Below are 67,902 nucleotides of genomic sequence, written 5' to 3' on the forward strand. Positions count from 1 at the left end.
ATCTAAATCAGGTTTTCATCTAACAGTGAATATTGATTGCTTTATTACCAAGGAAAAACCCTGATTTGAATGACTATATAAAGGAGACATCTAGTATTGTGCAAAACTAATCCCCACACCTTACGTGTGATACTAGTTTGCATACTAGAGTCGGTTCTCCTATAACCTTTGGTTTTCTTCTTCTAAAACCAGATTAACGACTTAAAGACTTCATTGGGATTGTGAAGCCAGACCGATACTACTTTTATCATAGTTGTGTGATCTGATCTTGCATCTTCTATCGTACGAGTACAATCAGATTGATTGGCTTGAGATTTGATATCTCCGATAGGCAAGATATAAATAGTAATCACAAACATATTCGTCTCATTGTTTGTGATTCCACGACATCTTGTTTCGCTACCATACGATTAAGATTGTTGTGAGGTGATTGATTAATCTAGGATGTTCTTCGGGAATATAAGACCGGGTTATCAATTGGTTCCTGTTCACCTTGATTATTATCAAAAGACGGAACAAAAACTTTAGGGTTTTTCCAGTGGGAGACAGATTGATCCTTTGATAGACTTGTTTGTGTGAGACAGATTTGTTTATTGTCAAAGCCTGTAATTTTGGGTCGTATCAACTCTTAGTTGTGGGTGAGATCAGCTAAGGGAATCAAGTGCGCGGTATCCTGCTGGGATCATAGGCGTAGGGAGTACAACTGTACCTTGGATCAGTGGGAGACTGATTGGTGTTTAACTACAGTCCAGTCCGAAGTTAGCTTGGAGTAGGCTAGTGTCTGTAGCGGCTTAATACAGTGTGTGTTCAATCTGGACTAGGTCCCGAGGTTTTTCTGCATTTGCGGTTTCCTCGTTAACAAAATTCCTGGTGTCTGTATTATTTCAATTTCCGCATTATATTGTTTTGTCTTTATAATTGAAATAATACAGGTTGTGCGTTAGATCAATCAATTGGAGAATCCGATCTAACGGTTGTTGATTGATATTGATTGACACTTGGATATTGGTCTTTGGTACCATCCAAGTTATTCCTTGTATTTGATTAGTACTCGCAGTTTCTGTTTGAGAAAATCAAATCAAGAGAGAGATATAAACTCGTTGATATGCTTTTGATTGATTGAGTCTTGTTGATTCTCTTAAAAGTATATTCGAGTTTGTCCATACAGATTTCTAAGTGAAATATTGGGTGGTGGTGTTAGACCCCTACTTTCTCAGAAAGGATGGTGCAGAGCATATCATTATCATTTGAACTAATGCTAACATGAATCATATCAATCATGCTTTGGTCTAAACATGGATTTACAGTAGTGGCTATTTCATGAAAATGGTTAGTAATACAAGAAATAATTTCAGGTTTGTTGTTAATCCATACATCATTTTTGTCTTTTAAAGTTTCTATCATATTTCTTCTAAACCTATGTTTAGCCATAGTATGAAAATATCTAGTGTTTCCATCTCCTAGTAGAATGATTTGATCTCCACTTTTAACCTTCCAAAAAATTTCATGAATCGTATACCAATCAGTAAGATTTTTTCTAAGTATAGCAATGTCCTTGTTTTTATTAGGATAACTATTTCTGCTATTGACTCTCTTGAGTTCTGCCTTAGTTTTTTCTATGTTTGTTCTTATGTTACCAAAAGTGTATTTATTCCAGTCCTTAAGAATATGTTTGAAAGAGGTAAGTTTCTTATTTATGATATGAGCGTGGGAACCCCTAATTTCATTTTCCCAGCAAGCCTATATTAAAGGCTTACATTCATCATGTTTCATCCAGTCTCCAAGAAACTTAAATGGGGTGGCCCCATTATTCCAGGTATTATGAGTATTAAGAACTATAGAAACATGGTCATATGCAAGAGGTACGAGGTGATTGATACTTGAATTGGGAAAACTAATTATCCATACGGAATTACATAAAGTCCTGTCAAGTCTTTGTTCTATAACATCATTATCTTTTTTGTGACTGTTCCAAGTAAAAGTGTAGCCTGAGAAACCAAGGTCAATGAGACCACATAAGTTAATAAGATTATTAAAAGCAACGGCTTCACTAGCACTGAAAAGAAATCTACTATTTTTTTCTTCAGCATGCAAAACCACATTCAGATCACCTATAATTATCCAAGGTTTATTCATACTACTAGCTAGATGTTTAATAATATCCCAAGATTCTAGTTTTAATTGCATGTAAGGGCTCCCATAAAAACAAGTGAGGATCCATTCAACATTATTATTATTAGGAAGTACAACAACATTTATGTAATTATGAAAATAATCTGAGATTGTTAGTTTAATATTATTTTTCCAAATCGAGCAAAGACATCTAGCAGTACCTCTAGGAGGAACTAACCAATAGTTATAAACATCCAAACTCCTCATGACGTTATGCACTGCTTTATTGTGTTGTTTAGTCTCAAAAATGAACAAAATATCAGGATTTTTCTTATTTAACGTATCTAGCAAACTATTCCTAGTTCCATTACTACCCAACCCTTGGAAATTCCATGTTACGACACTAATAAATTCCAAAAAATATGAGACAATACGGTATTCAACAATGCGTAAGATTGGGTTGCAAACAGTATAATTTCTCAAGCAAGTAGTGACCATAGAATTATTACCCATAGTTAACTAAGCAAGCTTTTCGAGAGAAGTTAGTTATCATCAAGCATATTATGGGCATACATGAAAAAGCGGAGGTCTAACAACCACACCCAATATTTCGCTTAGCAATCTGTATGGACTAACTCCAATATACTTTCAAGAGAATCAACTAGACAGTTAGACTCAATCTTAAGAAATATATATCAAAGATTTAATATCTATATCTCTCAATTCAATATGCAATCATCAAATATAAATTTGCGAGACCGATTGAATAAGAAAGATGAAAACTTGAACGGTACCAAAGACCAATGTTCAAGGATCAATCAATTTCAATCAACATCCAAAGGTTGGATTTCATAGTTGATCGATACAACTCACAACCTGTGATATTTCAATTATATAACAAAATATAATGCAAAAAAGAAATAATACTGACACCAGAAGTTTGTTAAAGAGGAAACCACAAATGCAGAAAAACCCCGGGACCTAGTCCAGTTTTGAACACCACACTGTATTAAGCCGCTACGGACACTAGCCTACTACAAACTAACTTCGCTCTGGACTTTAGTTGAACCCCAATCAATCTCACACTGATTCAAGGTACAATTGCGCTCCTTACGTCTCTGATCCCAGATGGATATTACGCACTTGATCCCTTAGTTGATCACCCACAACCAAGATTTGCTACGACCCAAAGTCGAAGACTTTAATAAACAAATTTGTATCACACAGAAAAGTCTACGATGATAGATAAATTTGTCTCCCAAAGAAATACCTACGAGTTTTGTTCCGTCTGTTGATAACTCAAGGTGAACAAGAACCAATCAATAACCCGGACTTATATTCCCGAAAAACAGCCTAAAATTATCAATCCCCTCACAATAATCTTAATCGACTAGTGAAACAAGATATTGCGGAATCACAAACGATGAGACGAAGATGTTTGTGACTTCTTTTATCTTGCCTATCGGAGAAATAAATCTCAAGACAATTCTTGTAATTGAGCTTATAGGATAGAACCGGCAAGATCAGATCATGCAACTACAGAGAAAATTGTTGGGTCTGGCTTCACAATCCCAATGAAGTCTTCAAGTCGTTAACCTACATGGCTTCGTGAAAAACCTAAGGTTAATGGAGAATCGACTCTAGCAAACACAACTAGTATCACACAGGAGGTGTGGAGATTGGGTTTCCCAGTTGGTAGAGTTCTCCTTTACATAGATTTCAAATCATGATTTGCAATGAATGTTAGCTTAGTAACAAAGCATTTAATTTTCATCGTTAGATGAAAATCTGATTAGATTCAAGCTAATATTTTTCAACCGTTAGATCGAACTTAGCTTGTCACACACAAATGAAATGTAACTTCATTTAGGTTTGGGTAACCGTACCTAAACGTTTACACTTAGTTGGTTCAACAAGTTAACCAAATGGTTAGCCATATGAGCATTTTCATATTAACATTATTCGTCTTCACCGCAACTAGTTATAATGGCTTCAAAAGAACTAGTTAGAGAGTTGTTCAATTGCTTAGATCTTATATAATTATACAAGACACAATCGAAACAAAATCGGTTTGATTCACTTGAATCAATTCATGAACTTTATAGCCACGGTTTGCAAAGATTGCATTCCTTATTATATAAAAACATTTGTTCATGAACATACCGATTTTAGAAAGTAACCCACTTAAGTATGCGTACAGGTATGCGTACTTAAGTAACCGGTTTTGAGTTTGTTTAAGTTTCCAAACTCAGAAGAAATTCATGGATGTGAACTTTCCGCCAGTATGGACTTTAGGCAACCAGATAAGAGTTTGTCAATTCCCAAACTCAGCAAAAATTCACGGACGTGAATCTTCCGCCACTATGCGTACGGGTACGCATACTTACCTAGTCTCCTTCAACCATTTTGTACACACACAAGTACGGGTACTTTAGGTTCCCGGTTTATGGACTTATACACTAATGTGCGAACACACTATGCTTATATCCAAAGAAGCTTACATAATCTAAACTCTCATTTCAATCATTGAAACTTTCTTAAAATTCCTTTTAATTTTATTCTTTGTTTTCTCCTTGCTGTTTTGGTTTATGGCCTACCGTTAGGATCTCCCTTTCTTGGATTTTCAGTTTGTGATGTCCATGGACGAGTAATTAGCCTTAGTTGACTCACTTTGAAGGGGTTTGTTGTCTGGTCCTCTTTTAATGATACGCGTGTAGTTGTGATCCCAAGCTATCTTCTCAAATTCTTTCATAACGGTTCTACCTTCCCATTCCACCTTTCTAATAGTTGCTTGTGCGCTATAAATTGTATTTAGAGAAGAAACGTTCGTCCGATCCTTTTCCTTGAAGGTTCTGAGAATCACTCTTGGTTTGATACATGCTTTGTTCATTCTCTTTACATACTCAAATTCATGAGGTTTTAGCTTTGCAACTAGGGAGTGACCAACAAAATATTTCGGATCCCGGTGGTTATGGCATCCGAACCACACCACACAATCCCATTTCTTCCCTTTTAAATAAAACACAAGCTTAAATGGGCAGTTATTGATGTATTTTCAAATGGTTGTAGAGATAGTGGTAAAAGTGGGTTCTTTTCAGATTTGTGGAGGTAACAAAATTTCTAGATTTAAATAAAATTTAGGAAAATAGCAAAGTGATGTAAAATTTTAGGGAGAAATAGGGGTCAAGATTCCATCATTCAATCAAAACTTATGTGATCTAATATTTTTTATTATGAAATTTAAATAATTGAGTTGATTCTAAATATTACCAAAAGCATATTTTCCAAAATATCAACTGTTAATCACAAGTATAATGCATCAAGAATCTAAAACTAAGCATGCATTATCAAGGGAAAACACAGTTGATTAATAAAAACCATTTACATCAATTTTTATCAATGCAATTAATCATATAAAAAATATTGCATAAATTAATAAAATAGAGATTACCGCATAATTATTGTGAGAATGGCTTCCTCTGTCACCCCTGGGATTGGGTTTATCTACTCATGATGAAAAACCTCTCAAAAGATTTCATTGATGGTCAAAAGTGTTTTACAATGAAGAGAAAGAGAAGTAAATAGTATAAAACAGGATTTTGCGACCCACAGAAGGCGTCCAGAATCAACGACACAGAGATAGTGTTGTTGGTAGAATGACTCAGTCGCGGAAAGGAGTGGAAAAGTGTCGCAATAAAGCGACAGTTTTTTACGACTTTCCTGCCTCGTCCAATGTTCTTCGTGTTCTTCAGTTCCAGCAGCAGCAGGAACTTCTTCTTCACAGCGCCTATTTCTTCGATTTTACGTCTCTATTCTCTTCCAAACTCTCCCTAAACTTGCTAGCCTTTCTAAGACTCGAAAACCACCTATTTATAGCTCAACAGAGTCCCTTAAATTCGATCAAATCTCTGATTTCTCTTATCTGCCAGTTGAAACGATAATTCGTTCTGTTTTGCTTTTTCACGCTCTGTTAGCTATTAAATAGGTACCAAACTCTTCTTAAGACGTGAACAAAACTAAATACATGAATTTCCAGCGTCAAACTCTCCCAAATATCTCTCACAAATCTTTGAAACTTGAACAACATCGTACGTGACCTGTTTGGGTTCTGTTTTGTTTCTCCGGCTATTCCAGCCCAATTGGATGGGTCCAAACACATGTACATGGTCTTTTATCCTCTATGAAGTCCAGCCCAGTTGATTCCCACGATTTAATCTCCCTAAAAACAGCCCAATGATTCGAACTCCTCGCTGTTCTTCACTGCAGCAACATTTCCCGCCAATTTTCAAGATTTGGAATTTGAAGATGGACTCCCCTATCCAGAGTAGGGGTGTCGATAACAGGAACTTAGGGATGCCCTAGGTGGCCCTTATCCAAAGTGTATGTGCCTTTATCAATTTCTCTTGGGTGCCTTTAGTACTTTTCTCCCACGCGCGTAAATACCGCTTTTCGAGCCAATTTCTCTGCACATGATTATTTCTCTAAAAATACCTACAAACACATAAAATACCATAATAAGTACAAAAATGGGTACTAACATTATACAAAATCGAGATGAATATAGACACATAAATGTGTCTATCAAATACCCCCAAACTTATTATTTGCTAATCCCGAGCAAATCAAAACTACAAAATAAAATCCTAACTCACTTTCGCAGGCATCGTCCATTGCATTTAGCGTATGCAATAAGCCTTTAAACCCCTAGGTGGCCCTAGTGGCCGAGTTATAGTCTCGGGAGGGCTTACAAGAGATATACCCACAATACCTTAATACTCTAGATCCTAGCTATCTACAACGAACCTTGGAAGGCACTAAAGAATCTCCTTGGTTGGCATACTTATTGACTACAAGAGGAAGTACCCTGATGCGAAATTCCAATTGATGTACACGAGTTTGCACTCAAGCATACTAAAATTCATATAAAGTGACAGAGCTCTACTCAGATAGTCGCACTATGGACATCAATATCCGGAGTCAAAACTAATCACATGGATAGATCAAGAAGATGGATATAGAGAAAAACATAGATGGTTCTGATGTTTACTAAGTGAACGGCGTTTCCCATATCTGTCTGAAGGCCTCCGCCAAAATGAACCTATCCTAATGGATTGAGATACTAGTCTGACTAATATCAACACAACTGGCATATACAAGGGAACCAGTGATTGATAATCCTAACTCTAGGTCAACACAGCTGGCATATACAAGGGTACCAGTGGTCGACTTTATTGAATTTATTCCTTTTGGTCAAATGGTCTGGTCTCAAATTTTTTTTATTTTTTTTTCATCTCTTTTTTTTTCAACTTTTTTTTTTTTTTTGGTATCTCAATCACTCTAATTCACCCTAGCATTGGTAACAACTTGAATCATGAGCCCCACCTAATCACTTAGAGTAACATAGTTTAAAAACAAAATAAAATAAAAATTCAAGTGAAAAGGACTCAACGAGATATGGTGAAACTATCATGTTATTTCTAACACCCGAGCTCTGTGCTTTTACGAATAGACTCTTCTAGATGTTTCCATCTAATCAGATTGGTTCCTCAACTCCTACAATCAAAATGCTTTCATCCACTTAGGTTGGTTAGTGCTATCCTTAATATGCATAAATTTCTAGGATCTGGAGTTTATTTAAAACAAAAAGTTTCTACCTCACCCCCAAACTTAAATCTAACATTGTCCTCAATGTTTCGCATGAAAGAACAGCACCAAAAATATAAGTAACACGAGGAAATAGTAAAGAGAGAGTTCGGAAAGATAGTACCTGCGTGAAGTGAAACCAAAAACTGACAAAAAAATTATACAACATACACATCGCCTCGATGGTCAATCAAGGGTAAACAGGGTCCTTCAGAGGGACCTCCTCAACATCACCTGTAGGAAAAGGCTCTAAAAAGGGCTTCAATCTCTGACCGTTAACCTTTGAAGAACTAGTACCATCTGATGTCTCAATCTCAATAGCGCCATGAGGAAAAACAGTACGGACCACAAAAGGACCGGTCCACCGAGAGCGCAGTTTCCCGGGGAATAGATGCAAACGAGTGTCATACAGAAGAACTTTTTGACCTGGAGAAAATGACTTCCGTAATATGTTTCTATCATGCACAAGTTTCATTTTGTTCTTATACTCCTTTGCACCATCGTAAGCATCTATACGAATCTCGTCCAACTCATTGAGTTGGAGTTTCCTATGGGCTCCTGCCTCGTCAAGTGAAAAATTTAGCTGCTTAACAGCCCAATAAGTTCTATGTTCTAACTCAACATCTAAGTGACATGCCTTGCCATAAACAATCCGATAAGGCGACATTCCAATGGGGGTCTTAAACGCAGTACGGTAAGCCCATAAGGCATCAGTAAGCCTAGACGACCAGTCTTTCCGATTAGGATTAAATGTTTTCTCTAATATATGTTTTATCTCCCTATTGGAAACCTCTACCTGACCACTAGTCTGTGGATGATACGGGGTAGCTACCTTATGTGTAATACCATATTTCTTCATCGGAATCCTAAAAGTCCCATTACAAAAGTGCAACCCTCCATCACTAATTATAGCTCGCGGTGTACCAAAACGTGTAAGTATATTATTTTTCAAGAACTCAATCACAACCCTATGGTCATTGGTTTTACACGCAACCGCCTCAATCCACTTAGAGACATAGTATACGGCGACAAGGATGTATAGGTTACCAAAAGAATTAGGAAACGGACCCATAAAGTCAATACCCCACACATCAAAGACCTCAACAATTAAAATAGGGTTCAAGGGCATCATGTTCCTATGGGAAATGGTTCCTAATTTCTGGCATCGTTCACAAGTAACGCAGTAACTGTGGGAGTCATTAAACAACGAAGGCCAATAGAATACACACTGCAATATCTTAGCAGCAGTTTTCTTAGCAGTAAAGTGACCCCCACAAGCATGATCATGACAAAAGGAAATAATACTGGACTGGTCACTCTCAGGTATACATCTCCTAATAATCTGGTCTGGACAATACTTAAACAAATAAGGGTCATCCCAAAAGAAGTGCTTAACCTCAGCTAAAAATCTAGAACGATCTTGTTTACCCCAATGTTGGGGCATTCGACCAGTGACAAGATAGTTCACTATATTCGCATACCAAGGTAATTGGGTAACAAAGAACAATTGTTCATCAGGAAAGCTATCCCTTATAGGAAGGGAATCATCTGGGGAACCAACAACTATCCTAGACAAGTGATCTGCTACAACATTTTTGGCACCCTTTTTGTCTCTAATGTCTAGAGAAAACTCTTGCAACAACAGAATCCACCTAATCAATCTAGGTTTAATATCCTTCTTAGACAAAAGATATTTTAAAGCAGCATGATCAGTATATATTATGATCTTAGAACCTAAGAGATAGGGTCTAAACTTTTCTAAGGCAAACACAATGGATAATAGCCTTCTCGGTAGTGGTATAGTTCATCTGGCATCATTCATAGTTTTTCTAGCATAGTAAATCACATGAAGTAACTTATTTTATCGCTGACCTAGCACAACACCAATAGCATAATCTGAAGCATCACACATGATCTCAAAGGGTAGGTTCCAGTTGGGTGTCTGGACTATGGGGGCGGTAGTGAGTAATGACTTAAGCTTCTCAAAAGCCTCTAAACAAGCATCATCAAAGACAAACTTAACATTGTTTGCAAGGAAATTGCAAAGAGGTCTAGACATCAAGCTAAAATCCTTAATGAAACGACGATAAAAACCAGCATGCCCTAAGAATGACCTAATATCTCTTACGTTTTTTGGGACCGGTAAAGTTTTAATAAGGTCAACTTTGGCTCTATCCACCTCTATACCCTTTGAAGGTACAATATTCCCTAGAACAATTCCTGAACGAACCATAAAGTGACATTTCTCCCAATTAAGCACTAAATTCTTTTCCTTACACCTAGTCAAAAGTAATGACAAATGATGCAAGCACTCATCGAAAGACGAACCAAACACTGAAAAATCATCCATAAAGACCTCTAAGAACCGTTCTACCATGTCAGAAAATATGCTCATCATGCAAAGCTGAAAAGTCGCAGGGGCATTACATAGCCCGAAAGGCATGCGTTTATACGCAAAGGTACCAAAGAGACAGGTAAAAGTGGTTTTCTCCTGGTCTTCTGGGGCAATAACGATCTGATTATATCCAGAGTATCCATCTAAAAAGCAGTAGTGACTATGTCCAGCTAATCTCTCTAGCATCTGGTCGATGAAGGGAAGGGGAAAGTGGTCCTTCCTAGTGACCTTGTTCAATTTTCTATAGTCAATACAAACACGCCAACCCGTGGTCACTCGGGTCGGGATTAACTCATTGTTATCATTTTGGACTACAGTAATACCATATTTCTTGGGAACAACCTGAACGGGGCTGACCCACTTACTGTCTGAAATAGGGTAGATAATGCCTGCATCTAATAGCTTAAGAACCTCAGTTCGAACTACTTATTTCATATTGGGGTTTAGTCGACGTTGCATCTCCCTAGAAGGTTTGGTGTCTTCCTCTAAATAGATCTGATGCATACAAACAGTAGGACTTATACCCTTAATGTCTGCTATGGTCCACCCTAAATCTTCTTTGTTGTTTTGAAAGACGGTTACTATCCTACTTTCCTGATCTCTATCCAAGTCGGAAGAAACAATCACAGGTAAAGTATCAGACGGGCCTAAAAACACATACTTCAGGGTATCTGGCAATGGTTTTAGGTCCAACTTAGGAGGCTCTTCTAAAGAAGGAACTAGGGTAGACTTAAAAACTGGTAGTGGTTCGAACTTAGGTTTCCATACACTACTAGTATCTAACAAAGGGGTTGAATCTAACAAAGCATTCACCTCATTAATCACCTTATCATCATCAAAATCAATCCCAAAATGAGCTAGGCATTTCTTTAATGGATCTTCTAACAAAGTGTTTGGTAATGACTCCTCGACTAATGTTCCTATCATGTTCACCTCTTCTATATTCGAGTCATCTAATTCATAGGGTAGCTTACTAATATTAAAAATGTTCAGCTCAATAGTCATATTACCAAAAGACAAATTCATAATACCATTTCGACAGCTAATGATCGCATTGGATGTAGCTAAAAACGGGCGACCTAAAATCACTGGTATTTGGTTCTCTGGGTCAGGGACAGGTTGGGTATCTAGGATAACAAAATCCACTAGATAAATAAACTTGTCAACCTCTATGAGAACATCCTCGATCACACCACGAGGAATTTTAACGGACCTATCAGCTAACTGAAGTGTCATCTGGGTAGGTTTCATCTCACCAAGTCCTAGCTTAAGGTACACATGATATGGAAGTAAATTCACACTGGCTCCTAAGTCAAGCAAAGCTTTCTCAACACAGCACTTACCTATTGTACAAGCAATGGTAGGGGATCCTGGGTCTTTATACTTAGGAGTAGTGGTATTCTGAATAATAGAACTCACATGACTAGCTATGAAGGCTTTCTTCTGGACACTGAGCTTACGCTTTCGCGTACACAAGTCCTTAAGGAACTTGGCATAAGAGGGAATCTGCCTAATTGCATCTAATAATGGAAGGTTGATATTAACCTGCTTAAAAACCTCCAATATATCATTAAAGTTGGACTCCCTCTTAGTCGGAACTAGCAGCTGGGGAAACGGAGCTCTGGGAACAAAGCCGGGCTCATCAGGACCCTTATTGGTCTCTTTGGAGACTCTATCAGTCTCCTCATTTTCTGGCTCATAAGGGTGAACTACAGCATGTTCACTTTCAGGTATGTCGACCTTATTATCAACTTTCTTTCCACTCCTAAGGGTTGTAACAGAGTTCACATGATTGTACGATTTCTCTCCTCTAGGGTTAGGATCAGTATGACTAGGGAACCTTCCTTCTTCTCTCTCATTAATAAACTTAGCTATTTGGCCGACTTGAAGCTCTAATTTAGCAAAAGACCGGGCACTATTCTTAAAATTCTGTTTGGTTTCCTCTTGAAAATTACCCTGGCTTTTTACTAACATTTCCTGGCTTTGTGATAGCATCTCCTGGCTCTTCCTTAATATACTAAGGGTTTCCTCTAAGATGGTTATTCTATTCTCAAATGGGTTCTGGGTCTGACCTGAAGAGTTCTTAGTATAACCAAAACCTGGGGGAGGCTGAGAATTACTAGACTGGCCTTGATTCTGGCCCTTAGACCAAGAGAAATTAGGATGGTTTCTCCAACCAGGGTTGTAGGTCTTTGAGTAGGGGTCAAACTTCTGACGGTTTTCAAACCTAGCATTGTTATAGACAACATGAGATTGCTCTTCACTAACCTGACCTTCCCAGAATGAGTTATCGGGCTCTATTCCACAACTAGAGACTTGGGCGGTTCTATTAGGTTCAACAAGGGACCTATTTTTAGGCTGATTCAATTCCAAAGCTTCTAACCTTCTAGATAAAGCAGCAAATTTAGCATCTGAACCAAAACTTGTATCTACCACATTGGTGCTACTTCTATTGACCAAGAGTCTTTTAGGGGGTTCAACACAAGACTCCCACTGTTGGGATTTTTCAGCGATAGCTCCTAAGAAGGTAAAAGCATCTTCAGCATTTTTACTAGTGAACTCACCAGCGCACATAGATTCGACCATATCTTTGGTCGAATAGTCCAAACCATTATAAATAATCTCTACAAGTTTCATCTTATCAAATCCATGGTGAGGACAATGGGATAGAAGATCATTGAATCTCTCTAAAAATCTATAAAGAGACTCTCCCTCTTGTTGCACACTAGTACTAATGTTCTGCCTAACAGCTGCAGTTTTATGCTTAGGGTAGAACTTCATATAGAAGGCAGCGATAAGTTCCTGCCATGTTTCTATGGATTCAGACGGTAGGTTGTTCAGCCAGGTCTTGGCTTTGTCTCTCAAAGAAAAGGGAAACATCTTAAGTTTCAAGACTTCATCGGTAAGGTCCTTTATCCTAATTGTTCCACAAATTTCCTCAAAGTCCCTAATATGAAAATAAGGGTTCTCATCATCCTTTCCTAAGAATATAGGGATCATCTGGAGAATACTAGGTTTTATCTCGAAATTAGCCGTAGTGGCTGGAAATTTAATGCAAGAGGCTCGAGTGGACCTAGTTTGGAACATGTAATCTTTGAAAGTTGTCATTGATGACACAACAGAAGTACTAGGGGTACTTTCCTCACGAAGAGATAGGTCCTCAAAACTGAAGTTTCCAAAAACGGGGCTCTCAAAAGAAGAGTCTTCGAGCTCCCCGCTTCCACAAGAAGATCTTTTAGGCTCGTCACTAATCAAACGGCCAAAATTATCTCTTTTCCAAGCACGCTCTGTAAAGGAATCGAGCGCTCTTGGCATACACAAAATAAAATCCTAAGGAAGAGAGGTTCTAAACAAACACACAACAGGCCGAATCCACCAAATCAAACCTAAAAATTTCTAGCAAACAAAAAGAATGATGGCTCCACTTAGATTGTTTCTAGACCAGCTTCTAATCCTTCGAAAGGGAATTCGTTACAATTTAAGCAAACCCCTCTGGAATCAATCCGAGTTAAAGCAAGTTGAATCGAGGCGAGGGAAGCTCAGTGGAGCTTTGATACCCAAAACCTCACCGATCCAATGCGGCGCATTCAACTCGCGGAAAACGTCAAGAACTTTGAGGTGTGCTTAAAAGAGTAACCAATATTTTTCGAATGATTGTCCTGTTAAGCTCGATATCCTATAGGTCTCTTTCTAGTCCAAATTTTAGGCTTAGGTTAGCTTTAGGTTTCGTTTTCCTATGGCGGGCAAGAAGGGAACGGTGATGAAATCCGAACCCTTATCTTGTATTGGCCAGGCCTTTCCCTTTACTAGGAATTTAAAAACAGTCCAAATTCGTCCTCAATCAATGAATCACCTTAAGGAATACAGTAAACCCGCTGACAGGAGATTCGCGGGTGTTTAGAAGTTTACCTCCCGTACCAGACGGGCGAAGAACCGCTTTAGTCGAATCGGGCCACTGACTCCGGTGTCAGTGTGCGAACCCGAGGGGCCGAGACGATATCGTAATCGCCATCCTTCCCTGCACACAGTTTTTATATTTAACTTACCCTTCTGTAGGATTTAAAAAAAAATTAAAGTGTCCAATGTCACAGTCCAAGTCCAAAGTGCAAAAATATTACACAACTTTTCCTAATACAATTCTAAAAAAAAAAAACAATATCTAAAAAAATATTAAAAATTAAAAATAATAATAATAATAATAATAAAACTAAATCCTAAAAACTCTATTTGTCTTCTTTTTTTTTCTTTTCTTTTAGCTTTGAGCTTTTCTCCAAGTCCTTATTGTCCAATCTTCCAACTTGCAACTCAAAGACACAAAGAAAGAAACTTAAAGAGGAACAAAAAAGAATAATAAAAAAAAAATCTAAAAAAAAATAAAATTGCTACCTAAACACGAATCGGTGTCAGCGGCGCCAAAAACTTGATGTATTTTCAAATGGTTGTAGAGATAGTGGTAAAAGTGGGTTCTTTTCAGATTTGTGGAGGTAACAAAATTTCTAGATTTAAATAGAATTTAGGAAAATAGCAAAGTGATGTAAAATTTTAGGGAGAAATAGGGGTTAAGATTCCACCATTCAATCAAAACTTATGTGATCTAATATTTTTTATTATGCAATTTAAATAATTGGGTTGATTCTAAATATTGCCAAAAGAATATTTTCCAAAATATCAACTGTTAATCACAAGTATAATGCATCAAGAGTCTAAAACTAAGCATGCATTATCAAGGGAAAACACAGTTGATTAATAAAAACCATTTAAATCAATTTTTATCAATGCAATTATTCATATAAAAATATTGCATAAATTAATAAAATAGAGATTACCACATAATTATTGTGAGAATGGCTTCCTCTGTCACCCCTGGGATTGGGTTTAGCTACTCATGATGAAAAACCTCTCAAAAGATTGCATTGATGCTCAAAAGTGTTTTACAATGAAGAGAAAGAGAAGTAAATAGTATAAAACAGGATTCTGCGACCCACAAAAGGCGTCCAGAATCAACGACACAGAGATAGTGTTGTTGGTACAATGACTCAGTCGCGTAAAGGAGTGGAAAAGTGTCGCAATAAAGCGACAGTTTTTTACGACTTTCCTGCCTCGTCCAATGTTCTTCGTGTTCTTCAGTTCCAGCAGCAGCATGAACTTCTTCTTCACAGCGCCTAGTTCTTCGATTTTACGTCTCTATTCTCTTCCAAACTCTCCCTAAACTTGATAGCCTTTCTAAGACTCGAAAACCACCTATTTATAGCTCAACAGAGTCCCTTAAATTCGATCAAATCTCTGATTTCTCTTATCTGCCAGTTGGAACGATAATCCGTCCTGTTTTGCTTTTTCACGCTCTGTTAGCTATTAAATAGGTACCAAACTCTTCTTAAGACGTGAACAAGACTAAATACATGAATTTCCAGCGTCAAACTCTCCCAAATATCTCTCACAAATCTTTGAAACTTGAACAGCAGCGTACGTGACCTGTTTGGGTTCTGTTTTGTTTCTCCGGCTATTCCAGCCCAATTGGCTGGGTCCAAACACATGTACATGGTCTTTTATCCTCTATGAAGTCCAGCCCAGTTGATTCCCACGATTTAATCTCCCTAAAAACAGCCCAATGATTCGAACTCTTCGTTGTTCTTCACTGCAGCAACATTTCCCGCCAATTTTCAAGATTTGGAATTTGAAGATGGACGCCCCTATCCAGAGTAGGGGTGTCGATAACAGGTACTTAGGGATGCTATAGGTGGCCCTTATCCAAAGTGTGTGTGCCTTTATCAATTTCTCTTGGGTGCCTTTAGTACTTTTCTCCCACGCGCGTAAATACCGCTTTTCGAGCCAATTTCTCTGCACATGATTATTTCTCTAAAAATACCTACAAACACATAAAATACCATAATAAGTACAAAAATGGGTACTAACATTATACAAAATCGAGATGAATATAGACACATAAATGTGTCTATCAGTTATCCTCCCTCGTATGAGTCTTGTATACCCTATTAGTCTTCTTTGGATATACATAACCCTTTCTCTTGTGACTATTTTTCTCCTTGTATACCCCACTTATCTCGCAAGACATCTCAAAACGATTGTTTGAACCTTGAGTATTTCTAACCAAAACACACATGTGCTTGAGAGCCGTCTCTTTAGCTAAAGCAATTGCTTCCTTTTTATTTGTTATTACCTGCATAAGGACAAACACGGGAGAGTATAAGGTTCATTATAAACAATCCCCACGTAAAGTTCAAAAAACTAGGTGAAAAGTATTGTTTGGTAACATACCAGAGGCATTTTATTGTATTCGGACGTATCCGGACCAAGTGGTTTGGAATTTGTTGGATCAATATATGTCACCATCTAAGGAATGAATGAAAAGAAATTAAAATTAGTTCAAAACAAAATTTAATTACTATGCCGGATACAAGTTCCGACATGCTCGACGAAAGTTCGGACATACAAAATTATAAACAAACAACGCCGGAATCAGGTACCGGAAATCCTGATTAATGTCCCGGCATGCTCGAACTGCACCTTAAATGAGGACCTAATTTTAAAAGCTACCGGCATTATATATTTCTTGGAAATCAATGCCGGAAGCAGAGGTGTCGGCTAACTCGTTACCTAAGCTTTCATGCCGGAATAAACTACCGGCTTGGTTTATAATTTATAAACCACGTCGGTATTTAACTTCAAATTTCTTTATATTTTGGATGTTTTTATTGTGGTACAGGCGTGGTAGAACAATGCCGGAAGACAACGTGCCGGCGTGCTCGTTACATAAGATTCCATGCCGGGACCAGATGCCGGTATGGTCGATAGTTTATAGTGGTATTTAAGTTCAAAATTCTTTAACTCCTGGATGTTTTTCTTGTTGTACTGGCATGGTAAAGTTAGGAGTGAACCATACCGGTTGAATATTCCATAGAATATTCGGTGGTAAGTAAAAAGTTAAATACGCGAATTTTTGGTTGAACACCACGCCGACAACTTTTTCAAAATGGGGGATATTGGTTGTCGGCATAGAAAAACTATGAATACCATGCCGGTATTGCTGCTGCTGGCGTGGTATTCATAGTTTTTCTATGCCGACACAAAGTTTTTTCAGAGAAAAAAATAGCGAATGGAAACAAAAAAATCTGATTTTCAACACACTAGCACCTGTACCTGAGTATTGGAGTGATTGTATGTTGAACTTGTTTACTTTCTTGGGTTGGTTCTTCAAAAAACACTTCATGCTCACAAAAATCATGATCCAAGGGTGTTGGTTCATCATATAATTCCAATTGTGAGTTGTTATCATTAACTGAAGATTGAAGATATGCTTTTTGTTGTAGTTGAGCTAAAGATTCAGCAACAACAATTCTCTCGTCACAATCATCCTCCATTTTTAACAAAAAAAGTTCTCTCCAAAATATTTTTTCCCTCCTTCTACGGTCACCTCACTCACCCAAATTCAAATAAAAATACATAATAATCATTTATCAAAAAATCTTAAGATTTTACTAATTATAATTAGCCACTAAACCTGATTAGTGAAGGGTAGATTAGAAATTATATAAAATACTTAGATAAGGGGTGACCCTAATTTGATATTTGGATCTAGTTTTTGTCTTTTTCCTCTATCCCCCAATTAGTTTTGATATCCCCCAATTGCGCGTTTGATTTTAAGCCTAATCGGGGATAAATATTGATGATATCAAATCAAGTGATTGATATTTTTCTTTAAAGATAACTGTATGTGTAAATATAAACTGATTCCATTAGTACTGATGTTACTAGGTTTTTGCTAACATTATAAAAGTATGGATACCACCGACATAAAATGGATAAAATACCACCAACGTGGGAGACTATTGTTAATTTATGAACAGTTATAAGAGAACACAGAAACACGAGTTGAAAATGTTTATACAATATCTAAAATTAGACAAAGATTGCAATGGTATTACATTTGATCCATTCTTGGAATGGGAAGACATTGGAGAGATCAACAACAAAGATATTAATTTAATAACTGAAAAACTGGAGCATGATATTATAATGCTTGAAGCTGATTTACTGAATAAGAAGTTCAAAGAAGATGTAGAGCAATGTGTGTCATGAAAAACAACTAAAGAAACATCTTGACAACACTAAAAAGGTCAAAAAAAATTTCTCTTCAAATATTGTTTTGAAAAAAACAATACAAAGAAGTGATTTTATTCGTATGAAATATGGATAATATATCTATGAGGATGAACGGAAACTAAAAACACGCAAGTTGTTAAAATTAAAAGAACATTTACAACGAAAATACAATATCAACTTGGATGGAATCTAGGTTCAAAAAATAAAAAAGGTTGAATTCTCACACATCAAATATTAAAAATGGAATAGTGAAATGTATATGCCAAGGTCATCTGTACAAGAAGATAGACTTAGATACATATCAAAAATTTGAGCTTCAAAAAATTAATTTTCAAAATTTTGTTGTACGGTTTACAAACAAGATTCCCATACTAATCCATAAAAGAGGTGACCTAATTTGAGAACTTCTGTTCTGAATCAATCTCTAAGTATATTGGAATATGTTATATAGAGAAAAATGTCACTTTATTTGTTCCTCTCTTATCGTTGCCACTATCACATATTAAACTAAACTAAACTAATTTAGAGTTCCAACATGAATTCATCTGTTCTTTTAATTTATTAAACTGAACTAAACTAATCAGTAATAAATATGAAATATAAGTGACTAAGTTGTATTTGGATACGCAATCCAATTATGGTCTTTTTTAATGTCTTTACACTTAAGACTATAAGGAGAGGTTGAGCCGGGGCCTTAGTACCCTAACAATTTTTCATCTGCGTGTTATTTGTATGAAAAATCCTTAATGTCTAAGGTGTTGGAGATAACGACCCTTTTTCTGGGTTTTAAGAATTTTTGCCCCATAATAGATTCGTCAATGTATTATAGAACCAATTGACGATCCTACTTTGACGACCCCTCTTTATACACTGACAACTCTATATGACCAAAAACTACCTCTCTGATCATTTTTTTTTGAAAGGGTCGTCATATTAATTCAGTAGAATCGTCACTGTCTATTTGATAATCGTCACCAGTATAACACAAAATGAGAACGACCCTTTTAAATTTGACCAAAAAAATGTAAGGGTCGTCATCTTAAGGGTCGTCATCTTAAAAGTTTCTTTTTACTCTTAAAAGTCTTCTTTGTACATTAATCTTGATAAGGAAACTTTCTTGAGAACGACCAATTCTTCTTTTTTCAAAACTCGAGTAGTTGAGTTTGTTATGTATCGACCCTTTCTTCTCTTTTAAAAATGATCAAAATGAGAACGTCTCTTTTGTTATGTATAGACACAAAATGATAACTAGAATCGTTATGGTATAAAAATATACCTTGACGAGTTTTCATGACCTATAAAAGCTGAGTCGTCAACTTTTGTGACAATAGGTTGGCGACATTACAGAGTCGGCAGGGAATAGATCCCCGACATTAACGACTCTCTCTATGAGTTATGATATAGTGCCTATGATCCCTATGAAACCTCTTCTTCTTTTTCTCAACTCAAAAAAACACAAAATTATTTTTTTCCCCAAATTTTAATTCTAAAGTTTGATTTTAATCAAACCATACTATTAACTAAACTTAATTACCTATTAACACTAATCATTTAAGGGAAGTTTAGTTTAAAAAATTGGATAAGGGGTGACTCCAATTAGATTTTAGTGACCTTTTTTGTCCTCTAGTGTGAGGCTCCCAATTAAGCAACGATTAATATCTTTCTTGACTGATCGTAGTAACTTGGTACACTCAAGAATTGTAATAGAGTTTGTTCCATGCAGATTGTCGAACGAAATAGTTGAGTGTGGTTGTTGTAGCCCCGCATTTTCAATAACCACACTAGAAAAGCACCAGGATGGTTTTTTCTCTCTTTTAGTTTGCTTTAGATTGACCAATCTCTTGAAGATAGGATGATACCGATAATGAGTTCGTACAAAGCAAGACTTCAGTGAAAATGTGGGTAAGGATCATTTCGATGAAGAACTATGGCTGCTGAGCATTGGCTCTGCAAAAAAATAAAATACCATAATCAACTGTAAGATTTTCTGAGAACTCAATTCTATAATGAAAGAACGAGAAAAACACGACGAGTATTTTGTGTGTAGACAATTACATCTAGAACAAACCAAAATGACAGGGAAAAGAACTAGGTCAAAGTAAAAGAATAGACCAAGAAAAACTTATCAATAATAAACAAAGACAGAGTCAAAGGAAACTGATAGGTACAAGAATATTTGCAATTTGATGAGATAGTACACTACTTGTTTACAAGTAAATATCAAAAGTGGGTACATGAACTGATATGAATCCCAGAAATGCTAAAGGTATCGAGGATTAATCCCGAAAAAATCTCCCAACAGAGATAAGTTGTACCCACCCACCGCTCCATAACCAAATGCTGAGAGCGCTTCATCTCGTGCATCAGATCCCTAATTGGGAAAAACTTCGGGAAAAATTACGGTAAGCGTAGAATCACCCCCAAAGGACAGCAGTCTCTTGTAGGAAAAAATAATAATTTAACTACGAACATAAAAAGTGAGAATAATCCCATTAACCACACGTTTCACATTCTGAAAACTTCAATTTAATAAGATGGGTTAACTAGGGTTGTACATGGTAACGGTTATCCGCTAAAACCAAACCGAACCAAACCAAATCGATTAGAAGAGAACCGAGCTTGGCCATTTACTAATGGTTGGTTTTGGCTTAAAAAGATAAAATCCGAGAGTTACGGTTTTGTGTTTTTGGTTTGATATAAAAACCAAACTGAATACCAACGTTAAAACCGATTAGCTATGATGTGATTAATATCAACCATTAGATCTACCTTAGATTAACCACATTTAATTTTAACTGTATATTTGAACAATAAATGTTTATACTTAATTTTATCTAACTTTAATATGGAACTATATTTTAATCTTTCATTTTTTCTTTATGTCTCATTTTTTAAATTTTCAGTTACATGAAACCGATAAAACCGAAATCGAATGGTAAAACCGGAAACCAACGGTAAAACCAAAAACCAAAACTGCTGGTTAATGACACGGTTTTTATTTGGAAAATTAAAAATCAGGAGTAATGCTTTCGGTTTTGGTTTGAGCAAAAACCGAACCGAAATCGACCATGCAGGGTTAATTATTCTTATGACCCTAGGAAACATGGGTCTTACTCTTTTGGCCCTAGGGTCATAAAAATAATTATGTAAATTATTCTCATGATCTTGAAACAATTGTGAATATTTTCTGCATAGTTTCTAGTTGTTCACGTTCCTACATGGATTCTAGTCGAGGATATTTTCTACACAACTTCATATTAATGTATTTGTTCATCTTTAAAAAATTGTTTTCTAAACTTATTTAATGTATATACTTAAACAATTATGAAAGGTTAATTAACATTGTGGATAATATCTGCACACTAGAAAAACACTTCACACTAAAGAAATCGTGGATAATATCTGCACATTAGAAAAAAAATCCTATGAATAATAGTTGACTTTAAAAAATTATGTGGATAATATCTACATACTAAAAAATAAAAAATCATATAAGAAATAAAAAGTTCTAAAAATACGAATACTTTGATATTTGTATTTACGCTTGTTACAATGATCTTTCAAAAACCTTTCTAAATATATAAAATTTGTCAAATTTCTACGAATGGTTTGTGAGATATATTGTATTGCAGTTAGTTTGATAATTATACCCTTATCGAATAGAGTTTATGTCAAATTTTAACATTATTTAACATCTTTATTCATATGACCCTCCTTTTTAAAGATTCATTTCAATGAATTGGGTTAAACAACCTGGCTAAATTGGGTCCTACACTACAGGACAAAAATAATAATTTAAGGGATGAAAACACCAATCTACCCTCAATCCCAAGCTTTATCCTTCATCAAAATCTTAATCATTTCTACTAACAATCTTTAATCAATTTTTTTTCTTCAATTTTCATGATAATCAAAAACTAAAACTTAATCAATCTTTTAATTTCAATTTTCATGATAATCAAAAACTAAAACTTAATCGAAAACAACAATTCAAATAACAATTTTTTGGTTTTCGGACAATATTTCGGTTTCAAACAACCAAGTGTATTGAATTAAATCCTTTCAAGACAACCCTTTAAGAGGGATTCATCAATGATTTAACTATGAATCTCTGAAGTTTCTCATCAAATTTTTCGGAAACCAAACCAGAATCGGTTTATGTGTGCATTAAAAAAAAACGATTGTTGTTGATGTTCACCAGAATCGGTTTTTATTATACACATACATAAACCGATTCTGGATTGATGTGATGAACATCAACCACAATCGGTTTATGCTAATGCACATATCAACCGATTCATTAGCCATGTTTGAATTTTTGCACAAACTCTGACATTTTTTATATGTATGTTATAGAGCACGAAAATACGAGTTGAACGCAAAAAAAAAGAGGTCATTCCGACATCGGACGAAGAAGTTATGAGCAAAACAGTCGAAGAAATGTCCAGATTTACAATCGGTTTATGTGGGCATTGACATAAACCGATTCTGGCGGAAAAAATCACAGAAAAACTCTTGAATTTTAAAGCGGTGTATGTTCTAAGTATTATGAACTGATTCTTACAATCGGTTTATGTGAGCAAGAACATCCACCGATTTTGGGCAAGTTTTTTCATTTTTTTTCTCATTTTTTGATGAAAAATTAAGATTATTATTTAATTTCTAGTTTAATTTGATTAAACATCAATTAACCATCCGATTAATACTAATTAATGAAGGATAAATTAGTTATTTTTTAAAATAATTGGAAAAGGGTTACTCTTTTTAGATTTTAATTACTTTTTTTTGTCCCACAATGTAAGTAGCATTGTCCCCAATTTAGCCGGGTTAAACAATTGGGCCATAAAAATAAGAGAGTGGGAGAGGGTCAAAGTCAAACACTTAACCTGCGGACATCCTAATCTTTTGAGGAATTGCAGCATCTTCGTGTCCGAGTCAGGTCGTTTCTGTGGCTCGTGTCTGCCTCAGCGATCATAGCCCTTTGCGGCTTTGCTATTACACTAGCTCGTCAGTACAATGACTAGTGCGGAATGCACGTACACCCCGTGGAATCCCTAATCCATGATCCAGACAAACTCGCCGACCTGCTCTATCATTCCTTCCCACTGCCAGAAATCTCAAAAATGGTAAAACTTTTCTCAAATTCCTTTGATCTGATAAATAATTGTTTTAGGGTTTTATCTCAAGTTCCTTTGATCTGATAAATCATTAATCTAGGGTTTTATTTGTGTGGTTTCATAGTTCAATTTAGGGTTTTATCTCAAGTTCCTTTGATCTGATAAATCATCTTCATAGTTCAATTTTTCAAAACTAGGGTTTAAAAGTATGTGTGGTGTTATCTTTTCTGATTCGTAGCCTTTCAAGCGTTATGTTGAGATCGGGAGAGTGCTCTCGTTAACTACGGAGAAAATTATGGTAAACTTGTAGTCATTGTTGATGTCATCGACCAAAACAGGGTAAGCTTTTTATTTCAGATCGATTTGTTGTTTTTGCTCTATGAATGTGTAATCTGAGCTACGCAATTTTTTCATATCTCCGTTTGTGGTTATATTCTTTCCGGTAGAAGGGTTTGCGATGGGTTTTACTGTACCATCTTATTACATTAAAAAAAAAACTCTTGAATGCTCCTGATGGATCTGGAAACACTGGATTCCTGATGTTTTGATTATTACTTTTCCTGAATAGAACAGGCACTTGTTGATGCTCCTGATATGGTTAGAAGCCAAATGAGCTTCAAAAGGCTCTCGTTAACAGACATCAAGATTGACATTGGTAGAACCCCCAAAAAGAAGGTTTTGATTCGCGCCATGGAGGTTGCAGGCAAGTTGCCAGCTTTATTCCTCCTAGTGTTCATAGAAATTGATAACCATGTTCACTGCATCTGAGTTATCACTAATCCTACTGTTTGTTTAAATGTTGTATAGATGTTAAGAAGAAATGGGAAAGCAGCTCTTGGGATAGAAAGTTTATTGTTCAGAAGAAAAGAGCATCCTTGAATGACTTTGACAGGTTCAAGGTCATGTTGGCAAAGATCAAGGTTTGTCCAACGATTTTTTATTCTGTTTTTGCAAATTTGTTTGTTTCTTAAAATGGGGGATTTTTACCTTGTCTGTTTTGGTAAAAGATTGCTATCTGATATTGCCTCGGATATATTGAAATTCAGGGCAGTAATTTTAAAGAAGTCCTCCACTAGATATCCAAATGTTTTGCCTCTTAAGATCAGTTCAGTTCTTCTTTTTGAAAGCGTCAGTACCTGATTCAATATATCCACATGTTTTGCCTCTTAAGATCTGTTCAGTGCTTCCATGGAGTTCTTTTTGTTTTTGTTTTTGATAGAGCTTTTGAAAGCATCAGTAGCTAATTCAATACATTTGAATGTGGCAGAGGGGTAAAGCTATTCATCGGGAGCTCAAGAAGTTGAAGGAAGTGGCTGCTAGGAGGGAGATAGCCATCACGGTCTTGAGGGAGATGAAGGCTGAGATGGAGCACAAGGCTGCATAAGTTTTGACATCACTTTTAAAGTTAAACATTCAAGGAAAGAAAAAAGAATTTAGTAGTCTGAATGCTGTCTATTTTGTTCTCCTGGTCCCGACCTTTTAAAGATTCAAGAATTACAGTTGTCTGTAATCTACTTGTATTGGATTATGTTATGTAAAATTTGACCATCACACTTTGTCTATATCTTTGGTTTCCGGCAGATATGTTCTTTTAGTTTGTTTAGCTTGCAAATATTACGTTAGATGCTTGCTGTTTACTGATAGGAGCACTCGAACTTGGTTTTCCTGCCACAAAATCAAGAAAGAATAATTGTAATTTTAAAGCTAAATCTCGACTACATCATGAAGATTTAATGTAACCCAAAACGAACTACAATACTTAGTGACAGAGTTTACTCAATAGACAAAAGACTTAGTGACAGAGTTTACTCAATAGACGTTCAATTTTTAAGGCATCTTCTTTGAGTTTAGCCTCGAGAAGAGTTCTAGATTAACAATCATCAACATTTTTCTCATGAATAATCCTTAACTGGGAATCACGATCTTTTACCATACCAATAATCAAATTGACTTTGTGTTTCAGCATATTTATTTTAACTACCTGGATTCTAACAATACTTAGAATCGTTGCACTTTCTTTGGCTGCTTCCCTTTCTACTTCAGAGTCAGACTCGTTAGTAAGATAATCAGAGTAACACTTATCAATATTTGTCTGTTTCGTGGGAACAATATGTTCATCTATATTTGAGTCAGATAAGTCTTTCTCTTTAATAGATTCCATAGAAACAAAATATTTCTTTCTTTCGGATGATGCGTTTATCAGAGATAGCACTTTTGTCCATAGAGAGATTGTTACAAACACAGACTTATGAGGTCTTAGCGTGTTTGCCTGCTCTGATACCAATTGAAAAAGCGGGGGTCTAACAACCACACCTAATATTTCGTTCGAAAATCTGTATGGACTAACTCCAATATAATTCCAAGAGAATCAACTAGACAGTCAGACTCAATCAAGGAAAATATCCAAGAGTTATATATTTATTTCTCAAAACAATCTGCAATCGAACAGGTAGGAATCTATGAGTCTGATTGATATGAGAAATAACTTGGATGCTACCAAATACCAATATCCAAGTGCCAATCAATTCCTATCGAACAAGCAAGGTCGGATTTACCAATTGATTGAACTACGCACAACCTGTGATATTTCAATTATATAGACAAATATAATGCAGAAAAGAAATAACACAGACCAGAAATTTTGTTATCGAGGAAACCGCAAATGCAGAAAAACCCCGGGACCTATTCCAGACTTGAACACCACAGTGTATTAATCCCCTGCAGACACTAGCCTACTACAAGTCAACTTCGTACTAGAATGTAGTTGAGCCCTAGCCAATCTCACACTGATCAAGGTACAATCGCGTTCTTTACGCCTCTGAATCCCAGCATGACTCTAGGAACTTGATTCCCTTAGCTGATCTCACCCACAACCAAGAGTTGCTACGACTCAAAGTCAAAGACTCATAAACAAAATTGTCTCCCATGGATAAGTCTATTCTGATAGATAAATTTGTCTCCCACAAAAATACCTATGAAGTTTTGTTCCGTCTTATGATATATCAAGGTGCACATGAACCAATTGATAATCTGGTCTTACAACACCAAGTGAAGCCTAGGAATATCAATCACCTCACAATAACTTAACTATATGGTAGTAAAACAAGTTATTACAGAATCACAAAGAATGAAACGAAGAGTTTTGTGATTACTTTTTACATCTTACCTATCAGAGATAAATCTCGAGCAAATCTCAGAGAAGATAGTACTCAATAGAACAAGTAAGATCTGAATACGCAACTATAGAAAAAATAGTTGGATATGGCTTCAGAATCCCTATGAAATCTTTAAGTCGTTAACCTATAATGGTTTTGGAAAATCCTAGGCTAAAGGAGAATCGACTCTAGTACGCAACTAGTATCATACAAAAGTATGTGGATTAGGTTTTCCAGTTTATAGAGTTCTCCCTTATATAGTGTTTCAAATCAGGTTTGCTTTCAATCAAAGATAAGTTAGCTTATATACATAGTATTCATTATTCATTGTTAGATGAAAACCTGATTTAAGATTCAAGCTAAGTTTGCTTAAAACAAAAGCAATATCTCTTCACCTTTAGATGGTCTTAACTTGTTACACACAAATGAAATATACTTATATTTAGATATGGGTAACCGTACATAAACACATATATTGAGTTGGCTCAATAATAGTTAGCCGAAGTTAGCCACATGAACACTTTTGTATTAACCATGTTCATCTAACACATCTAGATCAACTATGATGATCAATCAATCATGAAAGATAATCAAATGAATCTAATTGTGTTTCTCATAGAGTTGTTCAATTGTTTACTCTCATAGAAATATATAAGAACCAATTGAAACAAAATCGGATTGATTCGTAATCGTACAAAGTACTTATACAAGAATCAATTCATGAACATTCAAACACGGTTTGAAAATATTTCATTCCTTAATTTTATAAATGTATTTGTTCATAAGTATGAGAATTATACTGAACCGATTTTAGAACTTAAACCACTAAATTTGCAATGCAAATTATAGTTTCGGACTTTTGGTCTTGTCCAGCAGTTTTCAAACGGGTATGCATATTGTAGTTCCGGACTTAACTCAGATAGAACTTTTCGCATGCTGGTATGCAAACTTGGGTTCCGAACCTGAATCATACCAAAATAGTTTGTGTAGTAAGTACGCATACTGTGCTTTATCTAGACAAGGGTTTTTGTTCTAAACTCCCATTTCAAACATTGAAGCATTCTTAGAAGACGACAAAGGTTGTCTCACACAAACCATTAGCTTATAAGAAATTTTCAAGTGATTGGGTGATCAATATGAAAATTTTCGAGTCGACATCAAATGACTGTCTCACACAAATCATGTAAGATGTTTCAAGGTAATTTCCACATGATCTTCTTTTGACTTATAATTTAGTTTCCTACAAATGAATTGTTTCCAACTAAACACGTCAAGAATAATGATGAACGTAGCTAAAGAAAATAGCTTCCGACACATATTTCGAGAAATAGATAAGCGAGTTAAACTCAACTCCAAATATCAAATTTGCATAATATGAAAGTCTATATAGCTAAACGACTTTGTATTAATATGAGATAAAATAGAATAAAATATACTTCTGAGTGATAGATAAGTTTTAGTCTCCACATACCTTTTGTTGATGAAGTTCCTCCAAACTCCCCTTAGTATATCTTCGTCTTCAATTGATGAACGTCATGGAGTCTAAATCTCAACTACACAATTTATCATAGTCCGAGACATAGCTATAAGTAGACTAGAAATCAAGACTATAGTTTTGATCACCTAAACTTGACAAACAAGCTTGAGATAGAAACACTTGCGAGTTCGACCGAGCAATGATCTAACATGTTTATCAACTATGTTTTGTGAAACATATGACCAAAAAATTACCTTCGAGTTTATTGTTGTTTTAAATCTATATAAAAAAAACACTGACGCCGAAATTATAAGATAGTATGAGAATAACTATGTCGACGGATTCTTCTCATCAACAAATGCATTGCACGAAAAGGGGATCGAGAGTCACTGACTCCGTTATATCCGAAAATCATATATATATATAGTCTTTCTTTTTACTCCAAAAAAATAGTTCACTATGTGCCATCATTGTTGATTTTTTCAACCATGACGATCATATCCGCGTCAATATATAACACTAAGTATTTAGAATCAACATTCATCATTGTCTGGATTTTTTAGTCATGAAGACTCATATAAATATTTCAACAGCTAGTCGTAATTGTTTAAGGATTAAGACTGCGATGACTTTTGACGTCTTCTCTATTATGAATAACAACATCAAAATCTTTATGGTTCTCATCTAACAACCATGACGACCATTGAAGAACACCAAAGGTCATAATTGTAGTTTAAACTCAACCATGAACACTCAAAAACTGTCGCATTCTCGATATTTTTGGGTTTCCTTCGTCGGGTTCAGTGATTTTAGGTCGTACTTGTTCTTTTTCATCAACTGATTTATGTTTTCGTTTATATTTTTGAGCAAATTTGAAATTTTTAGGATAAGTATGGTTAAGTTTTGAATGTATTTTCTCACGATTCATTTTTAAGAAGATTAATCAACGATGAAAATATTATATTGATTATAAATTCATTTGAAAATAATGGAATGAGGTAGAAAAAAATTTACAGCCGGTAAGGTTGAATGGAGGAGAAGGAAAATTGGTGATGTCGCTACCAAAACTACATAATTACTTCCTATGTTTAACTAAAAAGTTCATATTTTTATATTTTTAGAGTTGAGGGTTAGGATTAATAATTTGGTCGGGCCATGACATAGTTTCTACTATCTAATCTAAAGAGAATCTCGGCATGACCTGGTCCGAGGAGTCCTTGGGATGTCTGAGATTGATCTTCCAAGTAATATGCAAAAGCATTATGTTGTATCATTCCATGATGTCCAAGTAACATGTGTTGTCGCATTTAATAATCAATAAATCTAAAGTCCTGAACCAATTCACATTGAACTTTCCCTCCACAAAACTATATTTGTAAGGACGAAGATAACAAGTACACTACTATCTTTTCTTTATTAACCTATAAGTCTGATACCTTGTGTGATCATCTATGGACAAAGAAGTCGATACAATACAACAACGAGATAATCACACTAACCCAATTTCCAAAACACACAAACTCTAAAGTGTACATGACTTTGAGAAATCAGTTTTCCCTATTGCTACTGGTTCTAACATGAGTCTTAAAGCAAGTTAGCATCGGTTCTACCTTGACTATACCAATATTGGTAGGGAACGGTTCTACCATGACTCCCAACATAAGCTAGGATCGGTTGTACCTTGATTCTCTATATAGGCTAGGGTCGGTACATACTTAAGATCTTCAACGAAAATCGGATCATCAATCCCTTTGATTTCCCTTCGATTACGAAACAAGTACGTACATCTTCTTCCTTAAACTCATGTAACTAAACATAGTTTTTCTAGGCATGAAATCCAACATATGTTTACTACACAATCTAGTTACGAGTTACAAAGATTAGGTTGATGTCACAATTATGAAGTTCAAAAGATAAGCATTATACTTCGTAATTCAATATACCAATATAAAGCACTTATCACTATTGATATATTGTTCTTTGACCCTTTGATCACAATATGATGATCAAGTCTATTATACTAGAGTTTCATATATATATAAATTGACATGTTATGTTTTCAATCAGAAACGACTTAAGTGTTTAAGATATATAAATGGAAAAAAGTCAAGTCATGTATCACTAACCTCAAGCGAAAGGATAATGTTATCGTCGTTGATGATACGTTGTCGGAATCTTCAGAGTAATACTTGTATGTCTCAACATTTCTAGACTTCCTAGTCTAACCTATCGAAGTCGATTATAGTGATCAAATCAAGCAACTTATGATTTTTGATACTAAAATATGACAACCAACCTTAACATACCAACACTTGGTGGGTTCAACCGCACAATGCTCTAACAGTTTTGTTATAAAACACCGCGCGTCCCTTTAAACCCCATTCACGATATTTGGGAATCGCTAAACTATAATAAGCGACAGAGGTATGGGTGGCTTATATGGGCTATAGACCCCCCTACCCCCACATAGACTGTAAACATTAATATTGGCTATGTGTAATTGTGAAGAATAAATAAATAAACCCATGTCAAAATTTTGGTTTAGGTCGTGAGTTGATAAACTACTCATGTGAGTGACTTAATTTTATCATGTACAGTAAAACTTTAATAAATTAATAATGTTGGGACTGCCAAATTCGATCAATTTAGCGAAGTATTAATTTATCGATAAATTAATAAGTTATTAAATTATTGAAACATTCTAAATTAAAGTTTCAAAATAAAATAAAATATTTAAGTTAAACTTAAAGATTTTCCATAACAACAAATATATTGAAGGTTATGAAACAGGAAAATTAAGTCTAGAAAAAATTAATGTCCTTAAGGCAATTAATATTGCAGTTTTGTCATGGATAACAAATGTTCTACAAAATTCAATTGCAAATTGTTTCCAACATTATAAACTTCGGTCACAAGAAAATGATGATGTACCAAGATATTAATGAACTTGGATTGATAATAAAGGAGTTGAACTCAGGGGCGGAGGCAACGTGTTGCAAGGGGGTGCGATTTCACCCCCTTGATTTTCAAAAACGATACGAAGTTTAGTATTTTTCAAGCCAAAAAGAAGAAAAAAAAACTTTGCACCCCCTAAAATCTCAGTACTTGCACACCCTAAGCTCAAAAAAAAAACCATCCCAATAGAAAAAAGTCCACTTTGACCGTCTCCCTCAATCGTTCATCCACGGGAGGCTTGTATTCGCAAAAGCAAACCAAAAGCATAACTCTCATTAGTCTGAACTTGGTACATTGTTCTCTTAAAGAAAAATTTTCTTTGCTGTCTTAAATTCCTGCCTCCGCCCCTGGTTGAACTACCGTAATTAATCAAATAAATGTCGCCGTAGAAATTTGGACAGACGAAGAAATTATTGCGAGTGTTCTACCAAATACCCAAGAAGAGGAACTAGAGGATGATAGTTGCGTTGTGGATAATAGTTGCCCCTGGATAATCATTAGAAAAAGGCACTCCTGAACTCCTCAAGGGACTACAAAATACGATAGATAAAGTCCAATGTTGCATAAATGTGAACAAGAAACAAACAACTTTGAAATCTTATTTTAGTAAGGTACCGTAATGTAGTGTTATTATAATGATTATTAATTTATATTTCAGTTGGGCCCTATAGGACACTTAAAATTATCTTATAAATTTAGCGAGGTTATTAATTTAATACACTGGCCCAAGTCGGGACCGACAAAAAATATTATTTTAGCGAAATTATTAATTTATCGCGAATTAATTTATCGAAGTTCTACTGTACCACTTTTCACTCCTTCCCTATACAAGAAAGGAAATAAGTTATTTATTTCAATTGAAGGATCTCTGACAACCACAACCCAAAAATTACTACATCAGATTGTCATCTTTCATGTATTCGTTGATAAAACCGCGACTCTTTTTTATAATTAATATGACGAATCATTTGTAATTAGTTTATATACATGAATAGACGAAAATGACTCGGAGTTCAGTAGGATGGAATGAGTAACTAAGCTTGGTTATCTCTACTCTCTGCAGAATAACTTCTCTGATAGCTACGTTATGTCTCGTCGCAGTTTGAAGATAAATCTCATCTCATCTCATATCTATAAAATATAATCTCTTAATTTATTTTGGAATATTCAACGAATCATGTATAAAATAAACTGGAATATTTTTGTTACCAATTAGATTAATCGAAAACAAGAAATACTAGAACAATTTTGACATAAAAAGTGAAGCACTAATCAGTTTCATTTTCGATTGCATCTACACTCTTCCGTGGATTTCTATATCTATAGATTAAAGGGCGTCTCTGTGATTGTTGTCCACTATTTTTATAAGAGCCTAGAACCGATGTTAGACTAACTAATATCATCGCGTGAACAAATTTGATTCAATGCATTGTGCTTCAAAGCATAGTGTGTTGCGCTCTTTGTTCACTTCATATATCTTACCACATTTTTCATTGCGATTAATGAAATTAAGAATCCCCGATTTTTTTTTAGCCTCCTGGACGTAAAATTATGGTTTTGTTGGCGAATATGATGGCATATATGCCATTCGTGTTTAATATATACGGTAAATATGCTATTTTACCATGCCCACTGCCCTTTTGACGTCATAACAGTGAATGCTCTTAACACTCTGCCCTGTAAGAATAAAATTTCAGGCCCCCAACACTATCCTTATGATCCAACTATTAGCAAATTACTATTAATCCAATCAACATAAGATAAGATGCATCCAGAGGATTACCAAATTCCGAGGGATTACCAAACTCCATGATCTAGCTTGGTAATCAGAAGAACGCAATAAAATATGGCAACCCCACCAATGCATTATTGGATTCGAAGATGGAGAGTCGGTGACTCCATTATCTTGTGCACCAAACGCTTATATTTCGACTTCTTATCTAATATTCCGAATCCAAAATTTTCAAGGCTACTAATGGGGAGCGTCAAATTGTTGGGATGTACCAATCCAAAGATAATGATTATTTTGTCCTATATGTAATTTGGTACATCCCTATTAGGGATCTTGAAGATTTTGTTCTTTTTGGTATTCCGAACCCAAGAGCTTTCGTACACAAGGGTGTCACTCGGAAAAAATACAGTACACGTTACGATTCACAAAGTCCCGTATAAAACCACCACATAACATAATCCTGCACCGTTGACGCGCGTATCATCAGAGGAAACGAAAACATCAAATAACACGAAATCCAAAAATCAAGAGTCTATTCGAGAGGAAAGAGAGATGATCCAGAGATCCGTGAGAAGGTGTGAAGGTACGGCTATGGGAGCCATCGTTATTGATCTTCGCCCCGGCGCTGGAATTGGTCCTTTTAATCTAGGTATATATTGCCTACTTTACTAATTTCAGTTTTCATTTTCTTTTAACTATTTTTAGTTTTTTTTTTTAATGATTTTATCAAACAGATTTGATCATTTTTTTTAGAAATGAATTGAGTTATCCATGATGCAAATTGATTTTTTTTAATTTTGTTTTTTTACCTAATTTGAAATTTTGGGGACTTTGTAGGTAAATAGAATCATACCTAAATAATTGATAGGGAATTGATTTTGGGCAAGAATCATGTGTTCTTAATTTGATTTGCTAAAAGCTCTTTCTGTTACAGGGATGCCAATTTCAGAAGCATTTGCGCAGATTGAGCAGAGGCCGAATATATATGATGTAGTTCATGTGAAGTATCTCGAGGAGGTTTGTGGCATCAATGTGTTTTGTATATTAGTTGGTTTACGTCAAGGAGTTTGGTAAGTTTTAGCTTCAGTGAATTATTTGTTGATCATTTCTCTTTGTGTTGCAGGAACCTCTGAAGTTGGATATTGTTATTAGCTTTCCTGATCACGGTTTTCATCTCCGATTTGATCCATGGTCACAGGTATGTCCTAAGGACTGTTTTTGACCTGTTCTCTCTCTCTTTTGTAATTTAGTTGAAACTTAGTATTAGTGTAAACTGTAAAGAACTGGTATTAGTATATTCATGATTAGAAGAGGAGTTTGAATTTTCCTTGCTATAATGGTGAGTGGTGTGAAAGATAGCCAACTAAAAACACTAGCAGGGAATTTACCAATTACTAGTTCTCCCATATCTGTTTCCTGGAGTTGTAAAGAATGTTAAAAGATGGTTTAGATTCTGCTTCTGACCGTCAGGAATTTTCTTATGTTTTTCGGACGTAAACTCTACTTTGTACATGTCTTAATAACTCTATGTGGTTAATTCACTCCCTAACGTGTTTGCCACACTATCGCTCTTATTTCTTTAGCTTTACGTATTGAAAGTCTTTGCCATAGCTATGTCCTGCAGCCCAATCTGTGCATATTTAACTCGTTTGTGAAATCAGGGTGTTTCATTTACTATTTTCAGGATTTGTTAGTACTAGTATGTAAGATCTGCTGCAAGTATTACTGCCTCTTGTTCATCGAGATATCGAGGATATGAACACCTGATTGCTTGATGCTTTAATTGCGTTGTAATGATTCATAATGTCTACAATTCCCCCATTTTCTAACCTTGGTTCTTCTCCAGAGGCTGCGGCTGATTGAAGTTTTTGATGTCAAAAGGCTTCAAATGCGATATGCTAAATCTCTTATTGGGTAGGTTAATTGAAATTACTTTAAATTTTCATCTTCCTATCCCCTTCCTGTGTTTTTATGCTAGCTATTTTTACTTCCAGTGGACCTTCCACTCTGGCTACTTTCGTAGCTGTATATGCACTGTTTGGGCCGACATTTCCTGGAACTTATGACAAAGATAGAGGAGTTTACTCTCTGTTCTATCCGGTATGTGACATGAATCCCTTTACCAGCGTTAAAACTTTCACTTTACTTCTATTATTTTGTTACCATATATTAATTGGTATCTGCAATTTTAGGGACTATCCTTTGCCTTTCCTATACCGTTGCAGTATACAGATTGTTGCCATGATGGAGAAGGTAGGTACTGTATTTTTTGTGTTATCTTCTTTGCTTCTGCCTTCTCTCTCTTCCTCATCTTCCTTTTTTATTTACTGTTTAAATCTTCCCTTCCCTATTTTAACAGCGGAGTTGCCTCTTGAGTTTCCTGATGGGACTACTCCAGTTACATCGCGTGTCTCCATATATGATAAATCTTCAGAGAGTAAAGTCGGGGTCGGAGCCCTTATGACGAAAGCTTTAGCTCCACCATTGCCTGCTGGCAGCCTCTACATGGAAGAAGTCCATGCCAAGGTACCAATTTCTTATTCCCTTTGATGTCCTTAAGAATGACCTATCGCTTCGATGGAAGTCAAGTGGGTCATATTGGCTCCCTATTACCAGTTTGTGTCATCATTGTCTCTTCGGTCTTGTTCACATAGCTTTCTTCACTTCATTGCTTAGCATTGTAGTAAGTAAAACATTCATCTTGATGCTAAAAAAATACCTCACTTTTTGGATGATTTTCAATGTAGCTCGGAGAAGAGTTATGGTTCACTGTGGGTGGTCAACATATTCCTTTTGGTGCATCACCTCAGGTCAGTAGAGTTTCTCATTCACAGGACTTTATCAGTTTACGTTCATTTGTGTTCACCTGTCCTTAAAAGTTAAAATTGTTCCAGATAAGGCATGAGTATTTTACCAGGACTATATTTTCTTAGAATTTGCTTAATAAGGTGGTTGTTTCTAACTCGGTAAACATTATGATTCTGATTATGTATATACATCAATATATGTTTTGGTTTTCATTTGGGCAGCTACATATGTTTCTATTCCATGTTATCCGTTGTCAATGTTGGGGTTAAACTTTTTACTTGTTTCTCTGCAGGACGTGTGGACTGAATTAGGTCGTCCTTGTGGAATACACCAAAAGCAGGTATGCGACAAATTAATTTTCAATATGTTAATCTTGTGAGTGGCATATAAGGAATTAAGACGCAGTTGAGAAACATCTACCGGAACTTTTGAAAATAAGAACTCCCAAAACTCATGATCTATACTTTCAGTTTTAGAAACCTGTGAAATGAACTTGAAATTCAGTAGTGTCATATAATAACGAGCCTGTTGTGCATGTTCTTCTTTGGTCATTTTTGGAAGTTCCATAGTGCATTTTGTAGGAGCATATATTTGATTGAAATTAAGCAGAAAGGTTTATTCCTGTATAACAACATGGGAATCGATGTTGTGTGTCGTACTGTGACACGACAACTTAAAATCTAGGAAACAGGGACACGGCGAACTCAGTAAGTATAAGTAGTTTAAAATGGATATATAAGATAGCAAAGTTAGCAAAATGCATACATATAAGGATGAATGTCCGGAAAGCCGTCGAAATAGTTATCTGTATCTTCAACTGCTCCAGCTTTGCGTTTTCTAGGCATTTTGCTTCTTTTTTGGTTTGGAGAGAAAAATGCAAAACTTGAATTAGAAAATTCTAATAGAGATCACTGTTGTTGGTACAAATATCTTATACTTACTAATGGTACATCAAAAGGTATCTTAGTTCACTAGTATAAATTTACAGATGTGAGATATCTTGACGGTTGAATAATACTCTTAGTGAAACTCCTCTATTTTAGGTGCTTTAAATTTATAAAATATTTAATATATTTTTGGATAACTATGTTGTGTCCGGACGTGTGTCAATACGTATCTGACTGACACGGCCCCCAAGCCATTGGAACAATAGGTTACTCAACAGGGTCCTGAAATTTTTGTCACTAAGAAACACCGCCTATCATTTCTGGTTACACAGGTTGATCAGATGGTAATTCATTCAGCTTCAGACCCACGCCCTCGCACAACTCTTTGTGGTGATTACTTTTACAATTATTTCACTCGTGGCGTGGACATATTATTCGATGGACAGGTGCTGTTTTCGCTTACCTTGATGTTAAACTCCATATCATAATATCCCTCAATCATAGTGCTGAATCTTTTTCTATACCTTGTTTGATGTGCAGACTCATAAAATCAAGAAGTTCGTTTTGCACACGAACTACCCAGGACATGCAGATTTTAACTCTTATATGAAATGCAACTTTGTTATCTATGATTCAGATGGCAAGCTCTCCCCTAGTGTCCTTGAACTATGTTCTATATACAATTGGTTGCTAAAAACATTCATGGGAAACACTAATTAAAATACCTTCCTCTGCAGTTGGAGGACCATTTCAAGACTCTAATACCATTAGTACAAAGCATTGCATCACCCCAAGCACAAAATGGGAGCAAGTAAAGGTAATTATTTTACCAAGATATGTTTTCCACCACTAAAAGCATATTATCATTGTTTCTCTTCCTTTTTCTGTCTATTGTTCTTTCTCATGAAGAGGTAGGGGGATCGGCTCCCACTAGCTTGGGTCTCCTATTTTCTCCACCTCCTCTATGGATAGGGCAGAGGTTGTGATTTGTTGGATTTGTTGCTGGGATGGCAAGTTGGAATCTGCTGGATTTGCTGTAGAGCCGGTCCAGCTGGCGGGGTCTCATCAGCTGTCAGTGTGGGGCCCAGCTATGCCGTAGCAAAAAAATAAATAAAAAAATACTATATTAGGGCACTATCACCATCCATATTTTGTCTATAGGCACACACCCTTCTGATGGATAGAATGTTAAGCGGAAAAGGGAAAAAAAAAGGTCCCAAGTCTTTGGACCTTCCGCAGATATCTTCTCCTACTTCCATTTTTCTTGAGTAACAAAATCATGAGTTCTGCCATGCCTAACAGTTCTCTGGCTTCAGTGTAAACTACAAGATGATTGACCAAAAAAATAAATTAATGCTTATTTTGTGATGCTGAATGGTGACTAGTGTTATTTTTGAATTCCTTTGCCAAAGCTAGCTGATCAGTTTCTCATAATGATTTTTCTGTGATTCCAAAACAATTAGCTGGGAGTTTAATTTGTTGGTTCCTTGTATGTTTCATTTACAGTTTATTACCATATGAACGGTTGGATCTTATTTGTTGGTAATAACAAGAGACCATTTATTGTAGGATGTCCTCGGGGATTCTGGGCGAGCTGCAATCCAAACCCAAGGATCCACGAGCAATCCCTTTGGATCGACTTTTGTATATGGTTACCAAAATGTTGCTTTTGAGGTGAGAATATTTGACTGTCTTTTCTTTATTTATCTATGGATGCATGAGAGGATTAGCTAATAGCTGTTTCTGTATGATTCTATCAGGTGATGAAAAATGGCTATATTGCCACTGTTACTCTCTTTAAGCTGTAGATATATTCAAATTAGGTACACACTTTTGTTTGCCTCTAACATTCAGTCTCTTGGGAATTTGGAAATCAACCTCCTGTGCTCTTGAGTTTATCTTAGTAGTCACATGTTGTTGGGAGCTTACACTGCTTAGCGTTTCACAGGGGTGATTGCTTTTGTACAGACAATTTATGTTTTACCATTGTTTGCTTCTGCTAATCGTCGAGGTTAGTTGTTTAAACACCAATGGGCTTGTATAGCATTATATTCGAAATAATATGTACAGTTGTTGGATACTATGTTATTACTTATTTGTTTAGAATGAAAATGTTATTTTTCTGTTGCTCTCAGTACTTTTATTTATCTTTCATCGGATGTTTTTCTTTTGAAATAGTTATGATTACCTCCGACTTCTGACATCAAGGCTAGTAATATCCCACATCATGGGCCCATCCGATAGGAATGGCAATTGAGTTTAGTACACATTGAGTCTAGTACAGTCCCTTGGTGAGGAGTGAGGACTTAGGTAAGAGGGTTTTCCATTCTGTACTATTTGAAGGGGAAACAGAAAGCCCTTTGTCGGAATTGAACGAAAGGAAATTACAACAGTATGTGGAGCTGTAGTTACATGCCTGAATAGGATTTGAGCCAAATTGATCAATAACCCTGTTTTGTAGAAGCAGTACTTTTTGTTTGCAACATTTCTGTGGGATCCCACATCTTTACAAGGCCTTGATATGCTAACTTATATGACAAGTAAAGCTGAAATACTAATCTGACACTTTACTCAGTAAATCAAGTTAAGATTTAGACAGGAAAGAAGTTGGTAAAAGCTTGAAGACAAGAAAAAACTAACTTCCTTGTTACTTGCCTTGTTTTTTAGTTAACAGTTGCATATATTTGGCTTCTGTTTTCTTTCTTTTTCTCTCTTTAGGATCTTAAAAGAAAGCTTTATGTTCACTACTTCACGTCTTTCTTCCTCAACCGCAACTGTAAGCCAATAGGTTAGTTGTCTAGCTGTTTAAGGTGTTGTTGCCCTATTTTGTGGGGGCATTACTTAAATGCTCAAAAAACAGAAAGAAGAATCCTATCTTTACACTTTGAATAATATAACTTCCTCTTTTTACCCTATAGCAGAGAAGATTTTGCAGTTGGTTGAATAACAGAAAGTAGTAGAATTAGAGTGAAGAAAGAAGTCGGGCAGTTGATGCTTATATGAGAAGGATATAGAGAGAAACAGCAGAAAGTATATCGATAGTACGTCAGAAATCCTAAAAGAATTCTATCTTACTACCATGTATGTCCTGTGTAAAACACACATCTTCACGTCACCTCTAAATCCATGGAATATTTTCTCTGACTTCATTGTTACAATATATTCATTATGAAACTTCATATGGTTGTTCAAGGACAAGTAGTTGTTGGTAAATTGACAGATTGCCATTACAAAATGCAAGGGAAGTACCTAGAACTGCTTTTCATATACAAGAATGGCAATGAAGAGTCTCTCAAGAGTGAAGACCATTACTAATATTCATTCTTTCATTAATTATGAGTGTTATTAATATGAGCTTTCAATTTTGCTTGGACTTTAGAACCATGACAGTGAGGATCTAAGAATAGCATAAAAGCTGTTTTTTACTGCTCTTATTAGTGTAGTTTCAAGGACCCATTTAATCTTCTTTTTTTGTACATCCTCACATGTGACTGACACTTAATATTCACTATACTGTCGGCGTATTGGCACAGCCCTTTGGATTCCTATACCTTATTTCTCGTGACCAATCCCCTCTACCATCTAACGCCGGTTGTACAACGTTATAATTGTAAATTCTCCAGTTACCCAAGGTGGAGCAGTAATTTTTCCACAATCATGGTTATTATGTCACAGTGCCAAAATTTCATTTGTAAACGGAGCAGGCCACCTCGACAGGATGAACTGAACTTTACATGATTGAGGGATGATTTTTACTTAATACCTCCAGCGAAATTTGATAACCCGTGTAGCAATTTTGTACTGTTTGTGTAGTCTAAATTGTCCAGTTAAAGAACACACGTACACAACAAAGTAATAGTGGCAGCAGTATAACTACTGCAATTGTTGCAGTGATAATGATGATCCTTGACTAACCATTTTACGGTTAATTATGCGGTTACTTATGACTGCCGTTTCACAATGTGGTAGGGCCCACATCTCTACCCACAACTCCACTCTTCTTCATCTTCTCCCTTTTCTATCTTGTGAGTCTCTTACCTCTCTTCCACACTTTGTTTGTGGTGCTTCTATAAATACTCACTGAAACCAATTACTCCACCTACATCACTAAATTCTAGTTACAACCATCCAACCACACCACTCTAACAGAGAAACTGTAACTCTCAAAAAGCCTGACATGAGGCTCTTCAGTTTCTCTCCCTCATCTTCATCTTCTTCTTTTCCCATTACTTCTTCTTATAGTAATTTCATCTCCCTACTCTTTGTTCTTGTTTTTCTCATTACTAACTTGCATTCAGTTAAGTCCGATTACCATGACTACAAAGATGCATTATCAAAATGCATACTGTTTTTCGAAGGCCAAAGGTCCGGGTTTCTCCCAAACGATCGACGTCTAAACTGGCGGATGAATTCCGGTTTAGGAGACGGTTGGCAGCACAACGTAGATTTAACCGGTGGGTATTATGATGCAGGAGACAACATAAAGTTTGGCTTTCCAATGGCATTCAGTACTACATTATTATCATGGAGTGTTATTGAGTTTGGAGAGTTTATGCCTCCAAATGAGTTCAGAAATGCTTTGGTTGCTATAAGATGGGGCACTGATTATCTTCTCAAAACAATTTCACATCCTAACAAGATTTTTGTTCAGGTAAATTCTGTCTTTTCACAGTGTGACGATGAAGATTACTATTTTTGTTTTCTGATATTTCAAGGCACACCCGTGAACCAAATTTACTTGATTTAAGTTTTTTAGACTTTGAGGAATTTGGTTTTACTAACCACTGACAAATGTCAAACACTCTGATGATCATTTACTAACTTTAAACCTAACCCCCACAACCCAGTGGAAATCCTATTTCACTAGGACAAAATTCAGCAGGGCTCCATGAATTTCTTTCTAAAACCCCCGTGAGCAAAATATGGAGAGGTAGGTCCAAAATGCTTTTTCTGATAAAGGCACCCACTTAGACCCACCACCTCACACAATAAACAATTAAGAAAGTGGATGGGGATGGCTGCTAAGTGTTCACTAGCAAGAAGAAAAGAATCAAAGACAAGAAATTCCCACGTCTATTGGAACTTACCAAAACAGTGCATCATTTTGACATCATCACTAGAAAGAAAAATGACCCATGAAAGTAATTAACTTTTTACTGTTAGATAAAACAATTTTTAATCTCATTTTGATTTTTTGGAATTTCAGGTTGGGGATCCAATTGCAGACCATAACTGTTGGGAAAGGCCAGAAGACATGGACACTGCTCGGACGGTTTATAGCGTAGAAGCACCGCAAACTGCTTCGGATGTAGCTGGTGAAACAGCAGCAGCACTTGCAGCGGCATCCATTGCGTTTAGATCATCTGATCCAGGTTACTCTGAGGCTTTGAAAAGGAGTTCAATCAAAGCATTTGAATTCGCAGATAACTATAAAGGTGCTTATAGTGATAATGACGGTGTTAGATCCGGTGCATGCCCTTTCTATTGTGATTTTAATGGATATCAGGTAAGACACCTGACATAATGTGCATTTCATTTTTGGAATGCAGGACAGTGTCTATACATTTCCTGACAGAACTTTCAATTGTTTGTTTGCAGGATGAATTATTATGGGGGGCAGCATGGTTAAGAAGAGCCTCACAAAATGAGTCATATCTTGATTACATACAGTACAATGGTAAAACCTTAGGGGCCGAAGACAGTACTAACGAATTCGGTTGGGATAATAAACATGCCGGCATTAATGTGCTCATTTCCAAGGTACTGTTTTCACCTGACATGACATGTCTGACACAAAATGACTACACGCTCAAGTACTGATCCATAACTCACATATTATCTTACTGATGCAGGAATTCCTTGAAGGAAAAGTGTATTCGCTCGAATCGTATAAATCATCTGCAGATAGTTTCATGTGTACATTGATAAACGAATCCTCATCTTCACACATTGAGTACACTCCTGGTGGCCTCATATACAAACCTGGTGGTAGCAACATGCAACACGTCACCTCTATCGCTTTCCTCCTCCTAGTTTACGCGAATTACCTCTCACGGACATCGCAAACCGTTAACTGTGGGAGCGTCTCTGTTGGCCCCGCTTCTCTCCATCGACAGGCTAAGCAACAGGTACTTATTTCATTGGCATTTATGAAATATGTGCTTCTATTTCTACAGGCTAAGCAACAGGTACTTTGCGAATTAGCGTCGTAAGTACGTGCTCCTTACGCTAGGCTGTATGATTTGTGCAGATTGATTACATATTAGGAGACAACCCAATGAATATGTCATACATGGTAGGATATGGAAACAAGTACCCGCAGAGAATCCACCACCGCGGCTCATCTTTACCATCAGTAAAAGACCATCCTCAAGCAATTACATGTAAGGAAGGTTCTGTATACTACAATTCAGCAAACCCCAACTCTAATACCTTAATTGGAGCGGTGGTAGGCGGTCCAGGAGAAGATGACATGTACGAAGACGATCGAGTAGATTTTCGAAAATCTGAACCTACTACATACATCAATGCTCCGTTAGTTGGCGCCTTGGCTTACTTTGTTTCTAACCCAAATTAACAAATTAGGAAGAAAGAAAAACACTTGTTGAAGTGCACATAGGTACATAGATATACAGCATATACACCACCTAATATAGTTAATATTAGTAACTTATACTAATTGATATTAAGGTGGTAATAAATAGGAAAAATCAGTTAGTGCCTCTCATCTTGTGGGAAGACAAGGATAGTAGAGGCTTCTTTTTATAATCACAGAATTTTTGTTTTGGTAAGGTTATTTCGATTTTCGGAGTGAATTTGTATTTTTGGTTTTTATTTTGATTGTTGTACTAGTTTTTCAAGCAATATTATCAAGAGTAATAATATGTCATGAAGAAGTTTTGTGTGTACTTTATTTTATTTTTTTGGTAATTTGGTTTGTGAAACTTTGAGAATTCTGTACACGGTTTTTGTTCTCTCCGGGCGAATGTTGTATTTTTGAAAGAGATTAACAAACATTCGTAACAATGCAGGTTGAACTTAACAATTTTACTGGTTCCCAGTGGTACATGACTCGTAGAGCATTCAACAAAAAGATACATGACTAAGAGAGTTTAATGTCCGGGATATATTATTTATATGATTAGATTCCAGTAATCACTGTACAACGTTTATGCAATCCGAAACCTAATTTCTTCTATTGAGCTGAATGCTAATCCGATACTGATACCACCATGGAATATATCAGACTATGTTTCAGTGGGGTTGGTGAATAGTGTTTTTTATGTCATTGTGATTGTCGACAAAGAGAGAATGCTGCAACTAGCCTTAGACATTTTTTATTTTATTTTTTTCCTTTTGATGGCTGATCTTTTTGTGTCGACAGAAATGAATCACACCGACGACATTAGCCATTTGGTATAACTCCCACAATCCTAAGCAGTAGCACTAGCACCCTGCCAGGCTTTCTACCAGATAGAGTTGCACAGGGGATCTGCCTTATTCAGTGCAGTTCACACCCTTACTAACTATATTCAACAACGATTTTTTGGGGACCATGGTTTTTTTGGGACCATGGTCTTATTAGGCCACCTACCCTATAATTATTAGGGGGTCCTAAAGCATTGAAATGACTAACCTACCCTTAACCTAATTTAATTTAAAACCAACTCAATAACCACCTATATATATATATATATATATATAACCACCACCTCCTCCCACCACCACCTCCCACCATCGCCGATTACCACCACCACCAACAACAACCACCGATTACCACCACCACCACCGCCCACCATCGCCGATTACCACCACCATCTCCGATTATCACCACCACCAACCACGGATTACCACCACCACCTCCGATTACCACCACCACCAACCACCACCAAAAAAAAATATATATATATATAGCTTAATTTAAAACATTAACAAAGATATTCTCACAAACCTATTACTTGTCATTCGTTTTTGGTTGAATAAATGAGAAGTAATCATTAAAATGAGTTGAAAATGGAAGTTGCAGAGAGGTTTAATGGAGGGTTCTTTTTCAGAGAAAAGTTCGGTTATCAAGAATTAATTTTTTCTTAACTGAACTCAGAGTTCTGTTGATTCGCAAAAAAATACTTTTAACCGAACTCCTTGTATTAGAACAATACAAGTCCATAAGTTCGGTTCCTTCGCAAAATAAGGATATCACCGAACTTTAGTTTACGAAAATAATGAGAAGTCCACAAGTTCGGTTCGTTCGCAAAAATGTTAAGTTTTCTTTGTAACCGAACTCTACCTTTGAAACTTCGTAACCGAACTCTACCTAATTCGCCAAGAAATAAATTTCGTAGTAACCGAACGTTTGCCTAATTGCATATATGCATATATAAGCCCAGTTCGGTTGATTCGCAAAATATGTTGAAGTTTGCGAACCAACCGAACTTCTAACACTAGGTTACTTTTAACCTGCAGTTCGGTTGGGAACTTGGTTGTGTTGAAGTTTGCGAACTAACCGAACACACAAGATGTACCCAAATAAATTGTTAAGTTCAAAGTTCGGTTACCTACCATTTTATCCTAGGTAACCGAACATTACACTGTACGACCAAAACCTCCATTAACGAGCGAGTTCGGTAACCTGTGTGTTTGGAAAACTAACCGAACTACACTTTCAGGTGTGTTCGGTCACATGTTCTTGGCATATGGTAACCGAACTGGCCCAAATCTACATAAAAAAATTCATTTTTTTTTGAAAGTTTGGAGCAGTTCAATCAACATTATCTAAGTTTGAAGCCTACCTGGGTACCCAAATACCCTTCCTCCGATTGTGGTTGGTAAAATCCATCGTTTTTCATGTTTTCCTTCTTCATCTTCTCTAACTTTACTCTCTCAATAATTCTACTTCTTAAAAAAAAAAAACCATCTGATTTTTTAATCTCACCAATTATCTTTAACTTAATCATCTCACTAATCATTACACTAACTATTATTAACACTAACTAATCATCATCCAAAATTAATCAAGAGGGTAATTTAGGTATTAATATAAATATGTAGATAAGGGATGACCTAAATATACTTCTAATGTCTTTACCCAAAATAAAACCATGGTCCCAAAAAAAACCATGGTCCCAAAAAGTCGTTCATATTCAAGGCTTCCTCGGAAGAGTTTCCGCAAGAGCAGAGAAATGCAGGGTCATTCCTTTAGTAGAATAAGCTGGATTTAAACGAACCTGGGTACAAGCCCATGGTCATTTTGTAATACTAGCGAGCCCATAAACAAAGAGTCGCTTAACTAGGGTTTTATTTTTCTTCTAGGGTTTTTGCTGTCAGTTCTCTCCAGTCTCCACATTCTTCAAACAGTTTTATCCGGATACAGCTTACCTCCTCCCTCTCGGAACTATCTCCAAAAATCTAAACTCAGAGTAAGTAATCAGGTCAGAATCAATGGGGAAGAAGAAATTTATAGACAAGAAAAAATCTGCAGTATTTCAATTACACGCAAGGGATACATCAGATCCTAATTATGGCGATGGACCAGGTGGTGATCGAGTTTTCGTTAGAGTTGATAATAATCCCTATGAAAATCCAATTTTCGAGGATGCAGATGAAGATGGTGATGAAAATCTTGTTCCGAATCCAATCAATACTAGTGTTTCTACTTCTAATTTACCTGTTAGTGTAAGGAAAGAAATTTTGGAATTAGGTCTTCCTGATGATGGTTATAATTATCTTGCTCATTTACGTGAAATTAAGAATACTGGTGCTGGTACTGCTTATTATCAGAATAGTAAAGCTAAGCTCGATGAAGTTCCTTATGATGTTAAGGTACGGATAAATTTTATATCAAGTTTGAAATTTTGCTCATTACATTCTTTGATGTTAAATTATTTGTGTTTTAATCTGTTGATAACATGAGAAATACAAGATTTAGATGTTAGAAATTAGATTAGGTTAATGCTTTGGACTGGAATAAAAATGGGTTTAGGCAGAATTTTTTATTTTGCTGGACCATTTGTGTTCACCTGGTGCATTGAGGTTGTTTAAACTCTGTGGTTTGACTAACATCTCCTGGTAAGAGTTTGCGGGCTCTTCAAATTGGTTCATTTAAGATATTATTAAGATAACATTGTTGGGGAGAAGAAAATGAAGGATTTATAGTCTGTGGGTATGATTTCTTAAGTTCGGGAGACGACCCAAGGGAATGAACAACTAAACTATATTATGACATGGGTTTCTGTAATGAAGGCGGTTATCTGATGTTTCAATGGGTGCCATATATTTATGTTTTGGTCAGTTGACATGAAATAGGAGCTTCCAGAATAAGAAAAATCGATCTTTGAGTTACATCTTTGCACACTGTGCTAGTCTTATTTACACTGATTTTGCATTCAGAATAAGAAATATAGGTTTTCAATTTTGTTAAGTTTTGATTAGTTTTTGTGGTTTCCTTTTACAGGCTTATGATGCATCAAGAGTTAGGGTTTTAGAAGTTGGAGAGACTGAACCAAGTGATGATTCAATTTATAAAGTTGCAGCTAAGACTGTTGGTGTGAAAGTTCAGAGAGCTGTTGATGAGGAAGTTGCTGCTTTACTTGCTGACAATGATTTATCTAGGTTCGAATCAGATGACGAAGACTTGGAGTTGGAAGAGGATTTTGTTTTAAAGGCTAATCTTCCAGGAGAAGGAGAAAAAGAAGATGAAGAAATTGTCTTTGATAAGAAGATTAATGAACAGCCTGAAGTTATTAAGAGACAATATGTTAACTCCAGCGAGTTACTTCATTCCGCTGGTGTGTTTGACGATGCTGATGATGATGAGTTTGACATGGAACCTCAAACAGAAGAGAAACCAAGAGCTCCTCGTTTTTTGGATGAGCAGTTTGATTTGGTAAGTTTGCTTGCTTTTCGTCGCCAATTTATTTATACATGTTGTTTCCTATCTAATTCCAGTTTGTGTTTAATTTGTGAATTTGGGGTTTTGTTCATTCTGTTTGTTTATGACGTATAGTTAGTGTTGGGTTTTATCTGATAAAGATGAGAGTAGGAGTGAAACAGAGTAAGCCAAAAGCACTGCATTCTAATAGAACTTTGATAGATTACAACAAGAATTAATGTGCTTTTATATGAGCACTACATTACTTAAGGCTCTTGATATGGCAACTAACCCACTATGATACACCCTATAGGTTACAACCAATACTAGTTTGAGGGAGGAACTATTGATAGAGGTTGACTTATTGTTGTGTCCTTAAACATGCTTAAGATCTGAATAACTCATAAGTATCCAGGTGGTTAGTTGTCTCATTCGTGAGTGAAGATTTTTCTAGTAGACAATTTGTAGGTGTTAAACTGAAACCTGAACACATTGGGTGAACGGTGTAGTTAACTATCTGTCGTCCTTGAACTTTTGTTCCCATTTCCAATGCAAGTAAAAAACACTTGATCCTTTTCTTGTTTCTCTTATTTTTTGGGTCTGATGGGAAATTTGAAGTTTGAACGCAATCTAGTTCTATGTTTTGCCTTCAAGAGTGTCTAGACTCTTTGAGTCTATATAAACATGTAATACTTGACAAATTCGTTGAATTCACAACTATAATCAGCTTGATCTGTTGTACTGGGCTCTAAATTAGTGTATCATAAATCTACCAGATAAATTAGCAATGTGTTTACATCAGTGAAGGAAATTATCTGAATAATCTGAGAAATTGGAGATCCAAATGTCTTTTGACGTGTTGAACTTTGGGAATATAAAGTTTATATGTAGTTCTTCAATGAATTATCCAGATTTCTGACTAGTTTCTTACTTATACGTAGTTCTTCAATGAATTGCTGAAATTGCATTATAGGATTGTTGTTGCTTTCGTCATTGGTAATAGTTGAGAGTTTTTGATCATGTACGTGTAAGAGTTCAGCTGTCATATCACGGGAACCAATTATCTACACTCTTTTTTTTTTCTTTCCAAATTGCACAACCTTGCATTTGTGTGCATTGAATCATATGATATCTGTAATAGTGTAGTGAATTTATTAGTTCTCATTTTTTATCTGATGAAGAATCTTTATTAGATCGCTGTTAGTTTATCCATCGCCTATGAGGCAAATATTTACCACCTCAGTCTGAAATTACAGTGTATTTTGTTTATTAAGATATACTAATTACGAAAGAGTATTGTCTTTGTTAACTGTTTGTGATGGTAGTTCTGGCCTTAGTCTTCATTATGTCCAATAACATGACATGTTAGACTAGAAAAACCAAGAGGTTGATTCTGTACCAGAAATTAGCAATTTGATAGAACAACTTTTGTATGTCTCCCTTATTTCTCTTATAGTTTGACTACTGAGTAGCACGTCTAATTGTTTCCGAAATGTCTCATGAGAAGCATAACCTTTTAATTCTGGATGTGGTTAAAATAAAGGCTAATATTATGAATTAACCTCACCTAAGAAACATAATCTTAACTTTTAGGTCTGTTTTTGGAAGTCAACCTCATTAAGGCTCAAGGGCCCTGTTACCTGTACGATGACGATGCAAACTAGGAAAACTTGTTACATAGTTTAAACTTACTTCGGAAAATGAACTTTCACTTACATATTTTCTGTAGTAACTGCCTAGCTCTAAAAGCAAGCACCTGTTTATGCTGCCTGCATATCTAGCCACCAACAGGAGACGAGCAGTCGAGCACCTTCTGAATGACACGTCTAGTAGCAATAGTTTGGTATTATCACCAATAACCATCCATTACCCCCCTCACTACTTCGGCCATGATTGCCGCAACAGTATCTGCTACTTTTGATTTATGTTCTTTCGTAAGTTCTGAAATGCTGACTGACTAAATTTGACTAGAATTTCAACTACTGCATGTGCACCCAACTTGTATGCTATGATCTTGACCAAACATTATTATGCTTATGTAGTATGGATCCTTGATCATTTATTATGCTATCATCCGCAATTTGTGTGTTTGCATCTATGTTGAGTTGTTAGTTTTTCAACCCTTTCTAAATCTCACATAGTTTTAGATAGTGCAGCCAGCTTATTAACATTTTTCCTTGTTCACTTTGCAGCTTACACTCAAGGAGTATGCCACGGACAGTGATAATGATAAAGGTGACGTGTATGAAGGTTCTGGATATGGAGACTCCGAATCTGAAGAAGAAGTTCCATTAGCAGCTAAGCTTAATAACCCATTTCTAGACCAAGAGATTGAAAAGTTAGATTTTGACTTGGCGTACAAAGTTCCTGCCGATTATGTTCATGGGAATGAGGGATCAAACTGTGAGAAGCTTAAGGACTCAGCTGCTGATTTGATTCGGCGTTGCGCAGAGTATGGGCAGAAGTTTGATGATGAAAGCCATGATAAGGAGGATGTGGTAATTTGGGAGGAAAGTAGTGAAGAATCAGAGGAGTTTGATTGTGAGTCAGTTATATCAACATATACAAATCTTGAAAATCACCCTGGAAAAATAGAAGCTCCAGTAAGCACAAGAAGGAAGAAGAAATTAGCAGATGCCCCTGCTGCAATTCCTAGTAACGGCGCTCATGGGATTATCCTCAAAGGAAGGGAGAAGCTTCCTGTAGACTATTTGCCTCATAGCAAAAAAGTTGTTGCTGAGAAGGTCACCAAGGTTCCAGGCCTGAAAAGTGAGCTTTACAAGAGGAAACCTCATGGCGAGGAGTCAAAGGAGGAAAAGAAAGAAAGGAAGGTAAATATTGTTCGATGCCTAAGATCAGATGTTTCAAAAATGTTCTTAATTGTTTCGATATTCTTTCTTTTCTTCACAAACCTGTTGGCTAGATGGAAGAGTTGCATGGACTTCCATGATTGTAAAACAGTCTGCAACAGAAGTCCCCAATGGATGTTCCTATTGTATTGAGTTTGGCAATCTACAATATTCATTGTTCCATCATATTCTTTAGACGCTGACAGCTAACTCCTTGGCTTATTGCAGTCTGCTGTAAAAGAGGAGCGGCGGGAGGCACGAAAAGCAAAGAAAGAAATGAGAGTAGTCTATAAATCTGAAACTCAGAAAGCTCAGAGAGTTGCCGCTGTCTGTGGGCCATCTTCTATTCACCTTATGTAAGGTTATGACAGAATTTAATAAACCAGTTTGTGATTAGCATCTGGTTGTTGCTTGTAAGTTAACAATTGTGCAAACCTGCAAATGATTTTGATAGTGTTCTTTTTAAACTATTATTAAGCAATCGTGTCTTTGATCATTCCAACAACAACAAAAAAAAAGAGGAAATAAAAAGAGAAGAGATGCATTATATTTAGCATAACCTTTGTAGCATAGGATGAACCACCTAGTTTTGATGATGATTAGGTTACTGAACCGAGACATATTCAATAGGTTGTAGTTATACTTAATTATGTGTATGCGGAACTGGAGCTGGATGACTGCTAGGGGATGCTGGTGTTGGGTCAATGAGCAAGTAGTCATCTTCCTGCTGTTGATCCCCCTCTTCAATAGCTTCATCTACGTTACTATTAGTACTGTGAAGAACCAAGAGGATCATAACCATCACACACATGTAGATGTGCATCTTCATTTTCCCTATCATACTATCTATCTAGGATCTTACTTGGCCTTTAACAAGCTTAAAGACAGGCTTTGATAGAAACTGCGCATCACACTGGAAAGCTGACTTTGTCATGGAAGATGCATTTTCCGGTTTCGATTGATTGAGCCAACTACCTTGAATAAAAAATTTAAATCATGGGTTTATCGAGTCTTGAATCTTGATCGTAAACACTAGCAACTTGCTTGAAATGAAAATGTAAAAAAGAAATTCCGTTGCCGGGACTTGAACCCGGGTCTCTCGGGTGAGAGCCGAGTATCCTGACCACCTAGACTACAACGGAATGGTTGTCCAGTGTCGTAGTATGGCATATATCACATGGTAGCAGCGGATATACATTATCCCTACAGAGGAGTAGTCCCTTTGAAAAGAATTTGATAGCTCAGAGGAAAAAATCAGTTATTGCCTGTTTTCAGTCAAAACTTGTAACCCCGTTGTTCAGACTCTCAGCCAAAAGTTTAAGTTGGTTACCTCTAAAACTTGAAAGAAGAGAAATTAATAAATAGCATGCAACATTTACTACTAGTGATGCAGTTGAATTCTCTTTTCTAGGGGAAGGGGACCAGTTGATCATGTAGCCTACGGACTTAGTAGCATCAATCAAGCAACAGTACAAAACAACAACACATGGTCTTGTCCATCTCTTTTCTACTGACTAATTTTTACTGCTGATTCTTAATATATCCAGACAGCTCTTTGGTTGGTTCAGAATCAAGAGCAGTGTTGCAAAGAAAAGTGACCGTTCACCTGAATTTCAACAATATTCATCTTTCTGTTTTACTGGGATTCCAAATTTCCCTTGTATGAAATACAGTACATTTCTAAAAAGAACAAAAATCAACTAAAGAGAGGATGGGTTCTACCAGGGTCAAATTATGAGCAATCTTCATTTATTTTCACTGGTCTATGGAGACAAACACCACGTAATCTTTCACATCAATAGATATCACAGTGAGAAAGAGAAACATGTAGTACTTCCGGAAGGGACCAATACACGATCGTGATTACCAAAATAAAGAGAAGTCTCTGACTACGAAAGGTGGTTCAGTATTGAACTGTCATAATCGCAGCATGATGAGAAGCAATTAGAAGGCATCAACCAAAGCTGCAAAAATCACTTCATAACATGCATGGGTTCATTACAAGCTCTGATATGATGGACTGATGGAAACTCGATAGGGGAAAATTGCAAGAAAAGAAGGGGAAAAACAATGCAATGTAGATCATACAAAAATCATTACTGGCACCAAATAAGCACAATAAAATTTCTCCTATTTTCTGAAATGAACAAAGAATATCTATCTGCGCAAGTTGTTGCTAAGCAGAAAATTTCGAGGACATTCTCAATGATGATTATTATACAAGAACAGGGCATGCTTATCAAACACATGTGATCTATATTTCACACATAAATTAGAATAGTTTATAGGAATTTTACAGGGTATTTAAACAATTCACACAAGGAGGACAAGGACTAACTACAGTTCATCTTCGGAGGAATTCTTCGAATGTAAATTAAAGAACATGCACTTATCTTTCATAGCCTCTCTTTCAGTCCCATACTCTCTGAATCGATATTCGTCCTGCTTGAAGGAAGATGGCACCTTTCCTTCACTGTAGCATTGGTTGCACAAGCTAAAATGTGCTTTCACCTCCTTGAAGCGCGATCCAATAACAGGATAGCGACAAACTGAGCAAGCATGGTTTCCATGACGAGTTCTATCTTTGTTCTCAAGCTTCCCAAGAGTAGACATGATCCCAAAACCCCAATCTGGATCATCAAACATCACTACAAACTCAGGAAAGGAGATTACCGAGGTATCATCGTCTCCATGAACCTCCAACATCTCACTGACACCCTCCAACATCTCACTGACACCCTGTGAAGGAATATAAACTGCTCTCAATAACTTCATGTATGCCAGGGCATCAACTCTTCTAATCTGACCAACACCTTCATTCACAGGCCGCCACATGAGCGCATCAAACACAATCCTTTTGCGTTTATCAGGGGAGCTACCACAGATGGGGGCAAGAATAGCAAAGAACATGCCCAAATCGACTCTACCCACACCTGAACCATCCATTACAGACAAGATTCTCTCATTGATTACTTTTACAGCTCCTTGGAATGTCTCGGGCTTCAGAAAATGAAGCAACCTGCGCAGAATTACCTCCAATGCAGCCTTTCTGATTGATTTTTCAGGGATACCACTGCCAGAGTAGGAGACTGGAACCTCAGTTTCATTCATCTCCTTCTTCAAAAGCTCAACCTCACAGCGACTCAATCTGGTGAGCCTCTGAAAAGACCTAATTTCCAAAGCATTAGCTAAATCCTGCCTTGGTGTAGTCCTATTATTCACCCTCTTGAACTTTGATGGCTCCACGATAAGGAAAGGCGCCTCCGCATCAGCACCGGCACTTGCTTTGAGTTTAGGTCTCTTCTTCTGCAACTGCTTCAAATGAGCAATGGCATCATGTAATTCAACCCTATTGGTCATTTTAAAAGCCTCCTTCAGAGCTTTTTTCGCATCGTCAGATTCCCCAGCCCCAAACAACGCAACAGCTTTATTCAACTGAGCTCTCCAATTGTTCGGGCACACAGACAAAACTCGAGTATACATCTCTGAAGCTCTCTGATACCTACCCATATCCATATAAAGCCCACCTAGATTATACAATGCATCAACATGTCCTGTTTTCAAATCAATAGCCTTCTGAAATTCCTGAATTGCTCTCTCATCTTCTCCCATGGCATGCAAAGCAGACCCAAGATCACAATGTGCATCAGCATAATCAGATTTCAAAAAAATTGCCTCTTCTAAAGCTTTCTCAGCTGCTCTATACTCTCCAACACCGAAAAGAGCACTACCCAAAAGTTTCAAAGCCCTAAAATGTGTGGGACAAAGAATTGCAGCCTCTCTATAATTCTCACAAGCACTCAAAACCATACCTTCACCTTCAAGAGAAATGCCAAGATTGACATGAATTTGAGGAAGCAGATAAGCCCATTGATTCCCACCTATCTCCGCAGCATCAAGAGCCAATAAAAACTCCTCCTTCGCTTCCTTATGCTTTCCAAGAACATAATTACAATTCCCAGCCCTGAAATGTGGTCTAATATCAGTTGGTTGAAGCTCACAAGCTCTTTTAAAGCTCACCAATGCTTCCCTAAACAATTGATGCTCATACAAAACCCGCCCAATCGCCATTTGCCCGTCAAACGCTTCTTCTCTTGACCTAGATGCATCAGCTCTAGTTCTCAAAACTCCCAATTCTTTCACAAATTGAGCATAATCATTCCCTGATTCATCCCAAATGATTCTCTTCTCTGACATTTCTGTAGAAGGACCTAATTCTCTTGACCAACCAGCATCAGAATAAACATCAACATTATCCCCTTTCAATTTCCCTTCTTTCGCTTGTTTTACTTTCAATCTCTTAATCAAAATCTCCAAATCATCAACAATTTTCCATGTATCATCGAATACAATTCCGTGGTTTGGAGACGCAGCCCAAGCAGCAACAGTTTTCTTCTTATTCTGGTCAATAATTCCTCTTTCATCCACAATTGAAGACGAAGAGGCTTCATCAGAAACCATAGAAATTTGCACAGACGAAGAATCTGGATTGAGTTCCAAACCTAAAGCATCAAAATCACGATCAACATCACCTGCACCGTCATCATAAGTACGTAAAAGACCTTCATGAGTTAACCCTTTATCACCGTCAATAAATTCACCGTACGTTTTGAAAACTTCATCGAGAATTGCACTAATTTGTTCTTCGCTGAATTTAACCCTAGGGTTTACAGCAACAACAAGAGATGCCATTTCTTCTCTGTTCAAACCACCATCTTTATTTGTATCAAATTGTTGAAATATCCTCTTCACTTTCTCTGCTCTGCTACCCCTTGAAGATGCCATTTTTGTTATTTTTTGTTTCTACCTCTTCCTCTCTGTTTGTAACAGGAAGAGGAGAAATGAGAAAATGAAAATGAAATGAAGATGAAAAAAACTAGGGTTTGATTCTGGGGGTTTAAGACAATTAAATGTTAATAGAATTAGGGTTTTTCAGTTGTCTTCAGATCTGTGAAGAGGAAGAAGAAGAGAGGAGAGAAGAAGATGAAGTGGTGGATAACAGAGAGTTTTCTTTCTTTTTCTGTTCTGCAGCCATTTTTTCTTTTGTGTTTTTGAAAGACGTGAAAGAGGAAAAAGTAAAAATCTGAAAGGAGATAGGATTAAAATAGGGTAAATGAGAGGGTTAATGTGGGGACATTGGGTTGTTATTTTGTGGTCCGCCAGTCTGTGAAGGGTGTTTGGTTTGGTCTTGGACTCTTGGTAGTGGACTTGTTATTCCGCTGACCTGTGTCTTAACTGGTTAATATGCGCTTGATTCCATTTGTGTGACATCCCTTACCGAATAGTCATAATGCTCTACCTGTTTGGTGCATTAGGTTGCCGTAGTCCATATGTCAAGTTGTTATGTAACAACTGCCTAGATTGGATTTGCAACGCCGGTTCCTACAGGTGGTTAACCCACACATATGTCATGGCAGGTGGCCTGACAAACTGGTTGCACCCTACGGTGTTGTTGTCAGGCGATGGAGTTTATATCGAACGATAGAGAGAAGACCGGTGGCGATCCAGACTCGACCTCTAGCAGTATAGTCTAAACTGTTCGATGGAGACTCCACCGCCCATGGTCGGTGCTCTATCGTAAATAAATAGTACCATTATGTTCAGTTTTTATCCGTACATATTTCTTCTTCCCTTCTCGAGAGAGAAAATGGAGACAATCGTTTTGAGCAATTATTTTGAAAATGAGTACAAAAAATACTAGAAAAATAGAAAAGACAAAGAAAAATCTATCTCCACTAGTGACGGCGTCTGGATACAACATAAAGATAAAAGAGTTTGCAAATGTCATTATGATCCGTAGTTTATCAGTCGGTGGATAATATTCTTCAAGACTAAAATTTGACCAGTGATCCTAAATCTACCACATGATCTTAAATCTCTTAAGTGACATGAAATCTGCTGGTTGACCAAAAAAACTGGTACATTTGCGCAAAATCTACTACATGATCCAAAAATTTTCCCAACCTAATCTGTCACCATTGAGATCTAAGATATAACACGTGACACAAAATTATACTTTGTAACAAAAATAGGTCCCAAATGTGGTATTGTGTCTTGTAATACCCCAATTCGGTATATAGGGTTTGCCGAATGGAACACAAGTAATGGTTTGTCTTTCCCTAATATCGATGCCTTTTCAACATAAATGACTCCAGACTTGGAAAAAACCTCTGCAGTTAAGCGTGCTCGTGGAGGAGTAATCCAGGAATGGGTGACCTCCCTAGAAGTTGATATTGGATGACCACAGTGGTCCCTTTTGAAAATCTCATACTGTCGGATAACTACAGTGGCTAAGTGGGGATAATATCGGTGGAGGATGAGGTCATTACAAATGGTATTAGAGTTGATGATAGGTCACCTATCGAGGGTGAGAGAGTACGCTGGACGAGTTAAGTTAGGTACTGGTATCATGAGTAGCAGGGAATGTCGGATATCTGGACTTGAATATACTTCGGAGCCGGCGACTCCAATTTAAGGTGGTGGTATTATAATACCTCGATTCGGTAGGTAGGGTTCGCTGAATGAAATATAGGTAATAGTTTGTCCTTTCCTAACGCCGAGACATTTTCAGCACAAATGGTTCCAGAGTTGGTAATAAGCTCTACAGTTAAGCGTGCATGAGATCCAGGACTAGGTGACCTTCCGTGAAGTCGATGTTGGATGATCGTTGTGGTTCCTGTTAAAAATCCTACACTGTCAGGTAAACGCAACGGCTAAGTGGGAACAATATTGGTAAATGGTCGGGTTATTACATGTCCTAGGAACGGCCACATGACCCAAATTCCCTCTATACGTGACCCGTATATTTGTCCTGTGTTCTAATATATACCTGGTGAGCCAAGATCTTATATGATCAAAAGTTTGTTGTTGTGATTATGATAGAAAATCTGACACATAATCTTAAATTTTCAATATATCCCAATATCTATCACTATGATCCAAAACTTGCCACTTGACGCATAACACATTTCATAAACTAAAATTCACATTGTGTTTCCAAAATTTACCACGTGATCCCAAATTTTTTGAGTGATCCAAAATCTATTTATTGACCAAAAAACTCTCATGTGCCCTAAGTTTATTACATAATCCAAAATTCGCCCGACCCCAAACTTCCATTGGGATCCAGATATAAGGCGTGATGCAAAATAATATTTTGTAGCGGCCACACCCGTTACATAAATATACTACAATCTACTCTCACATCACCAGTTATGAGAAACTCTCTTAATGTGTTGTCATTTCCACGAATCTGTTGATTCTTACTATTATTATAACAATTTTGCACTAACGCGATATATAGCCTCGGTACCGTCGCAGTGGATCTAAGTGGATGGTATCGGTTTTTCTCATACATGAATGTCTAACAACAATCTTTCCAGCCATTCCGCCTCTTCAGTAGATGTTGCTAAGGTTATCAATTCAGCCTTCATAGTAGATTAAGCTAAAAATTGGCTGCCTCTTTGATCTCCAAGATACAGCCAAGCAATAGTGAAAACATATCCTCTGGAGGCCTTGGAATCATATGAAAGGATATTTTAATCAGCATCGCAAAATAATTTAAGGACTGCCGGATACCTCTGGTAATGTAATCCTAGGTTTGTGGTTCTTTTCAGATAGCGCATAACCCTTGGAAAGAACCAGGGGTACAACTACCCCACCAACATTTTTGTTCGGCAACCTGTATGGACTAAACTCCAACACAATTTCGAGAGTTATAACTTAATGAATCTGAATCAAGGAATAATATAAAGAGTCGTTATATCTTTCTCTCACAATCAGTAGTAAAACAGAAACAAGTCCGTGAACCTGATTATACCGTGAGAGTACTTGGACGATACCAAAGATTAATATCCAAGATCAATTAAGTCGTACCCAACAAACAAGGATGGATATATCTACTTTGATTGATTAATGTACTAACTGTGATATTTCGTCCATATTTGAACACCGAACCGGATTAAGCCGCTACAGACTCTAGCCTATTATCAATAACTTCGGACTGGAATGTAATTGATACCGAACCCACCATCACAGCGGTTCAGTTACAGTCGCGCTCCTTACGCTTCTTGAATATCGCAAGACTCTGCGCAATTGATTTGCATAGATGACATCCTTTACAGCCTAAGAGTTGCTGCAACCTAAGCGAAAACTTTATAAACCAATGTCTCTCACAAATAATCTTATTTTGACTTCTGTTTGATTATTAAATCAGGTGAGATAGGAAATCGTTTGCAGTAGACTAGGTCCAGCAAACCTCAAAATATGATACTTGCGACTCCCGAAGAGCAGCCTATATTATTATTCACATCACAAGAAAAGCAACAACTAGATACCAATAAATAATTTCTTAGTTGTAATTTCTTGTGGAATCACAAAGTATGAGACGAAGAACTTTGTGATTTCTATCAATCTTACATATTGGAGTGAAAGCTCAAACAAACAGTACAAGATCAGGATACACAAACTATCAAAGATAAGATAGTCGAACCTGACTTTACGAATCCCTAAGAGAAATCTTTAATTTTTTAAACCTAATTATGTTTCTCAGTACAAATGAAAACCTAGGTTAAGATAGAATCAACTCTAGTTAGCAATTAGGACACACAGAAAAGTTGGGATTAAGTTTTCCTAGCTGCTCGAGCTTCTCTTTATTATTATTTTGAAGATCGAAGGTTGCTTACCATTTAAGCTAAGATAGCTTTGTAATCAAGCAAACAATTTTCACCGTTAGATGAAATTCGACTTGAGAATCAAGCTAATATGACTTGGTATTCAAGTGATCATTATCCACCGTTAAATGGTTTAGCTTGAGTTAAACACATATATAATATACACTTGATAAGGATGAACCGTAACCAAAACCGTGTACAATAAGTTTGTTTAAGAACGGGTAACCAAAGTTATCCATACGAACATAATAAGCTTAGACATTTTCATCAAACACTTTAGACTAAACTTGCTAAACAACCATAACTTAATAGGTGATTAATTATGTCTTATATGTGTTTTAGAGAGTTGTTCAAATGCCAAATATATCATAGAAATACTTTGAACTGCATCTGAAACTATTCGACTGCTTAAGCACATGTATCGGGTAGGTGTACTGCTTTCAGTTCGTGAGACACTCTGCCAAGGTACGTGTATCGGGTATGTGCGTCCTTACGATAGTTAAAATCCAGGGCATTTCAGTATGGATACTGAGTACATGTACCACCCTTGTGTTCACGAGCAACAGAACCTTTTGGTATGCATAGCGGGTATGTGTACCAACAAGTCGTTACCGAACTTAGACCTACGCCAGTACGTGTACCGATGATCCGAAACTAAACAATTATACCAGTACATGTACTGTCCCTTTATCCAGATTTAAGTAGTTTTAAAACTCTCAATAATCAATTTGAAACATTCCCGAATAACATCAACAATAATCTTACACATATCACTATTCCAGGTTATTTTCAAATGATTAACTCGAATCATAATCTAGTTCATAAACAATAAATTGTTCTTAACTAAATTTATTAAGTAGATGATTGACTTGTAGCTTAATTCATACTTCTAGAAAAATATTCAACAAGATAAACTTGGCTTGAAATTTCTACTGTGCTATAATTTAAAGTCCACTTAGTCATACGACTTAGCCTCATAGATAAAATTGTCAATACTTGAGTAAATAGGAATGGTTCAGTCTTCACATACCTTTTGTCGATGAAATCCTCCAAAGTCTTTAGTTGATCTCCGTCTTCAAATGGTGAATGCAGTGAAGTCTGGTACTCAATTACACACTTCTAACCTAGTCCGAGAAATGACAAAAATGTAGACTAGAAATTAAGATATAGTTTTGATCAACCAAGTTTGAAAACAATCTTGAGATAACAACACTTGTGAGTTTGACCGTGCCATGCTCTAACAACCCTCTCAATGAAACCCTAGATTCAATACGGGTCTAGTACTCTCAGTTTCAATACGCAAACTGCTAATTACACTAGCATACTCAGGTTGTCTTATACTTTCACCAGTATTCTTAAATAATTTCACACTAGAATCAAAAGGAGTACAAACAGGTTTACAATCAAAGTAATTATACTTCTTCAGAATTTTTTCGATGTAGTGATATTGATCCAAAATAACATTATTAGTTCTACTTATTTTGATTCCCAACATTAAATTAGCTTCACCTAAATCTCTCATGTCAAAATTCGAACTAACCATGCTTTTAATTTCATTGATAACAGATAAATTGGAACAAATATAAGAAAATCATCTACATATAACCAAATAATAACACACAGATATGCATTTGTCATCCTCATTTATTTTGAACTATCTGAAATCATTAAGTTATCAAATCTCCGACGTCATTGCCTAGGGAGATTGTATCATACTATAAAGATATTTTCTAGCTTACATACTTTATATTCTTGTCCATGAATTACAAAACCTTCAGGATGGTCCATGTAGATTCCTATATTAGTTCATTATTCAAAAAAACAGCTTTAACATCTATTTGGTGAATAACAAGATTATGAGTGTCAATAGCGATAATCAAAACACATATATAAATTAATCTAATAACATGAAAATATATGTTCTCTTGTCGTATAAATCCTTTAGTATCTACTGCTTCGTCAGGTTTGAGTTTCCTTTTAACAACCTACTTACAACCATGAGGTAAATCTATTATACGCTAAGGACATTATATATATGAGAATCTATTTCAACAAATAAGCGCCTCTTGTAAAGTTTAAGGTTATTCTTCCAATACATAAAAGTAAAAATCAGGATCATCTTTCTCAGAGCATTGCTCGGTAGAGCTCGCTAAACGTTTGTATGTCAAGTTTGGTTGTCATATTTTAGTATCAAAACTCAATTAGAGTTGCTTGATTAAGATTACTAGAGACAACTTCGTTTAGGTTAGACTAGAAAGTCTAGGAATGTCGAGGCATACAAGTATTGCTCTGAAGACCTGAAGAACGCGAAGACGTATCAACTACAATGAAGACATCATCATTCCACTTGAGGTTAGTAATACTGACTTGACTTGTTTCCATTCCCATCGTTTCTTTCAATTCGTTTAAGATTGAAAACATAACATTCGAAGTTATATATGATACTCTAGTATTAGACTTGATCATATTAGTATGATCAAAGTGTCAAGGAAGTATATGAATTACGAATTATAATGTTTATCTTTTGAACTTTGTAAATGCGACATTGACATAGTCTATGTAACGTGTTACTTGATTGTGTATTTGATATAAGTGTGACTTCATCCTAGGAAACTATATTTTATTATATTGGTTTAAATAAGTAGATATACAAACTTGTTTCATAATCGAAAGAAATCAATAGGTGTTTTGGTCTGATTTTCTATGAAAATCTATTGGATGACCAATTCGAACCTAGGGAGGGAATTCAGGTAGAACCGATCCTTACCTATCTTGGCATACTTGGTAGAACCAATCCTAGCTTTTGTTGGGAGTCATTGTAGACCCGATCCCTACCTATATTGGGAATTTTAATAGAACTTAGCTATTGTTGGGAGTCAAGGTAAAACTGAGCCCTACCTATATTGGGAAACTTGGTAAAATCAATCCTAACCTATATTGGGAGTCATGATAGAACCGGGCCCAAGAGAAAAATCGATTTTCAATATTCACATATTACTTCAGGGTTTTGTGTGAGTTTGAAATTATGGTTTGCTAGATAGGAAAGTTCTAGATGTCGACATAATTTAAACATGTACATAATTCTTAACATCGATAGTGAAAAAGCGGGGGTCTAACAACCACACCCAATATTTCATTCGGCGACTAACTCCAATATAATTCCAAGAAAATCAACTAGACAGTCAGACTCAATCAAGGAAAAACATCCAGGAGTTATATCTTAATTTCTCAATACAATCTGCAATCGAACAGATAGAAATATGTGAGCCCGATTGATATGAGAAATAACTTGAACGGTATCAAAAACCAATGTTCAAGTGTCAATCAATTTCAATCAACAACCAAAGGTTGGATTTACCAATTGATTGAACTACGCAGAACCTGTGATATTTCAATTATATAAAAATATAATGCGGAAAATAAATAACACAGACATCAAAAGTTTTGTTAACGAGAAAACCGCAAATGCAAAAAAAACCCGGGACTTAGTTCAGTTTTGAACACCACACTATATTAAGCCGCTACAGACTCTAGCCTACTACAAGTTAACTTCGGACTGGAATGTTGTTATGAAGAAAGCGGGGGTTTAAAAACCACACCCAATATTTCGTTAGGCAATCTATATGGACTAGCTCCAATATTATTCCAAGAGAATCAACTAGACAGTCAGACTCAATCAAGGAAATATATCCAAGAGTTATATCTCTATTTCTCAATATGATCAGTAAATCAAACAGATAGAATCCGTGATCCTGATTATTATGAGAAACAACTTGAACTGTACCAAAGACCAATGTTCAAGGGTCAATCGATTTCAATCAACAACCAAAGGTTGGATTTACCAATTGATTGAACTGCGCACAACCTGTGATATTTCAATTATATAAACAAATATAATGCGAAAAAGAAATAACACAGACACTGTAAGTTTTGTTAACGAGGAAACCGCAAATGCAGAAAAACGCAGGACCTAGTCCAGTTTTGAACACCACACTTTATTAAGCCGCTACAGACTCTAGCGTACTACAAGTTAACTTCGCACTAGAATGTAGTTGAGCCCTAACCAATATCACACTGATTAAGGTACAGTCGCGTTCCTTACTCTCTGAATACCAGCAGGACTCAACGCACTTGATTCCCTTAACTGATCTCACCCACAACTAAGAGTTGCTACGACTCAAAGTCGAAGACTTGATAAACAAATTTGTCTCCTACAGAAAAGTCTATTCTGATAGATAAATATGTCTCCCACAGAAATACCTTTGAAGTTTTTTTTCTATTTTTTGATAAATCAAGGTGAACAGGAACCAATTGATAATCCAGCCTTATATTCCCGAAAAACAGCCTAGAAATATCAATCACCTCACAATAACTTAACTATATGGTAGTAGAACAAGTTATTATGGAATCACAAAGAATGAGACGAAGATCTTTGTGATTACTTTTTATATCTTACCTATCAGAGATAAATCTCAAGCAAATCTTAGAGAAGATAGTACTCAATACGATAGACCAAGTAAGATCAGAATACACAACTATAGAGAAAATATTTGGGTCTGGCTTCAGAATCCCAATGAAGTCTTCAAGTCGTTAACCTCCAATGGTTTTAGGAAAAACCTAGGTTAAAGGAGAATCAACTCTAGTCGCAACTAGTATCACACAGGAGGTGTGGGGATTAGGTTTCCCAGTTTCTAGAGTTCTCCCTTATATAGTCTTGAAATCAGGGTTTGATAACTTTGGAACAAAGCAATCAATATTCACCGTTAGATGAAAACCTGATTTAAGATTCAAGTTAATATCTTTCCACCGTTATTTGGTCTTAGCTTGTTACACACAAATGAAATATACCTTCATTTAGATATGGGTAACCGTACCTAAACGTATATATTGAGTTGGCTCAATAACAGTTAATTGAAGTTAGCCATATGAACATTTTTGTCTTAACCATGTTCATCTTAACACTTCTAAATCAAATGATAATGAAATGAATCTAATTGTCTTACTCATAGAGTTGTTCAATTGTTTCTATGAGATACTTTGCCGATTTTAGAACTTGAACCACTTAAGTTTGCAAACGGGTACGCAAACTTAAGTTCCGGACATCGGCCTTAAACCAACAGTTTGCAAAGGGGTACGCAAAATTTGGCTCCGAACCGAAATCAGTTGAAACCGTTTGCGAACGGGTACGCAAAATTGGTTCCCGGACTTCAACAGTTAAATCAGTTTGCGAACGGGTATGCAAACTTAAGTACCCTGACTTAAACAGTTGAATCAGTTTGCGAACGGGTATGCAAACTTCCGGTCCTGAATTCTATCAAAACAGTTCGCACACTTAGTACACAAACCGTAATGTATCCAAACATGGGTTAACTGTTCTAAACTCCCATTTCAATCATTGAAACATTCTTAGAAGACGACAATAGCTATCTCACACAAACTATTAGCTTATAAGCAATTTTCAAGTGATCGAATGATCAATATGAAACATTCCGAGTCTACATCAAATGACTGTCTCACACAAATCATGTAAGATGTTACAAGGCGATTTTCACATGATCATCTTTCGACTTTCGTCAAGAATAATGATGAACGTAGTTAAAGAAAAAAGCTTTCCAACACATATTTCGAGAAAGATATAAGCAAGTTAAACTCAGCTCGAAATATCAAATGTGTTAATGTAAAGTCTATATAGTTATACGACGTAGTCTCAACAGGAGATAGAGTAGAATAGACTTCTGAGTGATAGATGAGTTTAAGTCTCCACATACCTTTTGTTGATGAAGTTCCTCCAAGCTCCCCTTAGTAGATATTCGTCTTCAATCGATGAACGTCGTGAATTCCAAATCTCAACTACACATTCTATCCTAATCAGAGACATATCTATAAGTAGACTATGACAACTTAACTTGACAAACAAGCTTGAGATAGTAACACTTGCGAGTTCGACCGAGCAGTGCACGAACATTCTGCCCCTTTGTTAATTTTGATGACAAAACTATCAATACATATGGATTAAAAAATAAATACTTTGTAGCTTCTCATCCAAATGCTTGATTTCCTTGGTTCTTCAACATTCCTTGAATTCTTCGTCACTCCAAGTACTCCAGTGATTATGAACGTGTTCAACTCAACATCATAGTTGTAGAAGATCCGTAGCCATAACAATACGAAAACATTTGTTCTCAAATATTGTTATACAGTGTCATAGTATTATTACACAACATCAAAGTTCAATTGTATCACAACTTTGAAAATAATACTACGGTGATATGTATCACTCCCCCTTAGACAATACTTCATCTCACAATGAAAACCACTCCCCCTTACATAATGATCCGTAAACCATATGTATGTAGTGTGAACTACAAAATAATTCTCCCCCTTTTTGTCAATATAAATTGGCAAACGTACAAAAACTAGCGGGATCATAATGAAATTCTCAAAGAGATTATTCATGGCTAAAAGAGAACATATCAACTTTGTTTCGATGATTTCACATAGTCGAAACTTAGTGTATTCATCAAGGAGTTTATAAAGATACAAGAAAACTCCTACGATATTCCACAGCCGCACTCCTCATAAAGATTTGACAATTAAGCAAAAGTTCAATTAAGAACTCTCCCCCATAAAATGTCATTCCCGAAAAAACAACAAGAGCGACCTTAGTTTTACGAGAAAAGAAAGATTTCTTTGGACATTAACAAATCACATGAAACATGAATTTGTATCCAGTAAACTCGAATAAATTAACCACAAGAGAACCTTAATGATTAATTTAATCGGAAATGCTCAACATAAGAAAACTTACGGAGCCATACAATACTTTCACATAGAAGTGGATGAGGGAAAGATTGTTAGAGCACTGCTCGGTCGAACTCGCAAGCGTTGACATATGTAAGGACCCTCAAGCCCGTCAACGAAGGGAAAAATAGTTTTCTCGCACTTAACCGCCCGGCTGCCCATATCCAAATGATGGGTGCCTTTATAATTTTCCTTGGTCTTATCTCCCAGACCAGATCGAAGAGAACCATTTTATTTCCTTTCTTTCTCTTTCTTCTTTCTCTTCTTCTTCTCTGTTTTTCTTTTCTTCATCTCTCTGTTGAATTCGAATCAGAGGATTGAGTTAAATCTTGTGAGCAGATCTTTGGAAGCGTGATAACCTGTTTGATAGAAGATGAAGGTGATGGTGCTCAAGTTGTTTGATTATAAGAAGAAAAAGAAAAGGTTAGTCTTTATTAACAATGATCGATTCAAAGGATGAACCCGTGGATCGTGGATCTCGAAATAGGCATGGCATGGCTTGTCATCAATTCAGGTAGGAACTTTGTAGCCTTCTTGTAAACATTAAGTTTATGTTATCTGCGAGCATGATGTGTTTTAATATCAGTATGTACAATGTTTGAAATGAATGTAAATATGTGTGTAATATGTGTTGTGTGAATCCCCCGCAAGGAGTGACCGTGTTTCCCCACGACTTCTTGTTATGTTCTATGTAGGCCGGGGAAAGCCGGTTGAATATTACGCAATTTACATTTTTAGTAGACCGGGGGAAGCCGGTTAACTATTACGCACTTTACTTTTTATATCTATAGTAGGTCGGGATAAGCCGGTTGAATATTACATAGTAGGTCGGGGTAAGACGGTTGATTATTATATATATTATTTTATTTTGGGGAATTCACTCATGTGCATATCATACTTGATTGTTCAGTCTTAGTAGCATGACTGGGTTACTATGACCTTGACTTAGGAAGAAATTCTAGGTTCATGACTGGATATGGTTATTATTTGGAGATTTCGGTCTATGAATAATGATTGCGCCTTTTGTGAACCTGTTGTGCGTGGTCAAATCATAGTAATCAAAACTTTATTATATTTTAGACTTAGATGGTGGCATTGGGATTTATGAGGTGTACGCATTCCACGTTAATATCTTACGGTACCTGGATTCTTGCTATCATTTGAGACTGAAGTTATTCCTAGCATCTTCTTCTCCATTAAGTGAGACGAGGTTGAGATAACATATGTTTAGGTTGTTTAACTCTTTTCTCGTAGATCCATCCGGAGGTGGATCTTTCACGGATATTACCACTATGGACGTAATATCTGGGGATATGAATTGAAGCAATCTTCTGCTCTATGTTGCGTGTAAAAGATGTTTATCGTTTTTCTTTAGAAGAACTGTGGTGCATGTTAGTGATTACTTGAAAGTTATAATGATAACCATTTATCCCCCATTTGGGATGATGTGCTCACTCGCTCCCACTTCAATTTCAGTCATCAGAAGAAATGGTGCGCGTGAAGGTATCTGTTATCGTATCTTAAAGCTTTTTGTGATGTTAGAGATATTATGAATCTTTTATATATCTTTATTCTTTATTTTTTCTGTAAAACAACACATTAATATATCTATATCACAAGAGAGTTCTTCATTTAAACAATATCAGAGTGTATGGGTTTGTGTTTGGAATTAGCTTATATAACTGAGATTTCTTAAGATCGGTAATATAGGTTTGATGCTTCAATTAGGTTGTAATCCTATTAGCTATGCGGGTTTATGATTTGGGTCGTCACAAGTTAGTATCATAGCTCACCATTAGATCTTACATGGAAAAAAATAGATGATAGTTAGTATCAGATGGTGAACTAGATTAGTTTAGAACCGGGTTGAGTTGTGAGATAAATCTTAATCACTAAAAGCTAACAATAACTAAAAGATCTGTTTGATTGATTGATTTGTTTATTAGGTTATGTGTACGTTTTATGAAGTAAATTGTAGGGTAAATCAACGAATTTATATTTTGACAGCTGATTGAGATTAGAGAATAAGTAGTTTAAAATTATGAACACATAGAAAATCCAACACTAGGGAAATAACGAGGTTAGTATATTTGATAAATTCCAAATTTATTTAGAAACTCATTGAGTACCTTTGCATTTATTTAGGACTATTAATCTATTTAAATGAAAATCATTAATGCTTATCTGCGGTTAAGTATTGTAAATTAAACTAATGACAAATTAAAAATATATGTCTTGTGTTTAAACAAGATAGTTAATATAAGAGTTATTAGGATAGACATAAGAACGTGAAGATCAATTACATAAAATA

The 67,902-nt window shown here is 36.2% G+C and overlaps 5 protein-coding genes and 1 non-coding gene across 7 annotated transcripts; 4 read left to right on the forward strand and 2 right to left on the reverse strand.

Moving 5' to 3' along the window:
* The first annotated feature begins 23,265 nt into the window (after nucleotides 1-23,265).
* On the forward strand, nucleotides 23,266-24,964 carry LOC113329816 (probable 60S ribosomal protein L14). 2 transcript variants are annotated; one of them, XM_026576644.1, is made up of 5 exons: nucleotides 23,266-23,397; nucleotides 23,627-23,686; nucleotides 23,962-24,091; nucleotides 24,196-24,308; nucleotides 24,656-24,964. In XM_026576644.1, exons 1-5 carry the CDS (start codon nucleotides 23,302-23,304, stop codon nucleotides 24,770-24,772), a joined length of 516 nt encoding a protein of 171 aa, XP_026432429.1. In that variant the 5' UTR covers nucleotides 23,266-23,301; the 3' UTR covers nucleotides 24,773-24,964. The 2 variants fall into 2 exon arrangements, with proteins under 2 accessions (XP_026432429.1, XP_026432434.1); XM_026576649.1 differs by lacking the exon at nucleotides 23,627-23,686 and having other exon boundaries at nucleotides 23,301-23,397.
* Nucleotides 24,965-33,119: 8,155 nt separating this feature from the next.
* LOC113289503 (UPF0183 protein At3g51130-like) lies at nucleotides 33,120-38,536 on the forward strand. Its single transcript, XM_026538771.1, has 14 exons — nucleotides 33,120-33,356; nucleotides 33,642-33,724; nucleotides 33,831-33,905; nucleotides 34,554-34,621; nucleotides 34,702-34,807; nucleotides 34,900-34,960; nucleotides 35,067-35,233; nucleotides 35,455-35,517; nucleotides 35,808-35,855; nucleotides 36,735-36,848; nucleotides 36,943-37,042; nucleotides 37,140-37,219; nucleotides 37,972-38,076; nucleotides 38,163-38,536. Exons 1-14 carry the CDS (start codon nucleotides 33,260-33,262, stop codon nucleotides 38,208-38,210), a joined length of 1,215 nt encoding a protein of 404 aa, XP_026394556.1. The 5' UTR covers nucleotides 33,120-33,259; the 3' UTR covers nucleotides 38,211-38,536.
* A 1,922-nt stretch (nucleotides 38,537-40,458) lies between these two features.
* LOC113289511 (endoglucanase 24-like) lies at nucleotides 40,459-43,291 on the forward strand. The gene is made up of 5 exons (XM_026538781.1): nucleotides 40,459-41,053; nucleotides 41,609-41,908; nucleotides 42,001-42,162; nucleotides 42,255-42,530; nucleotides 42,653-43,291. The coding sequence occupies exons 1-5, from the start codon at nucleotides 40,580-40,582 to the stop codon at nucleotides 42,977-42,979; spliced, it is 1,539 nt and encodes a 512-aa protein (XP_026394566.1). The 5' UTR covers nucleotides 40,459-40,579; the 3' UTR covers nucleotides 42,980-43,291.
* Nucleotides 43,292-45,703: 2,412 nt separating this feature from the next.
* On the forward strand, nucleotides 45,704-50,614 carry LOC113289520 (protein LTV1 homolog). The gene is made up of 4 exons (XM_026538792.1): nucleotides 45,704-46,221; nucleotides 46,853-47,284; nucleotides 49,462-50,100; nucleotides 50,347-50,614. The coding sequence occupies exons 1-4, from the start codon at nucleotides 45,841-45,843 to the stop codon at nucleotides 50,476-50,478; spliced, it is 1,584 nt and encodes a 527-aa protein (XP_026394577.1). The 5' UTR covers nucleotides 45,704-45,840; the 3' UTR covers nucleotides 50,479-50,614.
* A 573-nt stretch (nucleotides 50,615-51,187) lies between these two features.
* On the reverse strand, nucleotides 51,188-51,260 carry TRNAE-CUC. The gene has a single exon. It is a non-coding gene; the product is annotated as a tRNA-Glu (tRNA).
* Nucleotides 51,261-52,198: 938 nt separating this feature from the next.
* On the reverse strand, nucleotides 52,199-55,163 carry LOC113289529 (uncharacterized TPR repeat-containing protein At2g32450-like). The gene has a single exon (XM_026538802.1). The coding sequence runs from the start codon at nucleotides 54,901-54,903 to the stop codon at nucleotides 52,456-52,458; it is 2,448 nt and encodes an 815-aa protein (XP_026394587.1). The 5' UTR covers nucleotides 54,904-55,163; the 3' UTR covers nucleotides 52,199-52,455.
* Between the last annotated feature and the right edge of the window lie 12,739 nt (nucleotides 55,164-67,902).

The sequence above is a fragment of the Papaver somniferum genome, chromosome 1 (assembly GCF_003573695.1).
Source record: "Papaver somniferum cultivar HN1 chromosome 1, ASM357369v1, whole genome shotgun sequence".
NCBI classification, from domain to species: Eukaryota; Viridiplantae; Streptophyta; class Magnoliopsida; order Ranunculales; family Papaveraceae; genus Papaver; species Papaver somniferum.

What these genes read in the sequence shown, in the direction of transcription:
- LOC113289529 (XM_026538802.1), bottom strand. Translation starts at nt 54,903, where the DNA reads ATGGCATCTTCAAGGGGTAGCAGAGCAGAGAAAGTGAAGAGGATATTT.
- LOC113289511 (XM_026538781.1), top strand. Translation starts at nt 40,580, where the DNA reads ATGAGGCTCTTCAGTTTCTCTCCCTCATCTTCATCTTCTTCTTTTCCC. An exon ending in GTGATTTTAATGGATATCAG is followed by an intron (nt 41,909 to 42,000) that starts GTAAGACACCTG and finishes GTTTGTTTGCAG; the next exon opens with GATGAATTATTATGGGGGGC. An exon ending in ATCGACAGGCTAAGCAACAG is followed by an intron (nt 42,531 to 42,652) that starts GTACTTATTTCA and finishes TGATTTGTGCAG; the next exon opens with ATTGATTACATATTAGGAGA.
- LOC113329816 (XM_026576644.1), top strand. Translation starts at nt 23,302, where the DNA reads ATGCACGTACACCCCGTGGAATCCCTAATCCATGATCCAGACAAACTC. An exon ending in TCGCGCCATGGAGGTTGCAG is followed by an intron (nt 24,092 to 24,195) that starts GCAAGTTGCCAG and finishes AATGTTGTATAG; the next exon opens with ATGTTAAGAAGAAATGGGAA. An exon ending in TCATGTTGGCAAAGATCAAG is followed by an intron (nt 24,309 to 24,655) that starts GTTTGTCCAACG and finishes TGAATGTGGCAG; the next exon opens with AGGGGTAAAGCTATTCATCG.
- LOC113289503 (XM_026538771.1), top strand. Translation starts at nt 33,260, where the DNA reads ATGATCCAGAGATCCGTGAGAAGGTGTGAAGGTACGGCTATGGGAGCC. An exon ending in CTTTTGGTGCATCACCTCAG is followed by an intron (nt 35,518 to 35,807) that starts GTCAGTAGAGTT and finishes GTTTCTCTGCAG; the next exon opens with GACGTGTGGACTGAATTAGG. An exon ending in CAAAATGGGAGCAAGTAAAG is followed by an intron (nt 37,220 to 37,971) that starts GTAATTATTTTA and finishes CATTTATTGTAG; the next exon opens with GATGTCCTCGGGGATTCTGG.
- LOC113289520 (XM_026538792.1), top strand. Translation starts at nt 45,841, where the DNA reads ATGGGGAAGAAGAAATTTATAGACAAGAAAAAATCTGCAGTATTTCAA. An exon ending in AAGTTCCTTATGATGTTAAG is followed by an intron (nt 46,222 to 46,852) that starts GTACGGATAAAT and finishes TTCCTTTTACAG; the next exon opens with GCTTATGATGCATCAAGAGT. An exon ending in AGGAAAAGAAAGAAAGGAAG is followed by an intron (nt 50,101 to 50,346) that starts GTAAATATTGTT and finishes GGCTTATTGCAG; the next exon opens with TCTGCTGTAAAAGAGGAGCG.